We start from the raw sequence: 72089 nt of genomic DNA, 5'->3' as shown, positions 1-72089 counted from the left end.
GAAAGGCAAAGCTGGCTTTTATCGCTCTGATGTTACGCACATCATGCAGCACAGATTCATCTCTGATCACAAGACTCATATTTCAAAATAAAAGCGAGCTAAGGCTTGAAAAGAGGACGACGATTTTATAATAATAGCAGAGAAAAGAGCAACGAAACGATTTAAAACTTGATGAAAATGTTTTTCTCACTAGCAAATCCTAATAAACAGCATGACTGGCCCTCTGCTGTGAGGGGGCTTCAGTGGAGATGACTTCAGCGACCTTCCTGCTACAGGATGGTCACATGATAACGATCAACGTTATGACAAAAATACAATAAATGTAGAAAAAACAAAGACAAAACTGATCGGTGGTAAGGATGAACTCATTTGAAACCTCAAGCTAACGGCCATTTTTTTCTTCTCATTACAAACTGCACCTGTTGTCCTTTGTCATCACAAAATAAGCATATCATTCATTCACTCCAAAAAAACAAAAAACAAAACATAAAATAAACAAGAAACTTAATATTTACAAATATTTTTTTCTTACACTTAAAAATGTACAGTTCTGATCTTCTTCCAGATGTTTCGTCTCCATCCCGACTCCCAGGTTGGTATTTTCTTCTCTGTCCAGTGACCTCAGAGTGAGCGCTGAATGTGCCACAATGGCGCCCTCTAGTGTTAGCTTATAAAACAGACAAGGAGAAAGAACAGAGCCGAATGAAAGGACTCGTTTGTGTTCTCTCCTCTGCTGTAGCTGTGTGGTGCTGAGGTTAACTACACAACCCGTCGCCGCCTCCTTATACACAGGAGTGAGTACAAAAGGGTTCGTATGGACGCGTCAGCTGGCCGTCCTTCTGCTCGACACTGTTAGCTGAAAGATGATGGGATCATCCTTTGTCCTGTATTTAAGGCTGAGAGTCTTTGTCCAGTCTCTTTTCCACAGCTACTGTCCACAGCACTGATCCACCTGCAGCACAGCCCCAGTCAGTTGTTTTATGATTTACATTGTGCACGTTTCCCTTCCAGTGAGCTTACAAAACCTCTGACAGGAGACGTCAGGCATGTGTTTCCCCCACCTCCCCTTTTAGGCAGTAATAAAATAAAAAAACAAACAATCAAACAGGCCAAAGCTAGAGCACAAGCAAAGACAGCACCGGTGACTAAGTTCTCCCATACTGGACGTACGCTACCATGTGGGCTCAAACAGCAGCACATCAGCTCAGTTTACATACTGTTGACATCTTCATCAGAGGATCAGCAGGGAGCGCTGCTGAGCTGCAGTCGTCTCCACCAGAGTGACGAAGCAGGAATCACAAACAGTACAAACCCACCGTGTTGTTTCTACCCTGTTCAGGAGATCTGAGCCCCCATCCCTTTTTTTGATGTTGCAGCTCTGCACTGCAGGCCCTGAACGCCTCCCGGTTACCTTCAGTGTGCTTAGAGTTTAATTTACAACCGACGAGCTCACAGATCATCTGCAGGCAGGTGAATGAACCCTTAATGTGAGGATAGTAGCAGAGCTGAACTGAGGTCAGAAATAATGAGGAACAGTGTCGACACAGTGAAGTCAGGTGTTTGGGAGATTTCCTGATTATCAGTTTGGGGGTGGAGGGGGTGTTGGTGTTAAATAACAAAGGTGGTGGAGGATGGAGAGAGGAGGAGGGAGGGAGCGGTGATGATATGGAGGAAGGTGTTTGGTTAAGCAGCAGGAAGGAGCTCATGCTGGAGTCTGAGTTTTTACTGTTGGCCTTTTTCTGCTTTTTTGTTTATTGTTGTCTGACGCAGGCCCGCCTACGCTTGAGTGATGCAGATGTGATATCACACTCACACAGTGACAGCCGCTCTTACACACACACACACACACACACACACACACGTCAGTCAGAATACACATGTGCTAGAAATAAGGGGTCAGACAGGAGCAGCATCAGTCTCTGCTCTGTTTTGTTAAGAACGTAGAAAAATAATTTTGTACAATCAAGCTAGATCGACGGACGCTTTACCTCACGTACCCTAAAAAGAAAAAGTAGTGACAGTGAGATGAAGGGCTGCACATGACACCATGACTGAGTTCACAGCTGTTGCTTTGATTCTAACGTTTAAGTCTTTTGGCATCGACTCCGTTTTAATAAATGAGTGCTGGGAGGCGTCGTTTGACTTCAGGAGCTCCTGCGATGCTCTTACTCTGTGGGAGAAAACCAAAAACCAAAAGTAGCAAACATGGAGCGATATGACTCGTTTAGATTTTGGGAAACGTGCATCGACAGGTACAGTGTCCTTTTCCCCGCGTCTTTAAAAATAATTCATGCATAGATCCCCCACTGAGAAAACCCTTTTATATACTTTCTCCTTTGTACACATTTTATATAGAACTATATATAATATCATTTCTCTATATCTATATTTTCAGAAAAATTCTTTCCACACAATAAAAAACAACAATGAAACAAATGCTTCAAACAAAACAACAAAAAAAGAGAAGATGAAAGAAAGAAAATCACGACTGAGGGCCAGTTTGGCACTTTGTCATGAGAACATGACAGAACTCTGTTAGTTGACGGTAAATAGCGATACTCTATTTTTCTTTCGATTTTCTTCTCCCTCGATGAGAATTGAAACACAGCAGTACTTACTTGGCACCTAAAAATGCTGGTAGAATGAAAGATATCAGTGTTTTCATAGTTATATGTTTAGTGTACGCCTCCCCCCTCCAAACTGCTCAGCAGATCGGGAATTTTTAGAGAAGAGCAGGAGGGAGGCGTGTCACATGAGAGGAAGAGAGCAGTAATAAAACACGGATGTAGAAAAGAGAAGCATAATGTGCACATAACACACAGGAGATGGAAAAAGAGATGACGCCAACGTAAAAAAGAGAAAACAGCGAGGAGCGAGAGAGCATTCGTCCCTTTGACAAATGTTGGAGGTCTTGAGCCTGGAAACAGCAGACCGTCTTTGAAAACAGTATCTTTGAAAGATCTGAGTCACCCACCCCACCCCCACCCCAAACTGCTCATCTGCTGCTGTACACTTCAGTTGCACCTCCACATGCCACCAGTGGAGGGAGCTGCCAAGTTTTACAGCACATGACGCAGCAGGTGTAGTTGCTTTTGGAGAAAGAAGAGAATAAGAGGACAGAACGAAGGCCCACGTCTAGAGGCCTCCCTTCCAGAGCGGTAGCAGAGCCAGTGTTCCTGGTCCCTAGGTGGCGCTGTGTCGGGCCTGTCCCTACTATACCCTGGTGGTGGAGTGGGGGTGGGGCAGGGTGTTGTTGTGGCCGGTGGAGGGGAATGTGTTGAAGGCGTGAAGAGGCTGCATGCTGGTGATGGTGCTGGGGATCATGGTGATGGTGTTTGGCGTCATCAGCGGCACGTCGTCGGGGGCGCGGCGCAGCGCCAGGTGTAGTCGGGAGGGCAGGCGGGCCGCAGGATGTCGTGGGGCCGCAGGGGCTCCATGTCGTGGTGAGCGTCGTGCTCCGAGTGCTTCATCTGCAGGGACATGATCTCCTCCTCCTGGCTGTGAGCCAGGTCGTTGGCGGGGCCGCCCCGCTGAGGGGACAGCCGGTGCCGGCGCATCTCGTGCCGCTTGTCACGCTTGTAGTAAAGGGCGGCGAAGGCCAGGACGTTGAGGAAGAGGAGCGACGGGAAGGTAGGGTAAGGATGACAAGTGGTTCGAGGAACGTTGTTTCTGGGCCTCATGGTGCCGGGGTCACGGCCTGCAGGGGAGCGCGTAGTGGTGGGAAAGAGCACGTCGTGCAGGCTGTGAAGATGAGGGACTAATTCCAGCCAAAAGGCCACTTTGTTAGCTCTGTAGTTGTCTCTGACACGAGGTTTCAAACCGATGTGAAGGTACTGCTTGTCCTTCGAGTTGAACTTGGTCCATATGACCTCCTCGAAGCGGCTGGGCTTGGTATGAATGAACTTGGTGTCCTGAGGGACGGGCAGGTTGGGGTCCCTGGTGGAGCATAAAGGTTAAACGTTTCAGTTCAAAGTTATATTCAGTCTCCATTATAAGTAACATGTGGCATCAATACACTGAATACAGACAGGGGGCCAATTCTCTGTGCAACCTTTAAACTATCTAAGATCAACCGGCTGCTCTGGGATCTGGATGCTTTTGGTGAACCAGTATGTTCAATTCTTCAAAGCCACACGGGAATTAAACTAGCAACCCAGATTCAAGTATTCAAGAGGACTAGAAGGCTATAAGCATTTTAATTACAGATTCACACTAAAACAAAAAAGATGACATTAAGCTAAATCAGCCGGCAAATTCAGCCCATAATAAGCAGCTGCTATTATTGCACCACTATCATACTTTACTGCAACAGTTCTATGGTAGCATCGCCTGTTAGAGTGTTAAAGCAAAGCACATGACAGCAGCAGAAACACTTTAGTGTAGGATTTCTACCACAATAAACAATTCAATAAATCAAAGAATTTAATTTTTTAATTAATTTAATTTAATGTAATTCATTTTGTAATTGTTTACAGCTCATCGCAAGAAACATTTCATTCTTAATATAGGCGCTAATAAATTACATATTACATAGTTTTTTCTTTGTACCTCTCTAGCAGTGATCAGTCAGGGGACCTGAAGGGATCACGATCACCACACCACAATTTCTCTGTTCTTGAAAGGCTCTTCATGTTACATCTGTGTTGATCATTTTTGACAGAGCCTATAGTTAAAGCTGGAGCGCACGACCCTAAATCAACCCACAGTGCTGCTGATATAGGCTCAGTGTGCAGTGGGAAACTTCCCATGATGCACTGACTTCATCATCCAACTGTGTTTATATGTCGCTGCTACATTTCATTAACTTTTGTTTCTTTCTCCTGTAATTTGATTGTTCTCGCTCTCTCTTTAGCTCAGATTACAGATTGAATGATGTTTAGTTTCTTTCAACTTCTTCAAAAAATGTAAAATCTGAGATTATGTTTAATTTGGTTAAAGTGTTACAGAGACTGAGCCCTGAGCCATTTAAGTCCTGTTACGTGTTAACAGACTTAGATAAATTTACCTGAACTGTAACAAAACGGAAACACTTTGGAAACACATTAAAGTCTACAGCTAAATCAACACCTTTGCTTGATAAGTGTCACGGCCCGTGGTTTGGCATCCTGGGAGCCGTGGGAGGCTGTGGTGGCCACACCCTCGGGCTGGGCCGCCTCCAAACCACCTGCGTCTCATCTACGGCAATCACCGGAGGACTACTTTAGCCAGCTCTGACGGCTTCTCCTCGCCAGTCCATAAGTCTCCTTCCAGTGTTACCAGCATTCGGCGTGGAAGCCTGTGGCCTGCCTGTCCTCCTGCCTGACCGCCTCCCTCCCTAAGGATTCCCCTCCCGGGCATCTCTCCCCTCCAAGCTCCACGGTCCTGCTCTACCTGTAAGCCTCGGCAACTTATGGAGTCTAGCTTTCCATTTTTTTTGGCAACCTGCGTGCTGTTAACTGTGTCTCCCCTTTCTGTTGCAGTCTCCCCACAGTCCCGATTACAGTGCTCCTGGGCTCCACGCTCCTCGTTCCCCCCCGTGGCATGAGCCTTAGTTTTTCGTTTCCTAGCTTTGTGAAAAGATTCCTCAGTTAAATAAAACTTGTACATAGTTCTGAGCTGCGGTGTTCTGAGTCTGCTTTGGGGTCCTGCTACCTGAACACTCCGTGTTTTGTGACAATAAGCCTGTAGTTCTGTCAGAGAACATACAGTAACAGGTACAGTTTACACTACTATGACATGAGGCCTACCCAGTCTTTGCGAAGTTAGTCCAGTAAGTCATGACCACAGCGCTCAGCATCACATCGTTCTTGGAGAAGTTGCACGGGAACAGGTCCGTGGCACCGATCATCGGTACGTCGAACACGTAAGGTATCTCGTCCCCGTGCGCGGCGTCGGCCCACTCGGGCCGCGTCTCGGTCTGGCAGTGGTGGTAGAACGTGTAAAAGTAAACTGGGGACTGAAACTCGGCATGGAGTTTGGCAGTGGCCACAGCTGGTGCCACTCACTGGTGGTCCGTAAACAGGGCCAACAGAGTCTTCCGCCGCATGTCGCCGTTGTCCCTGTGCGCCCAGTCTGTGTACATGAACTTAATGGTCTCCCTCAGGATCAACGTTCCCTCTAATTTTTCATGTGTCTGAGCAAACACACAAACTCCCTAAGCGGTCCCTTGGACCACTGTGAGCGACATCAGACGTGTGCACTGTGGTCACGCCAGCATCTAATCCATCCAAGTTACATAGTTTATTAAAATAATCAAATTACAGCATTTACATTTATGTTAGACTACTTTTAAACTGCTTTAGCCCACTTACAATGAAAATGTAAAAACAAAATCTAGCCATTGGCCTGTGTAGTATGTTAACACTATTGGAAGTAAAAATAACTTGAACTCCAATTTCGAAAACACAACTTTCTTTTTTTTTTTTTCTTTTTTTTTTTTTATAAAGCTCTGACTTGTATTATGAGTCTGTGGTCTGGGAGAGAGTCCTGTAACTCTCTGTCTGCAAAATATAGTGTATAATTACCAATGCTGGGCAATTTAATTATATAGTTACTCCTCAAAAAAGTAACTCAGTTTGGCAAACAACAAAGTTTTTTGTAGCTATTTTTTTTAAATGCAGTCAATGCGTTTTTTTTTAAATAAACATTTCAAACTATTTACAGAACAATCAGCTGTTCTGCATCAAATTTGATGCCACACAAATTATTTGTGCCACTCCAAAAAATAATTTCTGTCCACTATGAGATAAAGGAGAACAACAGCCTGATACCTGCAGGCCTGCAGGAGATGTATCACTCCTGTAACACCTGTAACATTCAGCAGTTGCCTCATTGTTCTGACACACACAACAAAACTATTGGCTACACTACACACTAACTACACAAGATTTGCGCTAAACGTCTCAAATCTCTCACATCTCAAAACACCACCGTCACTCCTAAAAGTTCCCCCCGTTTCTTAACAATTAGATGCCACGTTGCCATATCATTTTTTGATTGGTCGACATGGTACATTTTTCGACCAATAGGAAAGAGAGAGGGGGGTGGGGGTTTGTTTTTACTCACAGGCGGAGAGTGCTTTCGAGCCTTTTTTTTTTTTAAATAAAACGCCGTTTTTACCGTTTCTTCCCGCAGTAAATATAAACAACGGTAGTATTCAGGAAGAAAACCAAACATTGCATATTTTTATCACAACTCTGGTTTTATGTGGCCTATCAACACAATTTAAAAACTGGTATAAAGTCCACACTTTTTCCGTCATTTGTTCCGTCTGTCCTGCTCACATCTCCAATGGTTGTACACGTTGTCATTAACGTGACTTCACTCCACATCAGCCACGCCGCTTTGCTTGCTAAAACTACGGTGTCGGCACATAAGGACGCTGTCATAGCCTGTCAACGACGTTGATTGGCTGCGTATATACGAATGTGAATCGCATTATTGGCTGGAATATGGGATACGGTGGCATCGTTCTAATCCTATACGGGAGCAGCCAGTCACTTACTGACTAACACTGCAAAACAGAATTGTTAAAGTATTAATTTTAATTTCAATTCAGGTTAGATTTTTTTTGTGCGCAACGCAGATTTTCTGTGCGCAGAGACCGTGCCAGCAGTGCGCAATTGCGCACGTGCGCAGCTTAGAGGGAACATTGCTCAGGATGTCTTTGCCTGGTGAAGAAGCACAGGAGGGGAAGAAAGATAAAAGTGAAAAACTGCTAAGAATAAAGTAACAGCAGTGCGAGAATTTTTTTAAGAGATCGGTCTGATCGAAAGATATGAAACCAAAGCACACGTTGGTGAGATGAACCAAGAGCCAGGAAGCGAGTGACAAATCTAGAGAGGATAAAAAGTCTTTCAGATAACAGAACGAGTGACAGGCAGTAGAGAGGAAGCATGACTGCATTATCCAAACATGTCTGTACTGTGACTGTGGTCCGGCTGTGAGGGGTTCGCAGGCCGACCTGTCAGAAACAACGACGCTGAGATTGGGAGCCGACTACCTGGGGGATGATAGCATTACTGCCCACAGAGCCTCAAAGGTTAAGGCGCAGACATGCCGTGATGTGGATGAGTGGCTCTCTTTAGCACGCTTGTCTTGTTTGATGCACTTCATTCACATTTTACTGATTCCATTCTTTACTCGCATGTTTTAAACACTTAAAGACAGGTTTTCATGTTCTTTTGAAAATTCACGTGAACTCAAGCTGTCAGAACTGTAATGTATGCTTTGATAATTGCCCACATTTGTCATTTTGAGGATTATCCGTTTGTTTTAATGAATACAGCAAAAAGAAAAAACTAACAAATCAACAAACGCGGCTCCTAAAAAGACAAAACCTGATGATGCTGCAAAACGCAGTTAAGTGAGAGGAGGCTGTAAAATGGAATAACTGAAAAGTGGCAGTGTACAGAGGTGGCGTCCTCACCCTCTGGGTATCCGTAGAGGTTGTCAACAAAGTTGGAGATGGTGTAGTCGAAGGCCGCAGCTGAGATGCCGTCGTTGTCCTCACTGTCGTCCACAAACTTCAGCCCCTCTCCCTGGTTCACTCCTATCAGGATGTCATAGTTTAGGAACTCCCCCTGGTGGAGAAAATAAGGAAGAACATGCTGAGTGCTGGAACAGAGCCTGTGTACATCACAAGTCTACAACAGGAAGTGCAGCTGAAAACCAGCTTTGTGAATTGGCAGCATTTCATTTCCCAGTAAAAAAAAAGAAAAAAGAAAAAAAAAAGATTAGCTGTTGGCATGAAATTTCTACTATAAGCTGTAAATACTGCAATATATGCAGGGTTCATACACCTTTTTCAGGGTCAAATTCAAGCACTTTTTAAGCACATTCAAGGTCCATTTTCAAGCTTTTCCAGCACATTACCAAAAAAAGAAAGCATGTTTCACTTTGCATCACCTCAGTAAGACCATGTAAACATTTAAACAAATCATCTCAGGTCGACTTAAATGTCTTTTGTTCCCCTTTTGTTAAAATAGAAAAATGCACCACACAAAAATAGTGAAAAAGGAAACGGTTGCCTTACATGCATATAGTGTACAAACTCAAAAAACACATTCCTCTTAAAAATTAAGACGTGCAAATGTGAACAAATCAACTTGTTAGAGATATTCATCTCCACTTGAAATAAACAACAACCCAGAAAACAGGAAAACTGCACCAAACACCACAAACACCAACAAATTAATGTCTTCTCATCAGATATTGATGCTTCTTTACTGTGTGACACAAAAAAAATAGGAGACAGATGTTTGTTTGTTTGTTTGTTCTTTTTAATTAGTTAAACACCCACGCCCAGAAAAATGGGGGCATTTCATTTTCGAGCAGGAAGCTCCCCCTTTTTGTTAAACCCTTTAGATGATGAGAGTTTTTTAATTAAATACATATTCATTAATAAATATTCCCTTTTATAAAAAGTAGGATAATTAAAAAAAAACTTTTATTATAGCTCTATTGTGTAGAAAAAAAAACTTGTCTTGTTTTCTGTTGTCTGTTATATAATATTAGGGATGTTTGTGAAAATTAATTTCTTAATCGGCTGGACTAACCGATAGTCCACAACTAGGAAACATTGAAATTTTAAGTTAAGTTTGAAAACAGTTTAAAAAAAAATACCCCATTCCAAAATGTCTTGTGACAATCTGATTGGCTTAGGGAGTGATGATGTCATAGGGAGATCTTAAGAATCTTAAGTCCTTTGATATTTTTCCTTAAATAGGGGTGAGACACAGCAAGTTTTAGTTCGTTTCAGCAGCATCTGTGTTTGCAGCCTACAAAACGTTCACCACAGAAACATTTGGAAAGCTCTTAAAGGTCATCGTATAGAAACTCCAACATGTTTCCAAGAAACAAACAAGCAATTCAAAAAGATTACGCTGCCTCTCCTTCCTGGCGTGGCCGGCCGATTTCCCCAAATGGCGTCTCATCCTTCCAAAGGGCATTAGAGGAGAGTAGGAAGGAAAACTACCTTCTCCAGAAAAAAATGCAACAAATTGAAGAAGAGAAACTTCAACTGGAGGACAAGTGTAGACAAATGGAAGCCCAAAATAAAGAGCTGGAAGACAGACAACAGCGCCAGCCGGACATAAAAATTATTAATGAGGGCTGGGGAATAAAGTTTGCTCAGGCCCGAGAGCAGATTGTGCACCTCATTAAAGAAAATAAGCAAAAGAGCGTGGAACTAAAAGAAATGACCAACCAGCTCCAAGACAAGAAAACCATGACTGATAAGATAGAATGGGACCTCCAATACATGGACCAAATGAATCAGCTGCTCCAAAGACAGCTCCATGAAGCTGTGGAAGAAAAGAAAGAAATCCTCCAACAGAAGGAAGAGCATGACAAAAAACAAAGAGACATGCAGCACGAACTGAAGAGCATGCAGGTAAAATACCGAATGCTGAAAGAAAGCCTGGATGAAACGCTGCGCCAAAATAAAGACCTTCTTCAACAGAAAGAGCAACAACAAGAAAGACTGAAAGAAGGAAAACGTATTGTCCAGGACTTTGAGTCTAAAAATCTAAAACTTCAAGAGTTTTGTAATCAGCTGGAGGACAAAGCAGCTAAAGTGGAAGAAGAAAAGGAGAAACTGGAGAAACGCTGCTCACAGATGCAGAAAAGGATCGAGCAAAATGCGAGAAACAACTCCGAGCTCGTTAAGGGGATTTTGGTGGAATTCAATAACTTGAAGCGTGAAAACACTCAAATGCAGGCACAAAAACAACAACAAGACAAAATACACGAAGACCTGCAGCTCACGCTCCAAGAAATCCACAAAAGAAACGAGCAGTTAGAAGAAAAGCACAAAGAAGTCGAACAGAGAAATGCAGACATGCACAAGGACAAGCTGATACAAGAGGCAACATCCAAACAACTCAAAGACAAGCTTGAAGAACAACAAGCAACATTAGAAGAGGTGGAACAAAGATGCCAGAAACTTGAAAAGCAAAACACAGAAACAATCGATGAGCTGAGAAATCTCATCCTGGAAAAAAAAGCGCTCGTGGAAAAGTGCATGAAAAAAAAGACAAAATGGTTCCACTTGTTCCGGAGGAGAGACGCTACTGCTTCCTCACCTGATGTAGCCTCGTCTTGCTCCACCTCTGTTCAGCCCCCCAACCAGTCCCGGCAGTTGATTGTCCCCTCCTGAGCCTGGTTCTGCCGGAGGTTTCTGCCCGTTTAAAGGCAGTTTTTCCTCTCCACTGTCGCCAAGGGCTTGCTCAGAGGGGATTGTTGGGGTTTTCTCTCCTCCGCCTTTTTTCTTCATTTACTTGTTTAACTTTTTTCCTCATTATTACTTCATTTTACCTTTTTTCTTCATTTACTTGTTTAACTTTTTTCATTATTACTTCATTTTACCTTGTTTCATTATTTACTTGCTTGTTTAACTTTTCTTTCAACTTATCTAAATAATAAACCAATTAAATTTATCCTTTGAGTATTTTTCGTCTCATCTTTACAGAATTTTTCCAAAACATTTTCAAACATTCAGATCTGTCTTTTATTTTCTTCTTGAAACCTCATAAATGGTGAACTAAAAACCCGGAAATTGGTTTGAAACATTGTTTCAGCTGATGTTTCAGCATAACATGCTTGTGTGTGTGTGTGTGTGTGTGTGTGTGTGTGTGTGTGTGTGTGTGTGTGTGTGTGTCAGGGTATCACTAGTAGAGATTGACAGACCACGTGACTTTCGCGCATTGCATGCCGGGATCCCGTGGCAAAATAATCAAAGTACCGCATCAAATGCACGCATTTGCAGCACCGCAAAACGTTCATTTGCCGGTTTCAATGCCTTCTTGCTTTTTCTTTGCTCCCCAAAGAAGGAATGTACAAAACGAAGGAGAACAATGCCGGACCGTACAAAGACAGACTCGACGAAAAGGCAAAGAAAAGATACGAGGAAAAAATCAAAGAAGTGAAGGGGTTAGACCCTTACGAGCACACAGAGTGATCAAAAGACGTCAGCGTGCTGCTCAACTTTCACCACGCTCATATTTATAATTATACAGTTCTTGGAGTGAGTGCATACACTCATGAAGTTTTTAGTAACTTCAGGTCACGGCAACAAGCCCAGGTACAGTTTACAGACGGATGGGTACAGGACCTTGAAATGCACCGTGTAGAACACAAGACCATCGTACGAACAAAGGTAAGTTTACCAGTCTCACAAATCGTCTTCATAAATACACATTCGTTAACCGTTTATTAATAGGAACTTTGAGCTCAACGGGAATTAATTAGTAGTGGAAATAATTTCTGGTACGCATTACAGAAATGTAGCAGTGACAATAATATTGTATGCTGTAACCGTACTGGGCAATTAGTGATACAAAAAACTGTTTTATCCTGTGAATAAAAGTATATGTTTTTGTCAATGTACCGTGGTAATAACAGAAGCGAAACGCAATATTCTGTCAGGACAATTCACTATTTATTCAAAGCTGAATATTTACTGTCCAGGCCATCCGTCGCCTCTTCGTGACTTCGGAGACATGGCTTGGACAATTTCTCTTCCACGCCGGAATCTGATAAAAACCAATCGCTTTACCCGTCGGCTTCACGCGGCTGTCGTTCGCCCGGTTTGTGCAGTTAATAATACAACAGCTTCTTGCCATTTTTTGTTTCTTTTTATCGCTGTGTAACTGATTTCAATTGAAAGCCTGCTTGCGCTAGTACCTCTTGCCACGGATACCCACAATGCTTTGCGGTTTTACCCCTCAATGACGTCACATTTTCAATCTCTGTTAGGTCATCATGTTTAGGCTCAGTCACTCCAAAAAATTTTAGGTCAAATATTTAAAACAGGGTCATTGCATACACATTTTCAATTCACTTCAATCTCACAAATGCAGAAATAATTATTTGCAGTATCTTATTTAATATGAGAATGTCATGACTGATCATTTGCACCTACACCACCAAACATGGGGGCAAAGGGGAGGAGATCATGTTTAATCGGTTATAAGAAAAGGTCAGAAATATAAGTGCCGACATGAGCGGTGTCCACAGAAACCTCTGAATCTCAGCTCAAAGCTCATATAAACCATTTCTACAACCAGCAAACAAAGCAAAGACACCAAACAGTTAAAAGAGCAGTGACGTCACCACAAATCTTTGGTCAGGCAATATCCATATTTTGATTTTCTGGAGTTAAATGTGAACCGAAGCATATTTTCAAAGGTGTTATATGCTATAAAATACTTTTAAATAAATTAGGTGAGGGAAATAAAAAATCTAAATTTTCTCTGTTTGAGTCACAGTAACTTTGACATAGTAACATTTGCAGTAAGTCCTAAATGTTCACCTTTAAAGTGTTTGTGCTAATAACACCATGTACAGTAAGACAGGCATGGAGAACAGCACTGACTGGGAGGCTTTGAAAAGATGACACACTCAGTTCAGTTCAACATATCAGACTTTAAGAATGCACAAGCATCTACCTAAAATCTATTTATTTAGTCTCTCATCTGTGATGTAATTATGTAAAATTATGATGTATCGTTCACCTCCATTAAATGAACAGGTAGCTTTAAAGTATTTAATATGTTAAAACACTTAAATGTGTGTGTTGTCTCAGTGGCTGATAGTGCCCCACAGGCCTCAGTGTGAGCTTGAAGCCATTATAATGCTAAAGTTGTTTAATGTGTAGGTGCTCATGATATAGACCACAGGGTCTGGGTAGATACAGGTGGGACACAACACAAAAACCTGTCACTAACATATGCTCCTCTCTCGTGATCAGTAACATCAGTTTTCACTGCAGTGATACAAACCATGAATCTCACCCTTATAAAAGTTACAAGGAGATTTATGCGGACTGGAGAATCCCTCCAGATGTGATCTTGAGGCATCAGACTACTGGAAATATGTGATGGCAAGGTAGAACAAGGTCTTTGCCAAAACGTATATAATGCAAAACCTGCTGATATTCCTGCAGCTTGGAATGGCATCACACAGAGCAGGCAGAAAACAGCCTCAAAGAATCATTTTCCATTTTCTAACAAAGTTAAATATATTGTTAATGTTTACCTAACTGGGCTAAGACAAGTAAGACAATGACAAATAATTGCCATTACTGATCCCTTTGATCTGTTTGCTTTTAACACAATTAATTTCTTTTACTGAATAGACATGTGTATGAGATTCCTTTTTGTCAGATAATCATTAACAGTCGTAGATGACTCAGTCTGCATTGTTTTAATTAAACAGAAAATTTAAAATGAAAAAAGTAGTACCCCTAAGCCCCCCAGCAGATGTACCTATGTAATGAATTTCTATATCCTTTGTCGCCATGTTCTCAAGTTATTGATTTACAAGATTTTCAGAAAATTTGACCTCAAGGTCAAGGTTACTGATTTTAAACCAATCATAGATACACCTGTGGTATCAGTTTGAAACTCCTACGTCCCTTCGTTCTCATGTTATTGCATTCACAACTTGGGTGGACAAGTTGCCTTTTATGTTTTAGGGTTATTGATATAAATTCTGTGTTTCTGTGAGAAATCTGATGTTAAATATTTATATTTCCATTTTTTTAAAAGATTTATCTCAGCATAAATGCCTTTTTAATTCATCTATGTGAGTTTTTTTCTCAGTGTTTAAAATTTGCTTTTCTTGACATATCTGCTCTCACATAATTCCACTTAATTACATTTTTTTCTTTGTTAAGTCATTAAATGATAAACTTGGTGACCGGAAACGACCTGTATATTTTTATTATCGATGCCTGTAGAGTGTTAAGTGTCATGACACAGAATCTCAAAATGATCTCAGTGATGTCAACAAATTCTTTTTCTGATTGAAGTTTTAAAGTGTTTGAAGAAATAAATTATAAGCATAACCATATTTGACCATGAAGTTTAATAAGTGTGTTCACATATGCCTTTTCTGATCCACAGACTAGAAACAAAATGAGATCAGTCAATGAGTCAAAGAGGAAAATTTAAGTGTAAAGATGTACTTTACACCCAAAAGTAGGCAAAAATAGGATCATAATTCTGCCCTTCAGACAGAGACTAAAACTAAAATTCACAGTCCACTTAAATACCCTTCACCACAAACCATTAGTAGCAATCAATAAGCATCTTCTTTAATGCTTAATTTTAAAACTGCAAACTTGATAGAGCTTAAGAAATATACAGTTAGGTCCATAAATATTCCATCAGAATTCATGTGGCTGCTTCTGTCCTGTATCACATCATCAATAAACTCCAGTCCCAGTGCCACTGGCAGCCACGCACACCCGAGCCATCACACTGTGTCCACCGTGTTTCCAGATGATGTGGTACGCTTTGCATCATGAGCTGTTCCAAACCCTCTCCGTACTTTTTTCTTGCCATCATTCTGGTAGAGGTTGATATTGGTTTCATGTGTTCAAAGACTGTTTTTCCAGAACCGTGCTGATTTTTTAGATGTTTTCTTTTGAATTCTTTTCTTTTTTTTTTTTTTTAGCAAAGTCCAATCTAGCCTTTCTATTCTTGAGGCTTATAAGTGGTTTGCACCTTGCAGTGTACCCTCTGTTTTAGGATATAGATGATGTTTTATTAATCATAATCATGTCATACAATGTATAATAACTAATTTCCTAAACCATAATAACTGTTACTCTGAATATGTAATATATAAAAGGATAATTTATACAATAAAAAAAAAACAAGCTGTGAATTTACTTCATATTTGATGCTGCCTCCTGAATTCTTAGTGAGAAAAAAATACAGAGAAATTCAGGAAAACAAATTCAGGGAAACTACACCTCCTGCTGTCCAAACAGGTATGAATTTTTTTTAACTCAATTTTTATTTATTTTTAATCAGCAGTGACACATCCTACACTTCCTCTATTCAACTGTACCTGTATGTACAAACATATACTCACATTAAAACTACACAAAGCAGCCATGAATGTCCAGCAGCAGCATGTTACAGAAAGCAACCATATATACATATAAAGGAAAAGTATACATGAGCACTCTTTGGCCTTATGTGAGGCAGTCTTTTGGTCTCCTTATTCCTGTGCTGTCCATAGATAAGTGTGTGTGTATGTGTGTATGTGTGTGTAGAGAGAGAGCTCTTAAAATTAGGTGGTGTTCTTCATTGTGATAGTAAAGGTAACATGGGTCCCCACCGTTTCTCAAAGACAGGTTTCTGTAGTCTGAGTATGTAATTTGTTCCATCAGGCAGATATCATACACTCTCTGGATCCATATATTATATGTGGTTTTAACCATCTGGTAGTTATGCATTTTAGGGCTACAGTGAGTAATATATTTTAGAAGGTAAGTTGTGGCTTTGCAGTCAATATGTTCTGCAATCCTTCCCAACACTGCTACTGTAGGACTTAAGGGAATATTTACCTTGGAAAACGTCTTTGAGAGCATCAAATATCTGCCTCCAGAATACACAGAGTTTAGGGCAGAGCCACAATATATGAGTATGGTTGGCAGAGTGTGTCCCACAGTTCCTCCAGCATGAACTCAGATGTGTTGGACCCATCTTAGCAGTTATTTCTGGTGTTCTGTAGAATCTGGTGATATTGTTCCATTTAAACTCTCCATGTGTTTGAACTAGTGGTTTGCTGTGCTTCAGTACATATTTCCCACCAGGTGTCATCAGGTATTTCTTTCATTTATTTCTGCCTCCCATCTTTCCCTCATCCTCAGGGAATTATGCTTAATCATTGATGAGCCTGCGTTATAGATTTTACTAATAGTCTTCTTGTCTCTGTTTCTGATTTGTTTACTTTTTAGAAATTCTTCATTAGGTGTGGGGTTGGCAATGTTTCCCCAGCTTTTGAGTGCCGTCAAGAAGGACCTTAGTTGTAGAGATCTATAAAAATCTGTCCTGAGGAGATTAAATTCATTCTTCAGATGTTCAAATGTCTTAAAGTTCCATTGTTCCAATAGTTGTTGTACATATTTCAGTACATTATGTGCCCACGTTTTAAACCCAGTATCTGAGTTATTAGAGGAAAAGGTTTTCATAGATCCTGTGCTTGATAGTAAAGAAAGATACTTTGGTAGTCCCAGTGCTGACTGAATTTTATTCAAACTTTTTAATGTGTTTTTGTCCAGGTTGCCATTTCTTTTACGGGTTTTTCTACGAAAGGTAGTGTTTCCAGTGTTTTGGGACATTTACTTTTTTCTATTTTGAGCCAGAGTATGTCTATCATTTTGCAACCATGTCAGCAAAAGTTTTATTTGTGCAGCCCAGTAGTAATATTTAAAATGAGGTACATTAATGCCCCCCTTTATTTTGGGCAACTGCAGGGCTTTGAGTCTAATTCTAGGCCGCTGTTTAGCCCACATGAAGCTCGAAACTCTTTCATTAAGCTTATCAAACATTGTCTTTGGGATTTCAACTGGTATCATCTGAAATAAATAGAGTAGCCTGGGCAGAACATTCATACGGATATATTCAACTCGACCTAACAGAGACAGGGGGACAATAGACCACTGCTCTAAATCATTGCTGATACGCTGAATAATTTTATTATATTTTTTGTCAAACAAGTGGTCCAAGTGTATGGGAATGAAAGTTCCAAAGTATTTAATACCCTCTTTAGACCATTTGAATTCACACACTCTTTTTTAGGTATGATATTGTAGAATTGGGTTTTGTTATATATAATATTATATCGTCAGTGTAGAGGGATATTTTATTTCATTGTTCCTCTGGATAGCAGCATGACTGGCAATTCCTAAAATGGTCTGTCTGAGGTTTAGAGTGAAAAAAATGCATTGAGCATTTCTCAAACAACCAAGGAACAGACAGGACAACTGCTCAATTACATTAAAAAAATACATATTATTAGACTAAACAGCTCTTTGAGCAACAAAAATCACAGACAAATGGTAGGATGTGTGATGTGTGTGTGCCAGTGAAGTAAAATTTGTAGCTGAGCATGAAATATAAAATAATTAGGTCAGTGGCAGAGAATAGGAAAGACAGTCACTTCTTTTATAAAAATGAGTGGAGATGTAATGAATTGTGTTTAGACATCAGCACTTATGTGTCACAAAATTTGTTCTTCATGCACTACGTTACTTTGTTTTTCACAGAATGTCACAAGTTTCAAAACGTTTGTTTGCAAATAAATAAAAGTTTAGTGTTGCAAGTGCAGTGTTGGGAAGGTTACTTTTAAAATGTATTCCATTACAGATTACAGAATACATGCCCCAAAATGTATTCTGTAACGTATTCCGTTACGTTACTCAATGAGAGTAACGTATTCGGAATACTTTGGATTACTTAATATATTATCATGCTTTTTTACAACTACGTGAATGTACTATTGCTGTGTGATTTATTACTATTACTGAAGGTCCGCGGCTCCGAACCGTAGTAAAGGGACATCTGGCTAATACGGTGGGTTCCGTGTCGGGCTCGTAGCTGAAAAATAGCTTTACTTTGTTGTCTGGGTCAACTTTGCTAGCGAGAGACAGAGAGAGGCGTTGAAAGGCTGCTCCAACGGAACTTATTGTTTCAGAGGAAAACACGAACACAGTGTACAGTCGAGTCTTAATAGCTTACTTACAACTGGGCTCGTCAGGCACTCTGTAGGTGAGGGATAGCTTTACTCATAAAATCTTTTTTTTTTTTCAGCTATGGAAATCCACCAAACAAACATCAGAAAATCAATAATAAAACCTCAGTTCCACACAGTTCCAGATGTTTTCTGATTCTATCTAGTGGAGGAATAAATAACATTTGGGTTCACTTCTCTGACTGATGCCAGCCTGTGGTGACTTTCTGTTTTTGGATGAAATGTCATCGCAGCATAATCCAGGTCTGAGCTCTGGCTCTGTGAATAAAAGAACTGTCAGTCTCATAACTAAGCGGGTAAGGAAAAAAGAAACATCGTAATCTAGGAAGGACACAAAATGAAACGCATCACCGATTCTGTTCTCCAGTGTGAGGTACTGCAAAATACAGAATTAAATTGTATAGTCATTTTAGCTGCAATGTTTCTAACTAATACTATTAAATGATTTTTTTTAAACAAGAAGAAAAATGGTTCTGTTATATGGCAACAGTATATGTGAAAATCTGTGGAAACAAGGAAACAAAAAGAACCTTTCTGGAGATGTTTGATTTTAGCACGAAGATAGGTGACGGCCATAATGAGAAAAACTGTCAGAGCACCCAGGACCACACTCATCATCTTTGGTAATCCATCAAACACGTCTATGAGAAACATAAGTGAATTAAATAACAGTGACACAGTGTGCTACAGTTGTAAATTAAGTGCTAAGTTTAGTGTTGTTAAGTTTTAATGCTAGGAAGATTTTCCAACTTCAACATTCCGAATCTAAAACTTAGATCCATGTTTTCATGGCATTCATCAAAATGAAATAAATATAAAATTCCTACCTTGGACCTCTAAATCTGTCGCATCAGCAATAACTGCATATTTGCTTAAGTATTTTCCACAGAAATACAGTCCTGAGTCCAATAAATCCACTTGTTTGATTTTAAGAAACACAGTGGATATGTTGGTGCTCATTTCAAATTTACCATTTTGAAGTCCAGTGCAGAATGAAGCAGGTTCATGAGGTTTGAACACTGAGGCGATACAGGTGAGTTTGGCTCTCTTGGTCACTCTGAACCAGAATATTTCCGTGGGATAATTGGAAAAGTTGGAACACAGCAGTGTGACTTCTTTTCCAGACTGAACCTCCAAAGTCTGAGAATCAGAAACAGAAACGGAGATCCAACCTGAAAAAACAAATAAAACCAAAACTGAAAAATACTCCAAACTGTTTTGGCAAATGAATTAACGGAATCGTATAGAAAATACAATCAATTCTGTGTAAATGAATTCCACTTACTGAGACTAAGGAGAAATAAAACTGTGAGAGAGTGACAGCTCCACATTGTGCATACGATGCCCCTGAAATGGAGCTCTACACAAAGGTCTGAAAAGGTATGGTTTTTACTATAAGCACACACGTAAACACGCCTACACACAGTTTAACACTGGTGATTTGCTAATTAGTCTCCAGTGCTGCTTTCTTCAAGTTGTTTGTATAAATGTTACCCTTTGCTTTGAGATAATTAAATGTAACAGACAAATTACATGATTGTCCACATATAAACAAATTAACCAAATTAAAAATAAATCTTCAACCATGAAAGTATGTTATACACACCATGTTTAATAATTCATCAAGCTTTCCATTAAAAGCAAAAAACAGTTAATTGCACTTAAAGTTGGCTATGGATTGTGAGCGCCAACTGAATCGGTTTGGGCCATAGACAGTATAAAATATGGATGTCAGCTTCTGGGTTGGACAAATTAAGGCAATGTGTAAGTCCATTGCCTGTATTCTCTCAGAAAGCCACCAGATGGCAATAGATGTTGTTGCAAAGAAAGACTTTGGTCCTGTAGAAGTCTACAGGAAAACAGCTTAATGACTTGGACCCTATAAGTGACTGAGACGGGACTCTCGTCTAGACACTCTAACACCCGCAGGCACAATGTACATTTCAGATTTTTAATTTAAATTTTTCAGATTGTCTATTTTATTTAATTCATTTAATGTACAAAATTCACCTACTTGCTGCACACAATGCTACTTACTTACTGCACATAATGTCCACCATGTATATATTCACTTAATGTATATAATATTCTTCTCTTCCCCTTTTGCACAGTCGAGGAGCGTGTCAGGATACATTTCACTGCGTGTCGTACCTGTATAACTATGCATGTGACAAATAAAGAATCTTGAATCTGTTTAACTTTTGAATGAGCTTATGGCAGGGGTCGGCAACTACATTTGTCCAAGGGCCTGAATTTTTCTTGGCAGACATTGAGGGGAAGATGCTGTTGTACAATAAAAAAAATACAGTATCATTGGTAATATGTGATTATTTCATTATATTTTTCCTTCCAAGTTTATGTTATTTCTTCACCTGATCACTGTTGACGGACTCATTATCTGTACTGCAACAAGCCACAAGAGGGCGACTGTGATATGTTAAGCTTCATACGTGTGAGGCCGTCATGCTGTCCATCACTGTCACATGCAATGTCATGGTTTGTGAAGAAAACTCAACCTTAACCTTAACCTCAAGAACACAACCTCAAGTGGAAAGTTGATGTAGAAAACCGCTGCTATAATGAAGACTGAACCGATATGTATTCATAGGGCAACTCTTAGAAACGCTATACCTGTAAACCTCATTTGCAGTGAAACTGTCGCTGTTGCTGGAGTACATAATTGAGGTACCACAACACCACATAGTATGTAAACCTCAAAGAGTCACATCCTGAACAGTCAGAGACCCATCAGAGAAAAAAAATGATGTTTTGAAACTTAACTGAACTTCAACTGAACAAGAGAGAGAAAATAAGCACGTCTCTGCAGGCTGCCTGGGTTTTCTCCAAGCACAACAAGCCATATACTGGCAAACTGAGGAAGGTGATACCCTTTGACGAGGCAGCTGTTTGAAGTGAACTGATTGACATCCAGGCCACTAGTTACATGAAGGCTGCTCTCCAGAAATATTCTGGTTCAGAATGAAGAAGAGACCTGGACTCCACTATCGGCTATCGGCTATCTGAAAGCTTGAGCACTGTTTGGGTGGCTTGTCCCCAAGAGTATGACACACATTAGCCCTGTATGTGCTCGCCATGTTTGACTCAACATACATCAAAAATTAACTCTATAAAATGCATTACAGAAATAGACTGTCAAGCCAGTCTTTGTGTATTTGTAATTCTTTGGAGATGACTTTGTGCAACCCGCCTCATCGCTCAGCCTCCATCTTCATCTCTACCACCACCAGCATCTAGACTCTGGGAGGTCCTACTCTAATGCTTATCACTGCTGGGGTTCTGTTGTGCCGAGACGGGCTGTTGGACTCTAACCACCAAAATTCAAAATTCTGTGCATCAATAAATCATGTTGCTTTCATTCTAATGATCTGTTCTTATTGAACTGTTTTCAGGACAACAGTCGAACAAAGACCGATCCACTGCTGCTTTCTTATTAAGCTGCCCAAATGAAATCATCAGAGCAAGTGTGTTATTGCCACCAGGTGTGCGAGCCTTAAGGTGGGAAACTCCTCTGGTCCTGACAATGCGCATAGGGACAAATTGGCTGATAGCGATCGCTTGCTGAGGCATGGGTGTGTCCTGAGGTGACCTATCAGCTGTTAATGGACCTATTAAAAGGGAGCTGGCTGAGTACTAATGCCAGTGTGAAAAAGAGGGACCTCCTGCCTGATTGTGAGGTGTGACGGCTCATTTGGAGACTGACCGGTCAGTGTAACGTGGCAACCCAGTCCCGACAGTAGGAGACAATGCGTGTGATTGACAGCACATTTGTAAGTTGTGTTTCCACTGTTGTTCACCAGGTGCAGCTGTGTTGCACCATCTGGGACGATGGTTCTGGTCAATATTTGTTTACTTGCAGGGCGATGCCACAAGGGGAGCCACAGTGGCATCGAGCGACAGACTCCAGTGCACAGTGTGAGCTGGGCTGGGATGTGACGAACCCAGTGGAGGAACGATTCGATTCAGTTTTATTTATATAGAGCCAAATCACAACAATGTAGAAAAGCATTTGATCAGTGTAGTGAGGAAAAATCACTAAACAAATACGTGAGGTGAAAGATCAAGTCCATTATTATTCACCTTAATTGGAAAATCTTAATTTAAGGGTAAGTTAGACTTTGTTAGAGAGACAGATAAACATAATTTAAACGGCAGACTTCCTTGTAGACTTTCAGCAAATGATGAATTGCTTGTTATGGGATCTCTGTCTGTCTGAAGAATGGATCCCAACATACAGAACTTTTCAGAAACGGAACAATGTGCTCTGTGTCAAGAGTTGTAGCTCCATTAATTTCTGTCATTTTATATATGTCCAACTGATCCTGGTGTATGCAACACCTTCCTGTCCATCACTGAGTACTTAATTTTCCTTTGCAATGCTCACAGGATGGACTGTTCCTCCTTATCAACAATGTGCACAACCTGATCATTGAAAGAGTGGCTAGTCCTCTGTTGGTGTAAAGAGACTGCAGAGTCCTGGCCTGAGGAGGCAGCTCTTATGTGTTGTGTCATCTGCTTAGCCAGAGGTTGTTTGGTTTCCCCCAATCTACACCTTTATGGGAATGGTCCTTGCACCTTGTATACCGTGTTACTGTTTGTGCTGGGGAACCTGGTCCTTGGAAGGCAATATGTCTGTGAAGGTCTGCACTCTCCACCAATTGCTCTTAGAACTGAAGAAGCTTCTTGGATGACAGATGGCATCTTCAAGAAACCTAAAGAAGTCCATATGCTTTTCTTTCCAAGCTTCTTAGACTGGTCCTTGGAGTGAACCAAGTTTTGGAGTAATCTGTTTTATGGTTTGAAAGCCACAGAGACACAGTGTTTCAAGAAAACACATCTCAGATACTCCTACTGAACACAAGATCCTCAAAAATGCAAGAAATAAAAAAAAAAACTCTGGGTCCAAGACACCCATGATGCCGTCTTATGGATAATGACTAAAATTAGTTTTTAAACTGCTGTGATGTTTTCTGAGGTTTTGGTACCAGACAATATGTCCAATCACCTTTCAGATAAACAGGTTCTCTATGAACCTTATTTATTTTGGCTACACTCCACTGAGAAGCAACATGATGGGACCATCTGCAGGTAACCGATAGAGAAATGTTAATTCAAAATGATCTGAATCACCCACATTAGTGTGTGTGTTTGTGTGTTTGTTTTAGGAGTGTGGGAAAATAAAACCGATGACGAAAAATTCCATCCACTGTCATCACCAGGAAGAGCTTTAAACAGACCTTTTGATTTTTTACAAATATTTTGCTATGCACTCTTCACATTTGTGCTCTTCCAGCTTTTGTTACCTTCTGTGGAGTCCAACCCCAAAGAGATAATTTTTCAGTTTGCCAGGATCATCTTTATTATCATCATAGAATCTTGGCGTCCATAACAACAATTTTAAAAAAAAAATCTTTTTACACACACACACAGCAAAGAATTGTAGGCATTAATATTCTAGTTATGGCATAAACACACTTCAGGGAATGTCTGTAAAATATTTATGTGTATTTAGATTTCAGTGGATTATTAATTATATGATGCAGCAGTGGGTAATATAGGTAATAAAGGAGACAAAACTTTATGAATTTAAAATGTTTACATTTTACACAAATTCTCCTCAAGGCAAACACATTTAAGAGCCCTACCTGTACACTTGCTATCAGTGGCATGACAAGGCTCCTCCACAGTCTCAGACTTAGAGGTCGAAACAGAAATCTAGTCTAAAAGAAACGGTTCAGATTTGATTTGATTTATTTTTAGCTGAGAAGGGTGCAGCTAATATTAAACAGTTCCTAATTCAGTACTTATTCTGGCTGCAGAGAAGTAAAGCTGGTATCCAGATGAAGCTCCTCATTTTGTGTGTCGCCTCACTGCTATGACACTTTATCTCTGAGATCTTCTGTCTTTTGCTTTAAAGAGGTGGAGTACTGTACATGTTTATTTCTTCATTCAAAGCGGGTACATAAGAAATATTTGAGCAGAAACGTCTTGATGCATTCTCAATCATCCAGGAAAGTAAATCTCCAAAAGTTGATTCTGTTCATCTGGACGTAGCGTTTTGTGGGAGAAACGTTTTGTCACTCATGGTCATGAGAATTTGCATAATTAAGATTAAGGAACTGACCTCCCAGCCCATTGTTCCTTCAGTGGGCTGGTTTCAGTCATTATGCAAATGTACTGTTTATAAGATTGGGGAAACCTGCAGTCAGCTGAGACTGAAGAAGTCACTTGGATGAGTGACGAAACGTTTCTCCCACAAAACGCTACGTCCAGATGAACAGAATCAACTTTTGGAGGTTTGAGCAGAAACTTTTACTTGGAAGATGAGACATCTTATCCAGTGAATTTAATAACTCAGCCTGCCTAATGGAGAAGCTGGGCCTCACAGAAGTTAAGTGAAAGCATTAGTTTGTCTAATGAACCAAAAATAAGCAATGAGTAGCGTCTGAGAGCAGTGCAACTTAGATTCTACAGCATGTAATTTAAAGGTGAAAGTTAATTTTCCTACATAGATAATTTGGCATTACCTCCACAAAATGTCACCAAAGCGCTGTGATGAAACATATTTTATCACATATTTTTGTTAATTTGGGTCTCATTTAGTTAGAAATGTTTATTTATCAGATGGACATAAATGATTATTGTGAGCTTTTCTTGACCATTAGCTGTTGTTCTACGTTTTGACTAGATGGCCTCAACAGGAAAGAGGTTCTCTTATGCAACCAGGTTAAAGGAAATCTACAGATTAAGGTGTAAACTAGAGGGGCAAAGATGCTGACTTTAGCATCAAATAACATTAAACATTTTCTTTTTGTGCGCTGTTGGATAGGTTAACAGATGCATGCCTTACTCAAGTCTGTACACATTCTGCAGGACAAACAGATGACTATGACTGAGAAAGCAACACGTGCACAACTGGTTACGGCTTTATCTGATGATGTAGCTGCTGCAGAGTAAATTGTGAAAGTTAGACACAGGAAATGTGGCTGAATACTCTTTCCTGTTTAGAATACAGCATACATCATACTGTGAGTAAGCTGAATATCCTCTGTATGCCATTAGTAACCTCCTCAGCTTACAAATTATTTCCTTTACAATACTGTGTGAAAGTCTTGTTTACATTTGTTTTAATGAAACCAATGGAAACATAAAGTGGGGGAAATGTATATAAGGCAAACACAAGAGATACTCAAGAAAGAGTTTGTCCAGTTTCAAGAAGCTTGAAAGCCAATATTTGGTATGATTACTTCTATTCTTCAACACAGCCTGCAATCTGTTGGGCAGCTTTCTTGTAGTCATGAGGAATAATTTTCCAGCCTTCCTGAACGATATTCAGAACTCTTCTTTGGATGTTTACCATCTTTTGTACCCACACTTCTTCAACAATGTTAAACTTTGGGGAGGCCAAATGATGACAGGTAGGGTTCCAGTTTGTGTTTGTTTGTTTTTGTTTTTTTAAATCCAGGCATGCTTTTACTGCATCGGCAATGTGTTTGGTACCATTATCATATGTTTGGCAACTGCTTTATTTTTCAGGACAAATAAATGTGCCAATCAAACAATTTTCAGATTGTATTGTGTGACAGATCACTTTTTGAACTGGTGCCAGCAGAGCTACCTCCAGATCAACACTGGAAAAACCAAGGAGTTGGTGGTAGACTTCCGCAGGCACAGACATCCTCCACTGGCAACCACTAAACATTCAAGGCATGGACATTGAGGCTGTGGACAGCTACAGGTGGTTCAGGTCTTTTGGAGTGAAGGGCCCACTCCTGAAGACCTTCTATGACTCTGTGGTGGCCTCAGCCATATTTCACGGTGTGGTCTGCTGGGGCGGCAGCATCTCTGCTGGGGACAGAAAGAGACTGAACAGGCTGATCCGGAGAGCCAACTCTAGGAGCCCCCTGGAGCCAGTGGAGGTGATGAGTGACAGGATGATGGTGGCTAAGCTGTCATCCCCGTTGGACAACATCTCCCACCCCATGCAGGAGACTGCTGCACTATGAAAGATTCTGTTCTGATGCTAGAAGTATACGGTAGTATTGTAACTTACATATATTTACATCTATATTGTACATTTATCTAAATTATATTCTTCTTATATTTCTTCTACCTTGTATAGTGTAGCCATATGGCTCTTAAGTATACTGCTTATATTTATTTATTCCTGCCTTGTCTACTTTGCTGCTGCAACAATGTGAATTTCCCATCTCTGGGACTAATAAAGGCTATCTCATTATCAAAATCTGCATGTGTGTTTGATCGGGTAAACGAAGCTTGTAGTGGAAAGTACTTTGAGTGCTTAGTTATGTAGAAAAGTGCTTTATGAGTGCCAGTCCATTTGCAGTACCTTCTTCCTAATGAATAGCTTTTGGACAGTTGCTCTTTTGAGATCATTTTCCAAGACGCTTCAGGTGAACAATAGCTGACTCAGCTGAAGGGTCAGATGCATATCTCATGTGTCATGTCTTTGATGGATTTTTACTTTTTCTTAAGTACATGTCTTTCAGACACCATTCTGCTGCTGTAGAAAATATTTTAGACTTGTCTTCTTTTGTCCTTGTCTAGTTTCCTCAAATTTTTAAGGAGACACTGCACACCATATTGTGTTATACTAGATTTTTTTGCTCAAGCTCTTTGGGAATCACCTTGTTGGTGCAAAAATACAACTGTGTGTTATCTTAGGTGTTTTTCACAGATTCAAATAAAGCATCAAAAGATAAAATGTAAAATTGGTTGTTGAAACGCTGCAGGTTAGATTGACCATAAAAAAATCTGCACAGTCTTATTTGAAATGTATCTGCCACCCAACAGTAGTGGTTAAGATAATCACAACATGAATATCTGACAGCTAGATGCAAATGTCCACGTTTGGGCAGTTCATTTCATCTTTCACATTTTAAATCCACCAAGTGCACTCATAAACGATCTTCGAAAGGTGTCACTGATTACCCCTTTGTTATTATTAAATAATTAAATAATTAGATGCTATGGTTAATACTACATAAAATAGAATGTATAAATGGTGCTTGGCCAGTTTGGGTCATAATAACTGGGCCATACAAGCAAACATAGATACATGGAAAAGTAAACTAAACAGCATTACCCCCATAAAATGGTCTGGAGATGCTGTAGCAACACCTATACTGCTACCAGTAAAGAAAGGACACTAGCAAAAAGCAAAACTAGACAAAAACTAGTCAAGAGGGACAAGGAGAAGGGGACAGCCTGTGGCCGCTACCTGCAAATCCATTTCCTTTTTAGTGGTTGTGTTGTCTTTACATCAAAAGAGATCAAATTGATTTACAATTATTTGTGCTTCCTATATCGACAGAATGATATCCCTGAGGTTTAAAAGTGCATGTTGAATCACTGCACAAAAGCTTAAAATTTGTTAAAATGATACATACTTGCAAATCTAAAGAAAAAAAAAAACTAAACTAGGCTATACATTTGAACTCTTACTGTTAATGGGAACCATCAGTGCATAACGCTAATGTACCTGATCTGTTCAGTCTGTATCAAGTAGTGAATACTTCCTGTCAGCCTGTGCAGAGTGTTTTCACAAGTTCTAAAGGCGCTCATATTTCTCATGACTATGTATAGACGTCAAGCAACCACTGACTCTGTTGTGGTTAACGGTCAGCAGTTGCACGGCTTTGAGAAGATGGGCATGAAAAACAAGTTGTGAACCTGTCATTATCAACTTATTACTCTTTTAGAATTTTGCGGAGGCCTTTTCAAGGCATGTCAAAAATATTTCTATGCAGTATGATTGGATTATTATTAATTCACACAATCCCCTATTATTTATTAGGAAACAGGCACATCAGATGCTCTGCCTTTACAAACATAGTAAGCTGTTGTGAAACTATACGAAACACCAGAAGATTTAAGATGATGAAAGGCTTTTATATTTGTACAGATATTTAAGATTGATTACAGATAAAAGAATTCTGAGAACAAGACAAAATAACTGTACAAATGCTCACTGTATCATAACACTGTCCCATCTTTCTGTGCCATGATATCGATATAGAATTGTTAATACCGAATTAAAGCCATATGGCAACATCCAGGACTAAAAAAAACGAATTCTGTTTAGAAGTGCAGTACCTCCAATGGCCACCTGAGGCTGGCAACAAAGATTTGTCAGTCCCCACAGATTTCCATTTTAACATGCCAAACTAACACACTAAAAAAATGCTTACAAAAAACATATGGCACGACAAAATACCTTCATAACCTCTTTATATCACATTGTATAATAAGAAGCAATGTTGGATTAACGCAGACAGAAATACATTCATTCCTGTTACCTTTGTTCAAAATATTTTCTCTTGCACTGATAACTTTTTTTAAATAATGGCTATTACTAATATCAATTCAGTTACATACAGCTGCACATCTCAACAGCAGTTGCCTCAGAGTGCTTTCTGCTGTAAGGTAAAGACCCTACAATAATACAGAGAAAAACCCCAACAATGACAAGATGAGCAAACTCCCTTTTAACAAGAAGAAGCCTCCAATAGGAAGAGCCATCTGCTGTAACCAGTTGAGGTGAGGGGAAGACCCTAGGACAAAAACACAATAAAGATGTGATTGTCATTTCACAGCTCTATAGTCAGCATGACAATATAAATAGATGACGCATCCACCAAACAAACATCAGCAGATCAATAATGACACCTCAGTTCCATGCAGTGCTCGGTCACTTTCTGAGTCTATCGAGTAGATGAATAAATAACATCTGGGTCCACTTCTGTGGCTGATGCAGGCCTGTGAGGACTTTCTGTTTTTGGATGAAATGCCACAGCTGCATAGTGCAGGTGCTCTGAGCTCTGCCTCTGTGAATAAGAGAACCGTCAGTCTCACAGCTGAGTTACAAACTACTAACATTAACTGATAAAGAGTGTGAAGGACACAAAATGAAACACTTCACCTCTTCTTGGTGTAGATTCTTTCCTTCAGTGTGAACTACGGCAAAAGTACAAACAATTTATGAGGTTGGTTGAATTATAATGTTAAAAATATTACTGTTGAAGGATTTATAAAATAGAGAATAGTTGTTCTTCTTTTTTAAGTGTAATCATAAAAGACATGTAAAAATCTGTTACAATAAAAATACCTTTCTGAAGCTTTTTGATTTTAACAGCCAGACAAACGATGACTGTGATGAGGAAAACAGTCAGAACACCGAGGATCACACTCATCACATTTGGTAATCCGATAAAAGTGTCTGTGACAAAGAGAGATTATAATAAATGAAATGACAGCAGCGGCAGTTTATTAAATGTGTGGTTCAGAATCTAACATCTTAAACTCTGACTTGTATTTTCATGAAATTCAATAAAATCAAAATGAAGACATCATTCTTACCTTGGACCACTAAATCTGTTGCTTCGACAATAACCGTACTCTTCTGCATTTTATATCCACAGAAATAAAGTCCAGAGTCCAATAAATCCACTTGTTTAATTTTGAGAAACACAGTTGATATGTTGGTGCTCATTTCAATTTTTCCATTTTGAAATCCATTGCAAAATGAAGCAGGTTCATGAGGTTCAAACATCGCAGCGATACAGGTGAGTTTGGCTCTGTTGGTCATTCTGTACCAGAATATATTTGTGGGAGAACTGGAAAAGTTGGAGCACAGCAGCGTGACTTCTTGTCCAGACTGAACCTCCAAAGGTTGTGATACAGGGATCCGACCTGAAAAATAAAAGAAAATAAATAAACCCAAACATGAAGCAACAGAATCTTAATCAGCAGAATCAGCTGGTTCTGTGGAGTAAATGAGTTGCTGTACTTACTGAGGCTGCAGACAAGTAAAACTGTTAGAGAGTCAAAGTTCCTCATTGTGCACACGATGACCCTGAAATGGCGCTCTACAAGTGCTTATATGGTGGTCTGAAGAGGTGTGGTTTTTAGTATCTGTATGTGTTGTACAATACATCTGTGAAAGAATAATCACACCCCCCAGAAAGTTTAACCCTAACAGTGAACCAAGAGACAAAGATTGTGATTGTTCGCATGTAGACTCTCAAAACACTGGTGGAATAGGTTATCTGCCCATTTAAAACAAACCTCTCAGAAAGTCTCAGTACAATTCCTCATTAACACTCTTGGAGCTGGGGTTACAGATGACCTTGAAGAATACAGCAACCAAATTAAAATAAATTCAGTGATCCTGACAGGTTTGAGGTTTTATCTCTCTCTCTCTCTGAAACCCATCTCTCTAAGGCCTGATTTAAACATCTGGAGGATCTTTGTAGAACCTATTAGTGGCTGACCTTGAGCTGGCTATGTGTTAATTACTTTGTGATTAACACAGAACTTGTTCCTGCAAAGGAACAAGAATTTGATGGTAAACCTCATATGTACTGGAATGCACTCATCTACAGACCAATACACCATCCAAAAGCTGCAGCCGTGACCATTGTCTTATGTAGTCCAAGTCTGTAGTAGACTCCCGATGCCTCTCCTCTTCAGATGGCTTCATTCCTCAGGCCACATACTGTCTCACCTTATACAAGATGGGATCCTGCTCCTGTAGGCTTTTCCAGTGGCCTGGATCCCAGTCAACGTTCACGGCTCCCCACAAGTGTTCCTTCACCTGTACTCTGAAGATACCAGATTACCACTTGTAATGGCATCCTAGCATTAACATTTTCCTGGCCAGGCTGGTACTTGATATCAAAGTGATAATGCAGGGCTCTAGACTAATTTTTTGCCACGGTTGCACTGGTGCACCTAACTTTTTTTCTTAGGCACAAAAGTTAGTTCAGCCGCATCGCTTAACACCAGTTTGACATGTGCACCTTTTTTGGGGGAAAATTGCTGTCTATATAGATAATATTCATTTGTAAATGATTAACTAAAATTCTTGTCAACACAAAGTTCTTTATTTGGAGCACATTTCCACAAGAAAGATAAGTTACTGAAAAAGTGCTTGTGCTTAAAGTGCTTTGGCACTCTTTGGCAATATTGTAGACAATGTTAAACTTCATCATCACATCAGCCTCCTCTGACGACCTGTTTGCTGCTGCTTGCTGCTGAAAGGCAGTGGGGAGAGAGGACACTTGGGCAGTGCATTTATCACAGCATATAATGTGTTTTCTGGATACACTGCTTTTTCAGGGTTCAAAGATTGATGGCTCCATGTCAGAGCACTGGCTATGAATTTCAGATGGATCAGGCCTTAACAAAAAAGTTATCAGTAGTTCTTTTCTCATTACCCACAGCTACATCTACTTCTGTTGGGCCTAGGCTGCTCACTAGGGCCGGGGAATCATCACTGATTTCTATAATCCATTCGATTCCGATTCACGACGTCCCGATTCGATTTTGCCTCAGATAGTCAGAAATATTATAATTCTGATCATTTATCAGTACTGATACATATGAGACTTCATCAGAGGTGTGAGCATCACAGCAGATGCCTTTGTGTCAAAGTACTGAGGATAAAACACAGAAAACATGAAGGGGATTTTGCTGGCCTGGCTTTTTATAGCAGATAACCTTAAAAATATTCTGCAATATTGCATAATTTTAAAAAGTACATTTCTTCAGTATTGAACAGCAGAAATTAGGCTCTCTTGTCCGAGAACATTTAATTTAAAAAAAAAAAAAAAAAAAAAAAAAAAAGAAAAGAAAGAGAAAACTAAACAGCATTACCCCATGACAGTGCTGTAAACAACGGTAGACTGGTGGGTGTAATAAGCGAATTAATAATGCACAAAACAAAGAAACTTCTTGAAGCACACACACACACAGACACAGAGAGAGAGAGAGAGAGAGAGAGAGAGAGAGAGAGAGAGAGAGAGAGAGAGAGAGAGAGAGAGAGAGAGAGAGAGAGAGAGAGAGAGAGAGAGAGAGAGAGAGAGAGAGAGAGAGAGAGAGAGAGAGAGAGCTACTCACCTCTCTCTTCCACCTGCACTTTCAAACGTACACACAAAGGACTACGGGACAACTACAGGATCACGGCCAATCATAGAGGTCCCACCTGACTATCTCTAATTGGGACACATGATAGGGGCATGATGTGTGTCAGTTGTTGACCACACGGAGACTTTCAGAGTTGCCGAGACTTTTTTTTTTTTTTTTTTTTTTTAAACTGGAACAGCTGGTCGCACCAGTGCAACCAATTATTTTTTTAATTTAATTTTCATTAAAAAAAATTTTGGTCGCATTTGCGACCACATTGGTCGCACTCTAGAGCCCTTTAATGAGTTAGGCTCAGGGAGGGGTGGCAATCTGCTGCAGTACTCTTGCAGGAGCATTTTGGATTAACATAGCCCACATAAGAAATTGCTAATCCATTTGCTGCCTTCAACTTTTTCCAGTTGAAATCACATTGATTTCCTGGTTCCTGATCTACAAACAACCTCTTAAAACAGGCTTTTGGCATTAGTGTTACATTAGAAACAGTATCTAACAAAAATATCACATCAACAATACCTCTACTTGACGACATGTCCCTAAAAATTAAAAGTGGTTTATCTGGACTTAACCACCATCATCCTTTCCAGTCACCTGGAATTAATAGTTTAAAGCCATCTTGGATTGAGTTCCCTGAAACTCCCTTGCTATCATACTGATTCCACACTAACTACAGATGGGTCACTCTTGTTGATCCCACTGATGCCGTGGCCGTTCCACTGGGTGAGAAATTTGCTCTGTCGCTGGGAATGGCTCTGAAACCTCACCACGTCTCCTGTACTGATAGGAACGAAAGTCCTGCCTTTCTCCCTCTCCCCTTTGGGAACTTGGCATGTCTGTGGAATTGGTGCTGGTCGAGCAAATTTCCTCAGCTCCTACTGAAGAGTATTCTTAAGATCCACGATTTGCTTGTTCATTCCTGCGAGAATCTCCGCTTTAAATTTATCTTTCCAATTTACGGTGTCATGCCACTTTAAATCTCCTTTTACTATTGCACAGGCAAAGTTTTCATACGAGCCGTGCAAAGCAACTGCTTCCCACTGTAAGGCCTCTTTACTCACCTGTTTGAATGAGAGACTAGGGTTATGCTTTAACAGATGCTGTAGATTTCATCTCACCTTCTCTGAGGTCTAAGGCAAACTGATCACGCATGTGCAGGTCAGCACACCAAGGGTCTTGTGGCTCTTTTATCTGCAGGCAATGACCTCTCTTAAACGTAAAGTAAACTTAGGCTCTTCTGGCCTTTGTCTGCAATTGTAAAACATGGCATGCAAGCTACCCACAGCCGTTTTATCCCCATACAGTTTTGCACTCAGCAGAAAAATCACACTGCTGTACTACAGACCACTTTTGAACACGGAGCATTGCACTAATCTGGTTCTCCCAGTCTTCATAATTAGTGTTAAGCCCACACAATTTTAGTACCCATTGTGCACCAATAAAAAATATTGAGACCATGTTAACCGTTTTGGATAATTCATCTGCCATATTGATCACTTTAAGGCAGGTGGTTTCATATACTGGCCACAATCCTGTTGACAATGCTAAACGGGCCACAAAAATGGCCTCAGCACAGGAAATGAATAAGTTCTAATAGTGACCTGTAGAAAACCACCACATTCAAAGTGAAACTAGGGCATACAAGATTTTCCTCTGAAGCGGACTAGTGGCTGCAGACACAGATCTGGACCGCAATCCAAGGCCCAAAGCCATCATGGTCAAAATTGTTAGCCTGGTTAAAAGCAGGAAAAGGTGGTCACTGAGAAAACACAGCCAAGCACATGTCAATATTGCTCTTCTTTACCAAGTCTTGAACAGTTTCCTCTCATCGATTACCTCTAATTACGGAGTAGGCTTTTCCTCCGTGAACTCCCATAATAGCAGGTCCAGCACACCAACAGTCTCCAATCTAGTCTTTTTTTTAAATCACAACAAATCCATATAAATACTAATTGAAACAAATCCTCCACCCACTGTCATTTGATCACTTTAGAGCAAAACCTTGCAGGCATGGAGGGTTTTGCTCTAAAATGCTCACCTCTCTCACTGGAGTCAAAAATTTCAGCCATCTTCCCCACTATAACTGTGTCCTACAGAAAAATCCCCTTCCTTCCTGTTTTCTCTCCCCTTTATAGAGAAGGATTCAAATCATCACCAGTCAGCTACTCCCTGTACTCAACTCCAAATAGGTGGCAGCTGGACGAGAGTGGAATCTCCACTCCCACATGGGTGTGGCCTATATCTCACACAAAACACTAAAACACCAAAGCATGCAATAATTAAAATGGAAAATAACGCCAACCCAATGTTTAGTGGGAGATTCTCTCAATTATTCCACCATGCCACATTCTACAACATCTGCACTATTAGATTTTTACCACAACAACCGATATGAAGTAATCAAAGAATCAGGCTGGGACACCAGTCCATCACTGTGGTGGTAGAATCAGCTCTCTCCGTGACGCTACTGTCTTCACCCGTGGAAAGAAACTCACTGCTATTGTCAGTAAAACCCAGATTTGACCAAACTGTAGCCAATACCTGCAAATCCATTCCCTTTTTAGTGGTTGTGTTGTTGTCTCATTCATTTACACCAAAAGAGGTCAAAATGATTCACAATTATTTATGCTTCCTATATCGTCAGAGATATCCCTGAGGTTTAAAAGTGCATATTGAATCACTGCACAAAAGCTTACAATTTGTTAAAATGATACATATTGCAAGCCTTGCAAATCTAAAGAAATAAAAAGTAAAGTTATACATTTGAACTTTTACTGTTAATGGGAACCATCAGTGCATAACGCTAATGTCCCTGATCTGTTTAGTCTGTGAAAACACTCTGCACAGTCTGACAGGAAGTATTCACAACTTGATACAGAGTCAGCTCTGTTGTGGTTAACGGTCAGCAGTTGCACGGCTTTGACAAGATGAGAATGAAAAACAGGTGTTAACCTCTCATTATCAACTTTTTGTTCTTTTGGCATTTAGCAGATGACTTGATTATTTATTCTTATCTTTTATTCCCACAATCCCATATTATTTATTAGGAAACAGGCACATCAGATGCTCTGCCTTTACTAACATTGTAAGATGTTGTGAAGCTATATGAGACATGAAAAGATTTAAGATGATGAAAGGCCTTTATATTTGTACAGATATTTAAGATTGATTACAGATAAAAGAATTCTGAGAATAAGACCAAAATAACTGTACAAATGCTCACTGTATCATAACACTGTCCCATCTTTCTGTGCCATGATATCTATATAGAACTGTTAATACCGAATTAAAGCCAAATGGCAACATCCAGGACTAAAATAAAACTTTGCCTGCTTAGAAGTGCAGTACCTTCAATGGCCACCTGAGGCTGGCACCAAAAATGAAAAACACAAACACTGTAGCGGCAACCTTCGGTCTTTCTTTGCCGGTTCTGCAGGACGTAAAGTTTCTGACTCGTGCTCTTGTTGAATCGCTTGTATGCGTTTTGGTAGCAAAAACGAGGCGAATGTAAAAAAGGAAAAAACATTTATTCTCCATACAAACTGAAAAATACAAACAAAGGCCTCTGGTGGGAGCTCCGTTTATATTCCTTTTATGTTACAATGAAAGCACAATAAACGGTGACGGTCAGAAAACTGTTGCTCCATTGTCCTGCTTACTTGCCTAACCTTTCATCCCCCCTCATGCTTAACACACCCCCTTTACGACACCTACCAACACTTTACAACAACACAAAAGACTAACAAGGCAGGATCAATTTATGGAGCACACTATAACATAAAATAATGAAAATTTATAACTAGGGATGGGTATCGTTTAGGTTTTATCCGATACCGGTGCCAAACCGGTACTTTTGAAATGGTGCCGGTGCTTAAACGGTGCTCAAACCGGTGCTTAAAGAATGGAGAACACAAACCTCTCATGTTTAGCTGTTTTTTTGTAAAAAGATAACAATGTAAGCCTTTTCTGCAGCTATAGGGCATATATGGTATTACTCTTGGCTGGAAGCAGTGCTTAAACAATGGAAAAAACACAAACTTTGTCCAAAAACCTCTCATGTTTAACTGTTTTCCACTTTTTCTTTGGTCATTTTAGCCTTTTTGGCCAGAGTGAAGGGAGTATCTGCCATCAAACAAGAAGACAGCCGCATGTAACTACGACGGTGTTTGCTAGTTCATCTTACATGCATTAATGTAATAATGTGGTTAGCCTACTCAACGTGAATTACACAAGAACAACATTAAGCTACTCACGCAGAGAAGAACTGCTGCTGCTGCCATCATCATCCGTCATCATTTCTGCTACACTGGCAGGGCTAGGGGCCAGGACTCTCCTCTTCGGGTTTTTGGGGGATGTTGCTAACTCCGGGTCCGATAACAAGCACCACTATGGGCTCAAAATGTGGTCATAAATATTTTGTACTTGTAAATCGGTTTTGTACTTGTAAAAAAGATTTGTATGCGTAAAAAAAATTTGTGTGTGCGTAAAAAAGATTTGTATCTGTAAAAAAGATTTGTGTGTGCGTAAAAAAGATTTGTATCTGTAAAAAAGATTTGTGTGTGCGTAAAAAAGATTTGTATCTGTAAAAAAGATTTGTGTGTGCGTAAAAAAGATTTGTATCTGTAAAAAAGATTTGTGCGTGTGTAAAACAGATTTGTGCGTGTGTAAAAAAGATTTGTGTGTGGACTTAGCCAAAAAACCCCTGCAAGTTACAAGTACGAATTTTGACCCTATTTTTCTTCCTTTAAGCTGATTGGTCAATGTCATGTCAATCACAAATTAAACAATCCAATCAGAGAACAGATGGGCTTGGCTGTCGGGGGGGATGCTTTACGGACCTTCAGGTCCTGGAAGGGTAACACAGTTTGAAGATGGAGGACAGCGGTGGCGCTTCTGCAGCGCAGGTAAGCTTTAATTTATGGTTTACTGGAACAAGCTAATTGTCCAGACATATATTTTTGAATATCATGTTCGGTTACTACACTGTAATTTTTCACGGTGCCAAAAGCTAGCTTAAAAAGGGCTCTCAACATTAGCCCTAGTGTTGCATGTGTTCAAATAGTCTCCTGTGTGGCACGGTCTGTCTGCTTAAACATCAGCAGCATCGTGGAGAATTATGTGTTTGGATTTAAGTTTAATCCCGGTGAGATGTCGTTTTGGTAATATTTGGAACTGAAATGCTCTGACTTGACCTTAGCACTGGTCCCAGGTCACCCCCGAGTTTGTGTTAGAGTAATACTACAGTAATTACAGTATACAACAACTTTCAACAGCTACTGAAAGTTAGGGGACCTAGCTTCACTTTCAGTAGCTGCTAACGCGTTAACGAGCAAACCGTGCTAACGTGTTACGCTGCACTAACTTGCTAACGTAAAATCGGTTAACGTCATTTTAAGGAGATATATGTGCGTGTATAAAGTATTTGATTTCAATTTTCTTTTACTACTGTAACTATGGCTTAACAAGCTTCCTTAGTGTTCTTTTAAACTCTCACTCATGACTATTAGTTATACTGTTAACTATTTTAATATCAGGTTAATAAGGGAATAGGGATATATCGGGAAACCATATGGTATTGTTTAAATGAAGATGCAGATGTTCAATAACATATAAATATATTTTCAACAGGAGCCAAAGACTGCAATAGAGAAGGCTATACTGAATCTTGTGGGAATTCTGTCAACTTCCCAGTCTGATATTAGGAGTGGAACTGCAACCACATCTGTTACAGCGACAGTGCCTCAGCAAACCCCAAGAGTGAGCACCCAAATAGAAATGCAAAGGTAAAAAGAAAAAGAAATTTGCCAGTAATGCTACTCCATTCATTGGGGGAGTATTATGGAACAATAATCTAAGATATTCAGTAAAGTAGAAGCCCAGATAATTAGGTTTGTATTTCAGTTGTTCATATTTTTAATATTCTTTTCCCTGTATTCTGGAGAAGACACAACATCTGTACTGACAAGGATATAATGAATACTGGATTCAAGCAACCCTTTGGTTTTGAGTTACTCTTTGGTTTTTGTTTAAAAATATATTTCATAGGCTTTAACCTGGCATGCACAAAAGTAAAATGCTGCATCCATGATTTGTCTCTATTGTGTGTTCAGCTTTTACTCTTACTCTCTTTTATGTAAGTCATCTTTTTATTTAAACAACCTGTTCTGCAAATTACCTATGCACTTGGATCCTCCTTAAACATCATTATGACATTTCACCTTAACAGTAATGCAGTACTTTTCCAATCAGATGAGTAGTCTTGCTTTAATTTGGAAGAAATTGGCAAAGTGTTTAATGCCTCAAATGTATAATCTTATTTACAGGTCATTTCCAGCAATGTTTCAAAGAAGGCAATCCAAAGGAAAGAGGCCTTTCCCAGCTCCTAGTAATGTCATACATGCAGTTCGCAACATTCAGTTGCAATTCTGTCTTTTGCCTGATTCCACGACAAAAACCCCAAAGAATGAAATACGGCTTCTTCAAGCTGGACTTGGAAGGCGAACTCTCAGCATAGCTGACAATGCTGATAATGAAGAAGTACTTTTCTCAATTTTAGATGCCTTTATCTTGTCAAAAAAAATCTAATTTTAAACTTCAAAATTAAAATTGAAAAATGTTACAATTTGACTTGACAAACTAATCATGAGGAAATGTTTGATTTCTTTTAACCCTAATTTAGATTACTGTAGCTCTGCATGAAGAGTATCCGAAGATGAAGGCCCTAACTGGTGGATGGCTCTTGTATAAAGCAGGAGGTAAGTCATTTTAACTCCCCGACTTTGTGTCTGAGTTAATAGAAGACATTTACTTAGAGCAAAAAGCATCTGGATAAGTTTTAGAAGAAGCTTTTCTGTCTAATTAAAACATTTCTAACACTTCTTCCGAGAATAACTTATGGAACACTGATATGGCTTTTATTATTTAGTTTTCAGATTTGTTGGCATGGTCTTGTTTTTTTAGATTAACTCACTTTTTTTGGCGCATTGTGATTGAAAAGCAATAAAGGCATAAGATGCACATCAATACACTTCCATTGTTTACAGGTATAACATCAACAGTACAGCACCACTTAATAAAAAACTTGAATATTCTGAATATAGTTATGAATGAAATATTGTTTTAGTCTAGTGATTCATTTAACATTTTAAGCATTGTTTAAAAATGAAAAGTATAGGTTGATACAAGGTAGTTTTTAAAGACATTGCTATACAACAGTAGTGTTCCATAATGTTATGGATTTATTTGTACTTTATGATCTCAACTTTTAGAACATTGCTGTATTGCGAATGCATTTTACTTGGTTTTTGTTCCATATTCTAGGTGGTAGCGGACAGAGAAATCTCTCTCTAGTATCTCAGGGAACACAAGGCTACACAGCCAAGACGCTCAAGATGGACACCAACAATGGAAAAAATACACTTTATATTGTCCCTCTCCAAGAAAAAATTGATACTACACCTCTTCCACATGATGCTGCAGAATTCAGCAAAATGCCGAAGTCTCAGTGCAAGACCTGTGGTGTGACTATGCCTCTTCAGCTACTTGTTTGTCACGTAGAAAACTGTGTACAAGTAAGCCAAATTCAACAGTAAAAAAAACATTGCTACCACCTTTGCTAAAAACTAAAACTTTTTAAGTTGTATTCCTTTTTACTACTTTCAAAATGGAAGGACAGAATATTATGCTTTACCCAAGACTACTTAGGGTGAATTTCCAGAGTCAATGTATGTGCTGAAATCAGTCGTAAGTTTTGCTCTAAATGTCTGTGAAGTTTCTCAGTCATCCCAGTCATTGTAGTGTAAAGAGTTTGGAAAGAAAACATCTGGACTTCTATAAGTTTCCTTGAAGATGTGCCACCTCTCATCTGAGAAGCTTCTTCGTTTCTTTAGAGCAATTGATGGAGAGTCCAAAACTTTATGCCCTATTGGAGTGTCCCCATGAGGGGCGTTGATCCCCTAGTTTGCTCTAAATGACAAATCGTGAGCAGCATGTACCTACCTACCATAAATGTGTAATGTAACATTATATTCCTTTACCAGGAAGCTGCGTGTGAAAGCATGACTGACCAGGCACATCAGAATGAAGTCCAATTGGAGGTGAGTTCCCAGATATATTCAACATTGTAATATGGAGAATACAAAATTCCAAGCAGATCTTTGTTCAACTATTTCATTATTTGCTAATTACCTGTGGCATTCTGTGCTAGATTTGGACTGTTCATCTTTGCGAGGACTAAAATAAATACACTTTTTAATTGCAATATCCTCTTCAGCCTTCTTGTCCTGTTTGTGGAAATCGTTATCCTCCAGATGACTTGGTCTTGCATGCCAGTACATGTGGTGATCGGTAAGTTCATTTTAGTTGGACAACACTAAACAAATGCTATGTGTAGCACATTTATAGTTGCTCTTGCTTCTGCCTTTGCATCATGTCATAGCAGGGGCTCATCCTTACCTAACCTGTTCATCTTCTATGATCATGTTGACCACATGGATGAGCTTTTATCAGTGTTCATCCTGGCATTTTGACAATATACTTTTGCTTCTTTAGAGTGCATTGTTTAGGTCACCTTGTCTTTTATTGACAGTATTCCTGCGTCTATCTATCTATCTAGATAGATAGATAGATAGATAGATGGATCAGTGTATATATGTTTAAACACTGATCTTTTTCTTTCTTTTGCACCACTTTGGGTAAAGTGAAGTGGATGACCTGCATCACACAGCACATGAATTCAGAGACACACTTCTCAATTTTGCTGCTGAGATGAACACTGACATCCCAGCCAACAATAAGGAAGGTACTTTTCATACCAAAAGTCAGAGTATATTTAAAATTCCAAATTGACGTGCTTATCAGAAAGTGTGCTGGGCCTTAATTTTTTGGCTTACTGGGTTTACAGTACAAAATGTTATTTTTGCATACAATGTACTTTATCTTTTAGTAGAACAGTGGAAAAAGGCCAGTGATCCCCAAGATGCTGCAGTTTTGTTTAAGAGGCATCTCTTAAAGGAAAAGGAGGAGAACCCCACAATCACAGCTATCATTGACATTCGACAAGATCAAACATCCCAGAGCCGAGAGATCATTGCTTTCTACAAAAGACCACAGATTGATTGGGCAGGACCTTTTCGTTGTTCTTTACAAGGTAATGCTTATGGTGAAGCATACATTCAGTTAGTTTCTTTAAAGGCTGTTTAACATTCCAACTTGGTAAATGAGGATTTTCCATTAAAGGGTGCTGTAAAGCAGTTTGTAACTTTACTTGTGTTGTTGTTGTTTTTTTCTTTTTCCCAATTTTAAAATAGGTGACACAGCTGTTGGCACTGGGGTCCAGAGACATTTTTTCAGCATGGCAATGCTAAAGTTGCAACATGGCTTCAACATCCATAGCGGTATGTTTCTATATCCTTTTCTTAATTAATGTGAGATGAGTTTTTAAAATAATCCATTGAAAATTTTACTCCAAAAATTAAAAAAAAAGAAAAAAGATACCATTGAAGTATTTGCATCATGTTTGACAACTTCATTAATCAAGTACTTACGTCAATAGATAAAGCTATAGCTTTTTTATTTTGCTTGTACTGTTCTTCTCCAGGTGCAGCCAACATGACCCTTCTCTTTGAGGGACAAGAGAACCATCTAGTGCCTTCTACTTCTCAGATTTTGGCAGACAGTGACTTATTTGTGGTAGCAGGCAGAATGATTGGGCATTCATTTTTGAACGATGGGCCACGATTGCATGGCCTCAGCAAGGCTATTATTCACATGTTGGTCCATGCTGATAGAGACACTGTCACTGTCCAGCTCGATGATGTGCCAGATCTAGATATTCGTTCTACAATTTGCATGGTGAATACTAATTTACTTCAAGCCTTAGTGAAATCATAATTTAAATTAACTCATTTTTATATAACTGTAAATACCCCCCCCCCCCTCAAGAAAATGCAGATTTTTTAGGCAATATATTTGCAACATACTAAAATGGAATTTTTCTCCTCTATAAGCTTGATGGTAATAAACACCTCACTGAGCAGCAGAAGGATGACATTAACAATTTGGCCATTTCCTGGGACTTGCCACCCGTCAGTGCAGAAAACCGCAGATGGCTGTTCCAACAGCTTCTCCATCATGCAGTAAGATTGCCCTTTAAAAATTGTTTTTAGATTGTCATCACCTAAGCAAATATCATGTGGTTATTTTTAATTATTGTTTTAGGTGATAGGCCGAACTAAAAGGCAGACAAAACACATCAGAAAAGGTCTGAAGGACACCGGATTGTTGACTATGCTTCAACAAAGACCTGACACAGCCTCAGTGGTCTTTCCCCAGCATGAAGACAGCATTCTTACTGCACAGGTATTTCAATGCATTTCTAAGATGCCGACTACAGTGACAAGGCTAGTTGGCATGACAGTTAATGCTGCTTTTAGGGGAGGCTGTAGCTCAGGAGGTAGAGCAGGTCATCTACTGATCAGCAGTTTGTTAAGATCCCTGGCTCCCTGCTCTGTATGAATTTTTGGTAGGAAGTACTGAAAATAAGAATGTGATTGTGAGAATGATAATTGTTGTAGAAAAAACTTTGAAGGGTCTGGGAGAGTAGAAAAGTAAGAATCAGTCCTTCTACCATTATACTTTAAGTGAGACAAAATGATTGATTGATAATACTTTATTCATCCTGAGGGAAATTCTTTTAAAGGCTGCCAGATAATCCAGTGCCATCATGAGCACCCCATAGAATACACCATATATAAATGCCAAGTGTCGGAAAAAAGTCCCTTCACAAATGTAACATGTAAAAAAACTGTTTTGTAAGGCAGTTGCATTCCTAAGTGTGTCTCTGAAATCTCGTTTTAGGCTGTTCTTAGCCACATTGTTTGGCCAGGAGATGAGGGCGATGATGAAGACGATGATGATCCACCTTACCCACTAAGCATCCAAATGCAAACAGTGGGATTTCTGAAGACCTACATTGAAACAGGCAAGTGTAATTGCATTGTGATTCAAAATTTGAATCTAATTTGATTTCTAATGCATTGATTAACTTTACAGCCACTCCATTCCAGCTCAGCCAGCTGATGAGGTTTTGGGTTGGATGGGAAATTCCGACTGGTACCATGAAGGTTGAAGTGGTCAAAGCAGACTACCTCATATCCTCTACATGTTTTGGAACGTTGCGTGTGCCTGGGCACTTCCACGAGTACAATGTCTTTTCCAAACATGTTGATGATTGCATTGCAACTTGTGCCACAGGTTTCGGCCTTATTTAAAAGCAATTTGTAGACACTGGATGTCGAATAAACTTTACCATGCTTGAAAAATGTTTTACATAGCCAAAAGTTTCACTGTTACTTAGGCTTATTGATTTTTTGGGAATATTGTCATGCGAGTTTAAATATAAAAATTAAAGTTACAGTTCCCACCATTAATTTTTATATTTGAAGTTAAGGAACTAATGACTGTGTTATTTAGGGTTGTTTTGTTAACTTAAAGTCATTGTCATGCATCCGATTCACATCATCTCTTTGTTTGAAGCAGTTTCATGGATTACAAGAAGTGAAAAAAAGTAGATTAATACTAAAGCTGTATTAAATGTTACACACAGTCCAATGCTGTTGAATATAATGTTAATAAAAATCTGCCACACTGTCAGCTGTGGTCAAGCTATTTAATTACCGCATGCAGGACAGCTAACACACATCAAAACATTACAGTTCTACAGTCATGAGAGTTTTTGTCACTTTCAAGCTGTTATCAATAAAGTCAAGTTTTGAGCTATGAAAATTGGATGATAATTTTCCGGATTATTTTTGAGGTTGTTTGAAATCATTTTGTAAATCAAAGGAAATGTGCTTGAACACCCCAAATTAAAATCTAGAAGTTGTCAAGGACATGGATTTGGAGCAGCAGTTATTGGACTTAAATACAAGTTACATTCTAGAATGGTTGCCACTCCATCAAAGTTAAGAAAAAGAATTCTTGTCAGACTGTAAATAAAAGTAGATTAATTGAATATTGCCTTTACAATTAAATAAAAATAGAAATCAGCAAGAATAGGCATGATGGCACCTAAACAAAATTTTATTGAAGCTATTATTAAACAAAGGACTTACATGAGAACAGAAAGCATTTATCATGTTACCTTTGCATTAACTGACAGATTATCAGGAAAATATAACTGTAAACTCATCAAACACAAAATGCATTAAGATTAAAAACTGAAAATAAATATTGATGCAGACTTTTAGTAACTGTCCTTGGATACAAAAACTGATAATTCAACATAATGTAAACATCTGTTAGGGCATCTTATTTTCAACCATCACTCTAGATAAAGCTATAAATCCTGCCTGTTCTCAAGAATGCCTTCCACATACTGGACAAGGGAACTGTAAATGTCAGCCCCATAGGACATCGAGGGTTCCATGGGATTGAAAAGGTGTCTCACTCTTTCCAAATCCTCACTGTCAAGTGGAGACACAAGTTCTGGAAGGTGAATACCAGTTTGGTCCAAGTCTGCAATGTCCACATCTGGATACTCTGCCTGAAATTAGACGCCATCAATTCAGGAAGTCTTTAAAATACATGCTTTATTAATTTTGTCAATGATATACATATATTTTTTTTTTCAAAAAAGCGATTTGAAAAATTTAAAGATGTGTAATCATACCACAATACTTTCAGGAGGATTGACTGGATTCTGAGTCTTTCCAATCTCCCATAGTTGGTTTGGGGTGTAGTTCCGCTCTGTCCGAAGAGAGTGATTGTTCCAGCCTTCAATAAACGTCTCCAAATCTGCTTGGATTCGTGGCAAAAACACATACTGTGCACAAAAAAGGTCAGTACAGTTTGTTGGATCCAAGAGTCTGTCTTCCTCAAGTCCGTGAAGAAGATCGTAGTAGATGTTGGTGACAACATTCCAAACATCGCGCCACAGGCGTTCTATCCTTTAAAACAAAACAAAACAAAACAAAACAAAAAAAACATTTAAAAAAAAAAATCACTATACAGTGACATTCATCCTCATAAAATGAAATAATTTCCAAGCATTCTGTGCAAACAAAATGTTATGGGAATACTACACCTGGCAATCAAAAATATGTTTTTGTTGTAAATTAGGAATACCTTTGGTTATGCACGCTTTTGCCAGACATAAAGCTTCCTCTACCACAGCCCCGAACTTCAAACATGTATCGAGCAATGTCAACATTCTCAACTCCTTGGTCTCCCCTCACTCTAGAAATATGAAAAACAAAGGACGCAGAAATGACAGAGTATCACATTTTAGCAATATTTTAAAGTTAAACATTTAAAGAAAAATGTGAATGTTTTACATTCAACTGTATAATATTTTTAGGTCTCTTTGAGCTCTTATGCAGAGCTATATTTGTAAATATTTTCCCCAAAAGTACAATGCACAACTAGTAATGTTAACTTGCAAAGTCAGTGAAATGGTTGTTCTGTCACAGTCTGGCTGAGCAGCTGACTGTGTGAAGTATGAATAGTGGACCCAAGTGCAGACAAAAATGGAATGTGGAACAAAACTTGAATGTTAACAGAAAGCAAGCCGTTTCTTAAGCCTGGTAAAAACTATACAAAACAAAAGGCAGAGATGAAGCTAAACTGGGCAGACTAAAGATAAACATAAAAACCAAAACATGAAACTCGCCGTGGATACAAAGATACCTGAAACATGGAGCGTAGAAGCAGAGACACATGGAAACATGGCACAAATGACAACAGACAACATGACAAAGAATGAACAGAAACACACAGACTAAATACACACGAGTGTGATTAGAGAAAATGAAAACACATGGGAAACAGCTGACACTGATTTGACATATTTGTCCATATTTATCTGATCTTCTACATTTGTACTACATTTGTACTCGCCCCCTCATACACTTCGCTCTTCTTCAGTTTCCCTTCTGTCTGTTCCACATGCTCGCCTAACTACAATGGGACTCAGAGCCTTTAGTTGTTCTGCCCCAAGACTTTGGATGTGCCTCCACCAGATCTCCGGACCATAAACTCTTTCACCACTTTTAAGTCACGTCTCAAAACCCATCTATTCAGAATTGCATACACCTGATTCTGTATTAGTCCATTTTAACTTGCTCAGCTTTTTATACTGTCATGCTTGCTTTTTTCTTCTTTAACTTATGTCTAAATTTTATTTGCAATGTTTCAATATATTGTATTGTTGCTATTGTAAGGTAAACTTAAGGTGTTATAAAACGTATTATTATTATTGTAGTATTTCTCTGCAAATAGAATACAAATGATGGGAAAATTCAATCATTTCCAGACAGTAAGCATGTGTGTCAGGCACGAACGTGTATTCAAAATTGAAGTGAGACTGATTTAAGCCTCTATGCTCTAATGTGAACAGCTAGTTTTTGCATTATACCTCGATGGAAATCCATGCTTCTGTACAGCCTCAAGGAAGAACGTCAGTGCTGTAGAAGCCTTGTTGTTGTTAGCTGCTTTCAAGTACAAGATCTGAAAATAAAGAGACATTATGGAAGTACTAGTACTAGCATCACATTTTCTGCTATTTTAGTGAAGAATGCAAACCTTCCTTGAGAAGCCATCAACACCACCAAACATCACAAGTCCATATCTGTAAAGAGACAAAGACACAGCCCCTAAGACTTCAGACACTGAGTATAACGGGCGACCGTGGCTCAGGGGGTTGGGAAGGGCACCTGTAACCGGAAGGTCGCCGGTTCAATCCCCGGCCTCTCTGTCCTGGTTGTTGTGTCCTTGGGCAAGACACTTTACCCTACCGCCTACTGGTGTTGGCCAGAGGGGCCGATGGCGCGATATGGCAGCCTCGCTTCTGTCAGTCTGCCCCAGGGCAGCTGTGGCTACAACCGTAGCTTGCCTCCACCAGTGTGTGAATGTGAGCGTGAATGAATAATGTCATTGTAAAGCGCTTTGGGTGCCTTGAAAAGCGCTATATAAATCTAATGCATTATTATTATAATTAATTAATTGTATTTTTCACCAATAATCAAATATGAAACATTACAAGTTAGGACTTGTCAAATTTGAAAGTGGATCACACATTTCTAAAAGCATGCAAAGGCTGGTGAACTTCTCTTAATCTGTTAGAATTTAGAGAATAAATATATATATATGTATATGTATATATATTTATTTATAACTGCTAACTTGGCAGTAAAGTAATGGCGTAATGTAAAATACAGTGTTTGCATATGCATGAATGAGTTAAATAGTAATGTGCCCAAATGTGCCCTATGACTATTGAGTTATGTTAAACTTACCTAATTAACTTATGGTTGGTGTCAATGTGGAGCAGTGACAGAGGACCAGGAACACTGTATGTCCTTCTAACAACACATCCAAGATTTGCCATCCTTTCAAGGATTCCAGCACTGTCAACACGACGCATGGAATCCCATACTCTGTTCCACTGCACCCTGTGGCCCAGTGCCCTGAGGCGTCCTTTAACCATTCTGTAGCCTAAAACGACATTCCATAGTGAAAGAATTACAACAGCACATTGGAAGGCACTTATAGTACAGTAAATCAAACTACTAACTAATCATGACATTCAGCTAGTGTTATTCATGTAAATATGAAATGTTGCTAGCAAGAAAAATAAAATAGAATCTTATTACAAGCATTATTTTTCACATGAATAACTAACCAAGATTTTTCGATTCCTGTTTTATGGCTGCAATTAAGTTGTCAAGTTCATCATCTGATAGTGAGCTGTAGGTTGCCGTTATTGAGAGGCCCCACTCTTCCATTCTTCGTCGGACTGTTTTCTGTGATATGCCCAAAAGCTTGGAGATACAAGGAACGGAGAGGTCCATCTTTATTAGACCTTTGAGGTGGTCTTTGGAAACATAGAGCTTTGCCCTCCCCCGTTCACCAGCTGAGCTGTCAACAACAATGGCAGACCTTCTTGTATCCATATCGGAATGGATGAGGCAGATGAGGTGGTGAAGAGCTTCAACTACCTAAAAGATGGTTGCATTAAAATATTTAGTTGGATGAAGTCCTAGAATTCAGTTTTACCATCTTAGTAACATTATTCTTATCCCCAATCTTTATATTGAAACACAGAACAAAATTTCATCTTGGATTTAACAAAGCAATGGATGACAGGTGTATTTGTATAGCATAATTACTACACTTTAAAATTAACATTATAAGATACATAAGAATGGCATATATTGAAACGATTTTTAAAGGTAACCAAAACTAAATCAAATAAACCTACCAGTGATGGAACATTAATATGAGCAGAAAGAGAACAGACTAGAGTTGATGCGTTCACGCAGAGGAACTCAATATGATCAAGATCCAAGGGCTGTTGTTGGTAGGACTGCACCAGCCTATTTTGAAGGTTTTGGAAAACATGTCTTCCTAAAGCCACCTGAAAGAAGAAAAAAATTATGGAATTACTGATATCATATGAAGTGCATTGAAGGAACAATGAAATGTTTTATTGCGTAAAACTCAATAAAACAAAATAATATTCTCATGAAAATCTTTTTATTTTTATTAACTTTGTAATACAGTAAAGAAACTGAATTGCATTAAAAATTATTTTTAAATATGTTCTATCCTGTGCCACCTTGCTGTATTCAAAAAATTCAAACAACATTACTTTAATAATGAAAAAAAAATGAACCCACCAAAGAGTCACAGGGACATCCCAGGTTCTCTGTTCTGGAGGGAGATAGACCAAGGTCCACTTGATTTACAGTCACCTGTTAAGTAAAACAATCAGACAATTTTCAAAGATTTACACGTTTCTCTATGGATGTATCATACACTCTCCTATTTAAGAAGGGTTCTCTCTGAAGTACCCCGTGGACGTTCCCATGATGACACAGATGACCCACAAATTTAGTATAGCACACTTCAAAACACAACCCGATGCAGAAAGACTTTAAAAGTCCCTAAACACATTTGACATCTGTTAGGGTTGAAAATTTATTTACAAGTTTACAAAATTATTAAGTAAGGCTGTTTCATTATTTTTTTAAGATTTACACAATGCAAATGTGCTCATAAGCATGTTGGCACTCCATGGTTGAAGGTTGAGAGCGTCATTCAGCGCTGTATTTGAAATGTTGCAGGTACACATAGAATGCAGAGGGGGTTTTTGCAGCATGCTTACAAACACACGATAATGGTTAGATTAGTCTCTGGGTTATGGAGTCTGAACAAGATGCCGTGAACTGGGCCTTAGAATCAGCATCTGTTTTTATTGTCACAGTATATAAGCTGTAAAGCGTTTCAGCATTATCCTTTTTGGGAAGTTGGTTCACACAAAAAGCTGGCACTATAAACTTGTAATTTCAACTGCTGAAGCAAATTCAATCTTTTTAAATCTTTTTCTCCTGAATTCCTTCTTAAATTTTTGAACACGACACATTCAGCAAAGCAAATATCAATAGACATTAGCTTACTGACACCAGACAGACACTGCACTACAGTTACCACAGAAGCATTCTTGGTCAATCTGGTACTGTATGACAGAGTACTTCTTAATGTCACTGCCTATAAGCTGTCATAAATGAAACGCTCACTGAAGCTAGGTCCCCTAACTTTCAGTAGCTGTTGAAAGTTGTTGTATACTGTAATTACTGTAGTATTACTCTAACACAAACTCGGGGGTGACCTGGGACCAGTGCTAAGGTCAAGTCAGAGCATTTCAGTTCCAAATATTACCAAAACGACATCTCACCGGGATTAAACTTAAATCCAAACACATAATTCTCCACGATGCTGCTGATGTTTAAGCAGACAGACCGTGCCACACAGGAGACTATTTGAACACATGCAACACTAGGGCTAATGTTGAGAGCCCTTTTTAAGCTAGCTTTTGGCACCGTGAAAAATTACAGTGTAGTAACCGAACATGATATTCAAAAATATATGTCTGGACAATTAGCTTGTTCCAGTAAACCATAAATTAAAGCTTACCTGCGCTGCAGAAGCGCCACCGCTGTCCTCCATCTTCAAACTGTGTTACCCTTCCAGGACCTGAAGGTCCGTAAAGCATCCCCCCCGACAGCCAAGCCCATCTGTTCTCTGATTGGATTGTTTAATTTGTGATTGACATGACATTGACCAATCAGCTTAAAGGAAGAAAAATAGGGTCAAAATTCGTACTTGTAACTTGCAGGGGTTTTTTGGCTAAGTCCACACACAAATCTTTTTTACACACGCACAAATCTGTTTTACACACGCACAAATCTTTTTTACAGATACAAATCTTTTTTACGCACACACAAATCTTTTTTACAGATACAAATCTTTTTTACGCACACACAAATCTTTTTTACAGATACAAATCTTTTTTACGCACACACAAATTTTTTTTACGCATACAAATCTTTTTTACAAGTACAAAACCGATTTACAAGTACAAAATATTTATGACCACATTTTGAGCCCATACACCACACCCGCAGCAGATGTGCTCGGTGTGAGGTCTTGCAGCAAGCTATCAAACACGGCGCATTTCTCGGCTTTAAAAAAAACGCTATGCGTCGCCAGGTGTTTCATCAGATTCGAGGTGTTACTTCCTTTGACAGTATCACAGCATCACCTTAAAGCACTTGTTGCAGGCTGCTGAGTTTGCATCTTTTGCTGTGAAGTACAGCCAGACTTTTGACCGCTTGGCCTTGGGCATTTTTAATCTGTAGCGCTGCTCTAAAAGAACGTACGTACCTGGCCCCGCCTACTATCCTCTGAAACGTAAAATGATTGGCTAGAATTGGTTGCTAGAATTTGGCTGCCCAAATGAAATCATCAGAGCAAGTGTGTTATTGCCACCAGGTGTGCGAGCCTTAAGGTGGGAAACTCCTCTGGTCCTGACAATGCGCATAGGGACAAATTGGCTGATAGCGATCGCTTGCTGAGGCATGGGTGTGTCCTGAGGTGGTCTATCAGCTGTTAATGGACCTATTAAAAGGGAGCTGGCTGAGTACTAATGCCAGTGTGAAAAAGAGGGACCTCCTGCCTGATTGTGAAGTGTGGCGGCTCATTTGGAGACTTAGTGTAACGTGACAACCCAGTCCCGTCAGTAGGAGACAATGCGTGTGATTGACAGCACGGCAGAGGTACACCTGTGAGTAGTGTCTCCACTGTTGTTCACCAGGTGCAGCTGTGTTGGGAGAGGGTCGCCATGGCTATTAGCCATGCCAGCTTCCGGGACGATGGTTCTGGCCAGTATTTATTTACTTGCAGGGCGATGCCACGAGGGGAGCCACAGTGGCATCGAGCGACAGACTCCAGTGCACAGTGTGAGCTGGGCTGGGATGTGACGAACCCAGTGGAGGAACGATTCGATTCAATTTTATTTATATAGAGCCAAATCACAACAATGTAGAAAAGCATTTGATCAGTGTAGTGAGGAAAAATAACATATACGTGAGGTGAAAGATCAAGTCCATTATTATTCACCTTAATTGGAAAATCTTAATTTAAAGGTAAGTTAGACTTTGTTAGAGAGACAGATAAACATAATTTAAACGGCAAACTTCCTTGTAGACTTTCAGCAAATGATGAATTGTTTGTTATGGGATCTCTGTCTGTCTGAAGAATGGATCCCAACATACAGAACTTAGAACACTTTTCAGAAACGGAACAATGGGCTGTGTATCAAGAGTTGTAGCTCATTAATTTCTGTCAGTTGGTCTTTTTTTTTTTTTCCTCCCCAAGGTTTTTTGGCCAACTGATCCTGGTGGATGCAACACCTTCCTGTCCATCACTGAGTACTTAATGTTCCTCTGCAATGCTCACAGGATGGACCGTTCCTCCCTATCAATGAAGTGCACAACCTGATCACTGAAACAGGCTAGTCCTCTGTTGGTGTAAAGAGACTGCAGAGTCCTGGCCTGAGGAGGGAGCTCTTATGTGTCGTGTCATCTGCTTAGCCAGAGGTTGTTTGGTTTCCCCAATCTACACGTTTATGGGAATGGCCCTTGCACCTTGTATACTGTATTACTGTTTGTGCTGGGGAACCTGGTCCTTGGAAGGCAATATGTCTGTGAAGGTTCTGCACTCTCCACCAATTGCTCTTAGAACTGAAAAGAAGTTTCTCAGATGAGAGGTGACATCTTCAAGAAACCTAAAGAAGTCCAGACACTTTTCTTTCCAAGCTCCTTAGACTGGTCCTTGGAGTGGACCAAGTTTTGGAGTAGTGTGTTTTATGGTTTGAAAGCCACAGAGACACAGTGTTTCAAGAAAACACATCTCAGATACTCCTACTGAACACAAGATCCTCAAAAATGCAAGGATTCTGCTCTTGGCGAATGTGTTGTTCTTCATGAACTACGTAACATCATGTGGAGACAAAAGTAGGATCAGTGCAGTGATTCATTTACTTTCTGGCCAAAAAAGAAGTTTCAGTCATCCATGCGGTCGACCTACCGATGATGATCACTAGAAATACAGCAGCCAAAGTAGCCATCATCAAACATGCCAGCTTAGTTATTAAACTGGAACACTGCTCTGCATGATCAATAAAGGAGACAAAACTTTATGAATTTAAAATGTTTACATTTTACACCAAAATTCTCCTCAAGGCAAACACATTTAAGAGCCCTACCTGTACACTTGTTATCAATGGCATGGCACGGCTCCTCCACAGTCTCAGACTCCGAGGTTGAAACAGAAATCCAGTCTAAAATAAACAGTTCAGATTTGATTTGATTTATTTTTAGCTGAGAAGGGGACAGCTAATATAAAACAATTCCTAATTCAGTAATTACTCTGGCTGCAGAGTAAGTAAGTAAATTTGGTATCCAGATGAAGCTCCTCATTGTATGCATCGCCTCACTGCTATGACACTTTATCTCTGAGATCTTCTGTCTTTTGATTTAAAGAGGTGGAGTACTGTACGTGTTTATTTCTTCATTCAAACTGGGTACATAAATGTTTGAGCAGAAACTTTTACTTGGAAGATGAGACATCTTAACCAGTGAATTTAATAACTCTGCCTGCCTAATGGAGAAGCTGGGCCTCACAGACATTAACTGAAAGCACTAGTTTATGTAATGTACCAAAAAATAAGCAATGAGTAGCGTCTGAGAGCAGTCTTAGATTCTACAGCATGTAATTTAAAGGTGAAAGTTAATTTTCCTACATAGATAATTTGGCATTACCTTCACAAAATGAGGTAATGCCAACATATTTTATCACATATTTTTTGTTAATTTGGTTCTCATTTAGTTAGAAATGTTTATTTATCAGATGGACATAAATGATTATTGTGAGCTTTTCTTGACCATTAGTCTTTGTTCTACTTTTTCACTAGATGGCCTCAACAGGAAAGAGGTTCTCTTATGCAACCAGGTTAAAGGAAATCTACAGATTAAGGTGTAAACTAGAGGGGCAAAGATGCTGACTTTAGCATCAAATAACATTAAACATTTTCTTTTTGTGCGCAGTTGGATAGGTTAACAGATGCATGCCTTACTCAAGTCTGTACACATTCTGCAGGACAAACAGATGACTATGACTGAGAAAGCAACACGTGCACAACTGGTTACGGCTTTATCTGATGATGTAGCTGCTGCAGAGTAATTTGTGAAAGTTAGACACAGGAACTGTGGCTGAATACTCTTTCCTGTTTAGAATACAGCATACATCATATTGTGAGTAAGCTGAATATCCTCTGTATGCCATTAGTAACCTGCTCAGCTTACAAACTATTTCCTTTACAATACTGTGTGAAAGTCTTGTTCACATTTGTTTTAATGAAACAAATGTAAACATAAAGTGGGGGAAATGTATATAAGGCAAACACAAGAGATACTCAAGAAGAGTTTGTCCAGTTTTAAAAAGCTAAAAAGCCAATATTTGGTATGATTACTTCTATTCTTCAACACAGCCTGCAATCTGTTGAGCAGCTTTCTTGTGGTCATGAGGAATAATTTTCCAGCCTTCCTGAACGATATTCAGAACTCTTCTTTGGATCTTTACCATCTTTTGTACCCATACTTCTTCAACAATGTTAAACTTTGGGGAGGCCAAATGATGACAGGTAGGGTTCCAGTTTATGTGGGGTTTTTTTGTTGTTGTTTTTTTTTAATCCAGGCATGCTTTTACTGCATCGGCAATGTGTTTGGGACCATTATCATATGTTTGGCAACTGCTTTATTTTTCAGGATAAATAAATGTGCGAATCAAACACTTTTCAGATTGTTATGTGGCAGATCACTTTTTGAACTGGTGCCAGCAGAGCTACCTCCAGATCAACACTGGAAAAACCAAGGAGCTGGTGGTAGACTTCCGCAGGCACAGACATCCTCCACTGGCAACCACTAAACATTCAAGGCATGGACATTGAGGCTGTGGATAGCTACAGGTGGCTCAGGTCTTTTGGAGTGAAAGGCCCACACCTGGGCCTTCTATGACTCTGTGGTGGCCTCAGCCATATTTCACGGTGTGGTCTGCTGGGGCGGCAACATCACGGCTGGGGACAGAAAGAGACTGAACAGGCTGATCCGGAGGGCCAACTTTAGAAGCCCCCTGGAGCCAGTGGAGGTGGTGAGTGACAGGATGATGGTGGCTAAGCTGTCATCCCCATTGGACAACATCTCCCACCCCATGCAGGAGACTCTGGCAGCACTGAGCAGCTCTTTCACTGGCAGGCTGCGGCACCCACGACGTGGGACGGAGCGATTCCGCAGGTCTTTCCTTCCATCTACTGGCAGACTCTACAACAAAGACCTTGCAGACGACCACACACGTGCAGACACACACAGACAGCGCTGGGCAGCTCCTTCAGTAATACATTGCTGCACCCACAGAATGCGAGGGAGAGATTTCGGAGGTCTTTCCTAACAGCTTCTCTAAAATGTACAACAGCAGTGAAAGCACACATGTCGAAACACACATGTGCAGACACTAAGGTCCGTACATAATTTTGCAATATTCAATATGCTATTAACATCCAACCGCTGCACTATGAAAGATTCTGTTCTAATGCTAGAAGTATACTGTAGTATTGTAACTTCATATATTTATATCTATATTGTACATTTATCTAAATTATATTTATCCTTATATTTCTTCTACCTTGTATAGTGTATCTATCCTTTTATAGTATGGCTCTTAAGTATACTGTTTATATTTATTTATTCCTGCATTGTCTACTTTGCTGCTGCAACAATGTGAATTTCCCTTCTCTGGGACTAATAAAGGCCATCTCACTATCAAAATCTGCATGTGTGTTTGATCGGGTAAACGAAGCTTGTAGTGGAAAGTACTTTGAGTGCTTAGTTATGTAGAAAAGTGCTTTATGAGTGCCAGTCCATTTGCAGTACCTTCTTCCTTATGAATAGCTTTTGGACAGTTGCTCTTTTGAGATAATTTCCCAAGACTCTTCAGGTGAACAATAGCTGACTCAGCTGAAGCGTCAGATGCATCTCATGTGTCATGTCTTTGATGGATTTTTACTTTTTCTTAAATACATGTCTTTCAGACACCATTCTGCTGCTTTAAACAGCATTTTAGACTTGGCATGTTTTCTTATGTCTTTCACTTGTCCATTTTCCTGCACACCATATTGTGTTATACTAGGTTTTTTGTCAAGCTCTTCAGGAATCAAATTGTTTGTTCAAAAATACAATTGTGTGTAATCTTGGACATTTTTCACAGATTCAAATAAAGTATCAAAAGAAAATGTAAAATTGGTTGTTGAAACGCTGCAGGTTAGATTGACCATAAAAAAAATCTGCACAGTCTTATTTGAAATGTATCTGCCACCCAACAGTAGTGGTTAAGATAATCACAACATGAATATCTGACAGCTAGATGCAAATGTCCACGTTTGGGCAGTTCATTTCATCTTTCACATTTTAAATCCACAAAGTGCACTCATAAACATAACGATCTTCGAAAGGTGTCACTGATTACCCCTTTGTTATTATTAAATTATTAAATCATTAGATACTATTGTTATTACTACATAAACTGGAATGTATCAGTGGTGTTTGGCCAGTTTGGGACATAATAACTGGGCCATGCAAGCAACATAGCTACAGCATGGACTTTCCTCCATGATGATTTTATGGCTGAACTGAATGCATTTCCATGTAGTTTTTTTAATCGAAAAGTAAACTAAACAGCATTACCCCCATAAAATGATCTGGAGATGCTGTAGCAACACCTATACTGCTACCAGTAAAGAAAGGACACTAGCAAAACTAGAGAAAAATTAGTCAAGAGGGACAAGGAGAAGGGGACAGCCTGTGGCCACTAACTGCAAATCCATTTCCTTTTTAGTGGTTGTGCTGTCGTCTCATTCATTTACATCAAAAGAGATCAAATTGATTCACAATTATTTGCGCTTCCTATATCGACAGAATGATATCCCTGAGGTTTAAAAGTGCATGTTGAATCACTGCACAAAAGCTTACGATTTGTTAAAATGATACATATTGCAAGCCTTGCAAATCTAAAGAAAAAAAACAAAACAAAAAAACTAAACTAGGCTATACATTTGAACTCTTACTGTTAATGGGAACCATCAGTGCATAACGCTAATGTACCTGATCTGTTCAGTCTGTATCAAGTAGTGAATACTTCCTGTCAGCCTGTGCAGAGTGTTTTCACAAGTTCTGAAGGCGCTCATATTTGTCATGACCTTGTATAGACGTCAAGCAACCACTGACTCTGTTGTGGTTAACGGTCAGCAGTTGCACGGCTTTGAGAACATGGGCATGAAAAACAAGTTGTGAACCTGTCATTTTCAACTTATTCTTTTGTAATTTAGTCTTTTCTCGGTGTGTCAAATATATTTCTCATGCAGTATCGATATGATGTGATTAATTCTTTTTATTTATTCTCACAATCCCCTATTATTTATTAGGAAACAGGCACATGAGTTCCTCTGCCTTTACTAACATAGTAAGATGCAGTGAAGCTACATGAAACACCAGAAGATTTAAGATGAAAGGAATTTATATTTGTACTGATATTCAAGATTCATTACAGATAAAATAATTCTAGAACAAGACCAAAATAACTGTACAAATGCTCACAGTATCATAGCATTGTCCCATCTTTCTGCACCATAATATTTATCTAGAATTGTTAATACCAAAGGAGGAGGAAGAAACCTACAAAGAGGAAGAGCCATCAGCCAGAAGGCTCAGTTGCTTTCTGAGTCTATCGAGCGGAGGAATAAATAACATTTGTGTCCACTGATGCAGGCCTGTGGTGACTTTCTGTGTCTGGCCGAAATGTCACAGCTCCATTGTGCAGGAGTTCTGAAATCTGCCTCTGTCGATAAGAGAACTGTCAGTCTCACAGCGGAGTAGAAAAGTAAACAATCATTAACTGATAAATAGTGAAGGACACAAAACTAAACACTTTACCTGTCGTTTCAGATTCTCTTCTCCAGTGTGAGCTACGGCAAAAAATAGAAAATTTATTTTTGAATTATATTGTTAAAAATATTTGCATTATAGGATTAAAAAACAACAACAAAAAAACCTGGTAATAACAGACATGGAAAAAACAAAACAAAACACACACACAATAAAAATACCTTTCTGAAGCTTTTTGATTTTAACAGCCAGACAAACGATGACTGTGATGAGGAAAACAGTCAGAACACCGAGGATCACACTCATCACATTTGGTAATCCGATAAAAGTGTCTGTGACAAAGAGAGATTATAACAAATGAAATGACAGCAGCTGCAGTTTATTAAATGTGTGGTTCAGAATCTAACATCTTAAACTTTGACTCTTATTTTCATGAAATTCAATAAAACCAAATGAAGACATCATTCTTACCTTGGACCACTAAATCTGTTGCTTCGACAATAACTGGACTGCTCTGTATTTTAAATCCACAGAAATAAAGTCCAGAGTCCAATAAATCCACTTGTTTAATTTTGAGAAACACAGTTGATATGTTGGTGCTCATTTCAAATTTTCCATTTTGAAATCCATCGCAGAATGAAGCAGGTTCATGAGGCTGGAACATCGCAGCGATACAGGTGAGTTTGGCTCTCTTGGTCACTCTGAACCAGAATATGTGTGTGGGAGAACCGGAAAAGTTGGAGCACAGCAGCGTGACTTCTTTTTCAGACTGAACCTCCAAAGGTTGTGATACAGGGATCCAAGCTGAAAAACAAAAGAAAATAAATAAACCCAAACATGAAGCAACAGAATCTTAATCAGCAGAATCAGCTGGTTCTGTGGAGTAAATGAGTTGCTGTACTTACTGAGACTGCAGACAAGTAAAACTATTAGAGAGTCAAAGTTCCTCATTGTGCACACGATGACCCTGAAGTGGTGCTCTACAAGTTCCTATATGGTAATCTGAAGAGGTGTGGTTTTTAGTATCTGTATGTGCTGTACAATACATCTGTGAAAGAATAATCACGCCCCCCAGAAAGTTTAACCCTAACAGTGAACCAAGAGACAAAAATCGTGATTGTTCGCATGTAGACTCAAACCACTGTTGAAGTAGTTTATCACATCTGCTCATTAAAAACAAACCTCTCAGAAAGTCCCAGTACAACTTCACATTAACACTCTTGGAACTGGGGTTACAGATGACCTTGAAGGATACAGCAACCAAATAAAAAATAAATAAATTCAGCGATCCTGACAGGTATGAGGTTTTGTCTCTCTCTCTCTCTCTTTCTCTCTCTCTGTCTCTCTCTCTCAAAGCCATCTCTCTAAGGCCTGATTTACACATTTCTGGAGGATCTTTGTGACTGACCTCATGCTGGCTATGCGTTAATTATTTTGTGATTGTGTCCTGGTTTTATACGTGGTGCCAATCAAAAGAAAAAAATAAAATGCTGCGACTTTTTCCCCTCCTGGCTCCCCACTTTCAGTTTATTTTACGGGTGTTATTCTGTCACTGCTATATTCAAAAACTGCAGTGAAGAAGTAACCAAAAATGCACAAGAAGTGTGGACAGTACTGAACATGCTGCAGTAGCTGCAGGCTGCATCGACCAGGTGTGGATTTGTGGACGTGGATTGATGCTGACTTCTTAAGTATCAATCCCCAGTAATTCTCGGGTGGAGCTGTGGGCAATCATTCCTTGCTCCTTTTTCTGAAGGTTGTTATTTCTCACCATGGTGGCAAGCAGGCTCCATTTGAAACATGCTAATGCTAGTGCTGTTTGCCCAGTAACTTTGTCAGCCTCCTGGTTCTCCTGAGGATTTTCACAACCACTGCTAGCTATTCTTACCTAAACCTTCCAGCTGATTTCTGAACCTGAAAAGGAAAGTACTTACCAATAATTTACCTGCTTGCCCATTCTCCTGCATTGCGCTCTGAGCAGCGGCATTTCGTCTGCTGGCCAGTTACTCCAGATTCTCTGATTAAGAAGCAAACAAGTAAGGCCTCAGAACCAAATCACAGATATTTCAAGAACTTTTTGAACTCACCTTGACCATTCCTAACATCTCTTCTCTGGAGGAGCTCTGTGTTTCATTCCTGTTAGGTAATAAATTTATTCAAGCCACTTCTCTCTTCCCATTAAACTCATTCTTTCTTGTAAATAAGACTTGTGACAGTGCAGTCGGTCTGAGTGTTTTCTTAGTTCAATGAATATGACAGTCAGGTTTACACATTTCATGTGTAGAACAGAGGAATTTTTTTGGACTGCATACAGTTCCACTACAAACCTCGTCTCTCACAGTATCAGGAAGTCATCTGACTGGTCCCAAAGTCAGGGTCGTAAAAATCCGAGACTTCATCATGTAAATGGTCCAGAATTATATAAAAACTCAGAAAGTGAAATGACTGGAATCTACAGAAGATTTATAAAGGCACACTATTACAGTAAGCTTATTCTGACAGTACAGATCATCCTCAGACCCAGTTATCATAATAAATCCACATTATCATAAACAATATGCCAATATTTGGCAGTCTGGCAGGCAGGAAGTGGACCTGAATGCAGAATTTGAGAGGCTGAACATAAACTTAAAAGGACAGAGGGAGACACAGACAATAAGCACTCACGAGATAACAAGGGGAAACAGGTGGGAGCACAGCTGAGGGAAGCTAGCATAATGACTCAAGGGGAAGTAAAACTAAACACAAGACACAGGGCAACAGTCACTAAAATAAAACTGTAAGTGAGACATAACTGAATGGGGAGATGAAACTGATTAACCGATAACTAAATGGGGAAACATGAAAGACACCCACAGAGAGACAAAACCGAAGCAGGGACAAGAAGGGACAAACAGAATAGAAAGGCAAAAGGGGATTAACAAACCTATAAGCAAATTTTATAATCAAACATTTTTCTGGATTACTTACAACCCCCTCTGTCTGCATAAAAGTAGTGTCGGTACCATACCTTTGCGAGCTTCAGTTTAACAGTATTGTACTGCAGAGAGTAGTGTGTTGCTGCAAAAATGGCAAGAAAAATGAAATTAACAGTGGACCAATTCCTTTCTGCGCTTCACTCATGTATTGAGCCATGTGCCTGTTCATCTTTGCCACTATGACGCCTGACAAGTACTGAGGGAGGTTACTGGCTGGTAATTGGACGGGAAGTGGCTCCTTCAGTTCTTGTGCTGTTCTCATATTGTTCTGCTTCCACTGAGAGAACACCTTGGACAGTACAGCTGCCTTCAATCTCTCTGGTATGCCTCTGTCAAGTGTCACACTATCATGTCACACATTTGCATATGATAAGGACTCAGAACAGAGTCATAATCAAAAGTTAAATTTCTTAAATATTGCTTAACAAAACAAGTTGAAAAATTAAGAGGTTTGGATCAGAGAGACTTTTGTTGTTTGCACTTTTAGATTTGATGAAATCTGATTAAAAAATGTGATTTAAAAAAAAGAAACCACAGCCACCCTGGGACACTAGTGGAGAGGTCAGTCACTGTGGTGGTAGAATCAGCTCTCTGTGACACCTCTGTTTGACAGAAGGTCACTGCTAATCATGTCATCAGAGCCCCTCTATTGCCTTTAAATTTAATTCATGCTGGTTATTGACATACTTATGATACTGATAACTTTAAAGAAGAAAAGAAACAAAGACAGAGGAAAGAGTCCTTGAGCAGTCACTGTCTGGAGCCTCATTTTGACATCAAGCGAAATGATGACCTTAGAACACCACTCAGGATCAGAGTTTTTAGGTTTGTTGTTCCACCAGCTTCTTGACATTTGATGAATTATATATTGTGTAAAAATTCATCAAATGCGACCCAATATGGTCTTATAACCCATCTATGATAAAATACGATGCATATCCGATCCTCTTTGTTAGTGTTGTTATATGACATGTTACACCATTCTTGAACCTTTAAATATGTTAAGTTTACAGTCACAATATATGCCAGAGTCACATAAATCAAATTTTTAAGGAAGATATTTTTGAGTTGAAATGTTGCTTCGAATATCTCCTGTTTTCTTAGTTTCACAGTGAGTCTAGCTCAGTAGACAGTATAGGTAAATAAATGATAAATGGATGAAATCCAGTGAGGCTGGGTTCTAATGACTAGCTGTGTGTGTGTGTGTGTGTGTGTGTGTGTGTGTGTGTGTGTGTGTGTGTGTGTATTTGAATTTAACAGTTAGAAACAAGCTGTCACAGTCTGGCTGCAAAGTTGACTGTGTGGAGTGAAGAAGAGGACCCAAGTGCAAACACGCAAGAAAAAACTTAATCTTAACAGAAAACGAGCAGTTTAATAAGGCTGGTAAAACATTACAAAACAAAAGGCGAAGCTAAACAATAACCAAAACTGGGAAAACTACACAGAAAACATGACACATCTTAAACACGAAAAACCCTTAAACGTGGCAGATTTGCGTCATCGGCTGTCTCGGTGGAGTTTAATAAACCCAGCTGTCTGCTGCTCGCTCGCTAATATATCACACGGCATTGGAGTAAATTCTCTACCATCTCACGCTTCTGTTTAATCAGTTTCCTTTTTGCCGTTTATTCAGCTGTGTGAAAACTACAACTTTAATCTCAGCCAAACCGATTTACTCAGGAACAAATAAAAACTTATGTTTAACCTGAGTAGCGAAAGACCGCGGGAGGTCTGAAAATGATGTGCTGGGAGTTCGCTGTTCTCGCCGCGTCTAGTGAGCCATGACCACCCAGTCAGCTATTGAGTCGGTATCAGACATCTCCGAAAATGTTGGAGCACTTTTAAAAATATGTGATGTCCTGATAAACCGAGCGGATTAGTTTACACATCTACATTCTCGCTCGAAAATATTTTAAAAATTTATTTTGTGACCCAGAAAGAGTAACATTTCAAACTCTTTAGCTCTCCCCTCCGCCATTGAAAAGTATTCTTATAGTATTATAAAAATATTATGAATAATAATTTAATAAATAAAGTGTTGAAAATAAGGGACGCATTTGTCGGCCGCATTTGGAACAGCCTTCGAATTGGGACAGCCTTTGTTGCGTTGCTGTAACGTATTCGACCTTCAAATGCGGCCTCCGAAGGATGTAATCACTGAATTGAGACACAGCCAATGACACCACAGGGGAAGAGTAAAAATAAGCACATTTAACATGGAAACACCAGACTTTCAAAATAAAACAGGAAACAATTAGAGACTTGGACATGGCACACAAGCTTGACAACATGAAGCACGCAGACAAGGAACACATGACATATTGACACAGAAGACAAGAACCTACTAATGGATCAGGAATTATAGGAGAAACAACTATACTGAAACTCAACCAACCTCTAACTAATAATGTCAACACAAGAACTAAGCATATATCCAATATAATGTAAGAAATCACAAAATACAAAATGAACTTAAAATGCTGGGTCACAGACTCAGGCCCTGACACAAGCAGCGTAAAATCAACAAACATGCTCATTGCATTTCTTCACGATTATTCCTTGAGGCCTTTTCACATAGGACACAGCATGCGCTGTGCTGACCCAAAATTTGTGGTGACTGCTGCATCCAATGTGAAAGGGCCTTGAGCCGTCCACCATTTTAAATTACCTACCATCGCACTATGAAACTTGGGATAGTTTGGGCCATGAAGCATACACCTAACTGTCCTTCAAATGTGGGGAAAAGGAGGCCGCATTTGTGGGCCGGATTTGCATGAGCCTTTGGAGAGCCTTCATCGCCTCGCTGTGACGTAATCAGCCTTCAAAAGCACTCTTCAGAGGGTGCAGCCCCTGAATTACGACAAAGCTAACAGTGGATGTGGGTGAAGGTTTTTGTACTTATCGTACTTACTTTTTCATTCATTTGTAATCATTCTTCATTAGGAAGATTTCTGAAGACCTTCATATGAGTTCAGCTTTAACATTAGCTTCCAGTTCAAGGTATAGTGTTGTAAAAAGTGTTAATGTGTCTTTGGCCCCCTTCCTGAGTTTTTTTTTTTTTTTTGTAGAATCAGTTTAATTCAACTACCCTGGAGAGATTTCAATGATTAGATTTGATTGGTGACTGCGGTGGTGTGTGGTGACTTTTACAGGAAGACAAGCAGAAACTATTCCAGTGACAGTGGCCAACTGGGGCCACAAGATGTCAGTGATGTAAAGGATGGATGCAAACAGGTATGAGAGAAGCTTTACAAATAGAATGCTGTTTAAAACAAAGGGCAGCTTCAAATTTGGTGTGTTTATTTATGTATTTTTTTTTTAGACAGCTCAAAAAACATAAATGAACTCAATGACCTCGACCTCAAAGTTAAAACCCAGAGGTCAAGTTTTGAAACCATGATCGAAGCTGCTCACCTTCACAAAATTTACTAATGCTGACAGTTCAGGAATTGTCTTTTGTTGAGCCAGGGTTAAGGTTAGCAATTTAGTCTTTAAATGTTATCCATATTACTCGTATAAGTCTTACAAATACATAGGAATTTGTATTATAAGTGGATTTCCATTTAATATTCATATTCAATATCAGCTTCATTTTATAACCACTTATGTACTTAGGGCCATAATGTATGGACGGCTAGGAGTGACAAAATGAATAATTAAATATCCCATTAATAATTACTTAAATGCCCTTCTATTTCATGTAAACATTTAATAAATTATTAATTTATTTATTTCTATTTTTAATTATTAATGACACATTTAATTTATTTTTTATATATTTAATTGAATAATTATCGACACATTTAATTATTTAGCTATTTCAAATTTTAATTAATTATTGAAACATTAAATTAATTATTTAATGCTGTATTTATTTAATTTTTTGGCACTCCTGGCCCTGCAGCTGTCGTCATGAATGAATTTTATCTGTCAGTCTCATTGATCAAAAATCAAGGGGCGGGGTAAACGCTGCCAGATGCAACATCTGATTGGTTAAACTGCACAACAAGTCCACACAGGTCCATCCCAGATAACAGATTGATGTACACCCAAGGAATCCGCTCCTTTGGTTTGGTTCTTGGTGTGTGGGCTTCTTTTTAGTTTAGAAAAAAAATTGTAAATAAAACTATCATATATAGCCTATATATATTTTTAATTGCAATTGAAGGTAAATGTACCATATTGGTGCAGATCTATTCCCCCAAACTTTATTATTATCTGTCAGACATTTGAATTTACTTTAGTCAGCAACTGTCTCAGCTTTTTTCATTTTCATCTTGTAACAGACAACAGACTCTGGCCCCAATATGCAGTGCATGCACCTGGTAGTCATGTCAGAGGAGGGGAAGAAGTCCGTTTTGATGGAATGCAACACTGGTACTGGGAACCACAATGTCGTCAGAGGTACCAGAAACAGGGCTGTTGCTGGCTATTACTGGCCAACATTGTCACATATAAGTACCCCAGATAAGTAAAGGGTGGAAGATGGCGCCTGTGTGTTTGGCATGCCGTCAACCGCTCTTCTTTACCTGTTTGATTTTATTGTTTTTAGCTAATGTTGTGCAACATGTCAGTTCAATACTGTCGTATGATCGCCAGACTTTATTGGAAATCGGCTCATCCACCAAAGTTTCAGTTTGGTTTGGTAAAGATAGCCAGGGTTTTTTGCCTCCCTACCTGGAAGCAGTACCATTGCGCTGGCATCCCCTACCACTGCCACCAGATATGCGGAAGCGACGCAGGAGACGGGGTACCCGTGGAGGTCGACTCCTGGTACCATCGCGTGCTCTGGATCCTGTGGATTCCTGGTTGGTTCCCGTTGTCGGCTCTATCGGGAGCAGCCCTGTTAAATCATTCCCTCTTCGGCATCTGCGTTGGAGGGGGATGGACCGATCAAACCTTCGGGGTATTGACAACCAGATCCACCGATCGAAGGTCTCCGAACCAGCTCCCCTCAGGTTGGGTTTAATAAATGCCAGATCGGTGGTGAATAAGACCTTCATCCTGAAGGATTTCTTTTCTTCCCATGAATTGGATTTCCTCTGTTTGACTGAAACCTGGACTTCACCCGGTGAGTTAAGCGTTTTTTCTGAACTGCTGCCCGCCGGCTGTGCTTATTTTAGCGCTCCGAGAGCTTCTGGTCGTGGCGGGGGGTTAGCTGTTGTTTTTAAATCACACTTTGGGTTTAAGCAACTATCCTCATGGACACGCCACACCAGCTTTGAACTTTGCCTGTGTGAACTGGGCCACTCGCCTTCATTGCTGTGTGCAATAGTTTATCAGCCTCCTAAATATAACAAGGAGTTTTTATCTGAGTTTTCGGAGTTTCTCGCTGACTGTGCATCCCGGTATGACCAGGTCCTGCTACTCGGTGATTTTAATATACACGTATGTTGCCCAGGGAAGCCCCTGGCTAAGGAATTCATGGACCTGGTGAACTCTTTTAATCTTGTTCAATCTGTTAAATGTGCCACTCAAGAACGTGGTCACACATTGGATTTGGTGTTGTCATATGGGTTATCTGTCTGTAACTTACATGTGGAGGATGCTGTATTCTCTGATCATATGCCCATTTTATTTGACGTTGTTCCTCTTAGTCCTGTTGTTAAACGGGCTACACCGACGCGATGCTATCGTGCCTTTGGCTCAGATACTGCTGAAGATTTTTCAACACTATTTGAACAACTTGTGTCCAGTCCCTCTGAGTCGTCCTCCGTAGATGGATTACTATCTCATCTGGACTCTGTTTGTAAATCTGCCCTTGATGTTGTTGCACCTCTAAGACTCAGGCAGTGTAAACCCAAGGCCAGCCCTTGGCAAACTGATTTTATTCGAGCCATTAGAAGAGAATGTAGGAGATGTGAAAGACGATGGAAAAAGGACAGGCTGTACGTCTCACTGGAAGCTCTTAAGACGAGCTGGAAAGCTTACCAGAGGGCAGTAAAGACCGCCAAAAACTCCTATTTCTCACAACTTATTGCTGCTAATTCACATAACCCTCGTGTTCTGTATAATACCATTAATTCTGTACTGAATGCAGAGGATCATGTCCTTTTGCAATCTTCTGAGGTTATGTGTAATAGGTTTCTTAATTTCTTTGTGGATAAGGTTTCTAGTTTGAGACCCTCCACTGTATCTTCTGTTGGCCCGGCTGTGCATGTTCCCTGTTTAAATTTGCTTATTGCTTTCCAACCAATTGTTCTACCTGAACTAGAGAAGCTTGTGTTAACTGCTAATCCATGTGGTTCTCCGAATGATGTCGTTCATCCCCGTTTTCTGAAAGAGGTGTTTCCTACTGTTGGACCACATATTCTGAACATAATCAATACCAGCCTCTTGTCAGGTCAAGTACCAAGTGAGTTTAAGCATGCAGTTATTCATCCCTTACTTAAGAAGCCAGGCTCAGATATTTCAGTAATGTCAAATTTTAGACCCATCTCTAAACTTCCTTTTCTGAGTAAGATCTTGGAAAAGGTTGTTCACACTCAGCTGATGGATTATCTAAACAACTTTCAAATGCTTGAAGTTTTTCAGTCCGGCTTTAGGCCGTTTCATAGCACAGAGACAGCTCTCATAAAGGTTATGAATGATATTCTGGTAGCGACAGACTGTGGTAAACACGTAGTGCTTATACTACTAGATATGACTGCTGCATTTGACACAGTGGATCACAACCTGCTGATCTCTCGATTACAGCATTGTGTGGGCATTTCTGGCTTGGCACTCCTGTGGATAAAATCATATCTCTCAAACAGGAGCTTCTGTGTTAAGTTGGGCTCATCATCGTCCTCTGTGGCCCCTCTGTCATGGGGTGTACCACAGGGATCTATTCTTGGGCCATTACTGTTTTCATTGTATCTCCTGCCACTGGGTGCGATCTTTCGTAAACACAATGTTTCATTTCATCTATATGCTGATGATTGCCAGCTCTATTTTCCTTTCAGTCATTCTGATAGCTCCCCAATTAGACTCCTGCTTGATTGCCTTAGTGATGTTAAGTCATGGATGGCTCAAAATTTTTTAAATTTTAATGAACGTAAAACAGAAGCAGTTGTGTTTGGCCCGAATCGTTCCTCTGATATCCCTGATGTTGACCTTGCTGCTCTGACCCCTCACCTGAAGAGCTCGATTACCAATCTTGGGTTAAAAATCGACTCTGCACTTACCTTTGATGGCCACGTGAATGGGGTGGTGAAATCGTCATTCTATCACCTCAGGCGTCTGTCGAAGGTTAAACCTTTTCTTTCAAGGCGTGACTTGGAGACTGTTATCCACGCTTTTGTAACCTCACGCTTGGATTATTCTAACTCCCTTTTAATAGGGGTTGGACTGGGCACTCTGAAACGCCTGCAACTAGTACAGAATGCTGCGGCACGGTTTTTATCTGGTAAAAGGAAATTTGAGCACATTACTCCGGTCCTGGCCTCCCTGCACTGGCTTCCAATTGAATTTAGGATTCATTTTAAAGTTCTTTTATTGGTTTTTAAATCTTTAAATGGTCTGGCACCTGCATATATGTCTGATTTGCTGAAGCCCTATGTCCCCACTCGTTCGCTCCGGTCAGCTGAGCAGCTGTTGCTCTCAGTCCCCAAATCACGGCTGAAACTGAGAGGAGACCGAGCGTTCTCTATTGTGGCTCCTAAGCTTTGGAATAATCTTCCTCTTCACATTAGGCAATCGACATCAGTGCTGGTTTTTAAATCTAGATTGAAAACGCATTTTTATTCACTAGCTTTTGACTCAGTGGTTGACTGACTTGTATTTACTTATATTTTATTGTTTTCGCTATGTTTATTATTTTATCGTATTTATTATTCTTATGGTATCTATTATGTTTCTATTGTTCAGCACTTTGGTCAGCCTTGTGTGTTTTTAAAGTGCTATATAAATAAACGATGATGATGATGATGATGATGATGATGATGATGAGAGGTCTGTGCGCCTGCTGGTTCCATTCCGTGTCTGCCAGAGGCCACCGTGCCTGCTGGTCCTGCCCTGTGTGTTCCAGGGGCCCCTGAACATTAACAGTCCTTAAGCTTGTGTGCTGCAGGGTAGCTTTAAATTTTAAGTTGATCAGTTCTGTGACCTGCAGGTAAGAGAACTTTTTCGAAGTGCTGGGCATGGATTTAATTGAACCACTCCCGGAAACATGTCTAGGGAACCGCTATGTCCTGACCATGGCCGATCTGTATACTAAGTGGGTGACTGCAGGACAGACTGCAGCTGAGGTCTCTGCAACCATGACCTCTACACATTTGGCATGGTCAGGAAAATCATCACTGACCAAGGAAAGGAGTTTGTGAACCTTGTAAAATTTGTGAAAGTGTTATTCGTACCTTGACATATGATATGATGTATTTAGGCCAAGTCTGCTCATGTCACTGCAGCTCAACAACAGCATTTTCAGCAAGCTGAATATTAAACATGCTGTCTCCAGTGCGTACCACCCCCACACCAACGGGCAGGTTAGCATTTGGATATCTAACCTTCAGTAACTCAAGTGAAATCAGTCATGCTTATTTATCTATTCTACAATACAACTCAAAGGATGAGAGGACCAACCAGAACATTAAGCGTGCTCTCAGAAAGTACATCAACCAGAACCACGATGACTGGGATGCTCATCTTGCTGCTGTGGTGTATGGCATCAACACTGCAAAGCAGGTATTCCTCTTTCGACATTTTGTATTACTTTTAAGATGCTTTACAGTGTAGGTCTTAGGAATGTGTTTTTAAACTTAAGTTAATTAAAAAAAAGTTATTGACAAGTGCAAGAGAAAATTAATTAATGGAGAGATTTTGTGTGATCAACACTACACCCGCCACATTCCCTATTTCCTGCTCTTCCACCGACGTCCACGTCTTCCTGCTGTGACAAACACCTGTCCCATGGACGATGACTTTGCGGTTGCAAACCCAGAAGAGGAGATCAACATTTCAATATAACATTTTAACATGTTAAAGGTTTCGTTTACTTTACAGTATGCTCTCTGCATCTGCACCGAATCTCCACTATCTTTCACAGAGGTAAGATTTTTCAGAAAGTACCACCAAAATACCTGTGCCAGTCTACAGTCTTGATAAACATTATATTATATTTGTCTCAAGGGGGAAATGCCAGCAATTCGGCTGTGATGGTGCATTCAGCTGATGGAGAGATTCTGCACTGAGGGGTATGGCTGGTACTATAGACAAACTGGCACCATCATAATTGCAGTTTTCAAAGTTGGTATTGTTTGCAGTTTTGGCCCAGGCAAGACATCAGGTCAAGCAGATGTTTGTGAAAAGCATGGACAGATTCGCCTTCTGCACAAAAGAAGCATCCCTTCTCCTCCAGCGAACTCTCCAGCCTGTCTTCAAGGTACCAAAGGCAACCTCCTCCAAGCCTTCACCAAGTCTAATCAGACAGGTGAGAGAGGACAACAAAGAGATAACCATTTGTAGAAAATAACCACAGAATGTTAATGTTGAGATTATTCATCACAATGCAGGTTTACATATATGGTGGCAATCTTCATTTCCATGTAATGTGATAATCATGTTTTCAATTAAAGGCTGAGGCTGACAGGTGCCTTGTACTGAAGGTAATCTCTTTATTTTCCTTTTTCTTTAAATTTCTGATGTAACTGGATTAGTAATTATAATCACAGGCAGCTCCATCAGGGAGGAAAGAGGCATTATTCAGTAGTGGAATGAAGTAATAGTTAGGAAAACACTACTCAATGTAATGTATTTTCAGTCCTCATGTTTCTGAAACTTTGTGGACAAATTTTTATTATAATTTTATTTTCATTATTGTCACCTGACCTATATTTTACAGTTACCAGCATGTGTCCTCATCGACATATTGGAAGAAGTTGTCCTTCAAGAAGGGGATACAGCCATCTTCAAATTGGCTCTGGTGTGCTCCGTGTTCAGAGACCTTGTGTCTACTGAATATTTCAGAAGATGAGCGCACTTCAAGTGGCTTCACATTTTAAGGGCTTCAGTAAATTATGAAATTATATGTACAGTTATTTTTGCTGTTGTCACATGTTTTTCCACTGGTAGCATGTAAAAATTTTTGTTGCTGTTGTTTGTTTTACTTCTGCTTTCCACAGGTGTTTGCACATGGGGCAAGTTCTCAGAAAAGTACAGAGAACAGTACTTTAACATGTAAACTATTGAGATCTGCCGTCAATGTGGAGATCAATACAAACACTGCCCTGGAGGTATACAACACTGTATAATTGTAGTCATAACAGACAATGAAAATCTTGATGTGATGATGCATGACATGATGAAAACCATACCGCTTTGAGCCCATTCTTCTCTCTGTTTGATTTTTTTTATTTTATTACAGGACATGTTGGCACAGAGGAGAACTAAAAGAGGAGACCTAAGGGCATTTTACTCAGAGGAGATGCACCCAGGCTACTGCAGCCACTTTTGCAGCCAAACGAACAATTAATGTGTCTGCTCTGTTCACCCACCCACACACCACCCTGGTTTTAGTGACCATGTTTCCATGAGTAGTTCCCCCACATCTTGGTTCATGTTTTGATATCTGTTTTTCTTTGTGAGAGTTTTTGGTCATTCTTGTGTTTTTGATTTGGTTGTTGACTGTTGTGACCATTTTCTTTTTATTATTTGTTTAATTTCTTGTGCCCTGTGTTTCCTGGCTCCGGTGGAGCTCTTTGTTACCGTGTGCTAGGCAAGAAGTTTTGATGAGCTTTGTTTCGTTTAATTATCAAGGATCTGACATTATATTGATTAGCTCTAAGTTGCCCACATCCTCTCTCTACCAGTATCTGTTGTTCATGCTCTTGAAATCTGTTGTTTGTGTACAGTATTGTTACAGTAAATATGCATATATGTATGCATATACATATACATATCAGTGTTGTTAAATCTCAATTTAACAAATAGTTAACTTAAGATTACCCTTTTTAAAATATTTTCAAAAATAAATTTTTGCAACATTGTGAAAATGAACACTAGGGGGTTACAAGTTAATTCAAGACAAAGTGGCAAACCAAGAAATCTAATACAAAAATACAAAGGTTTTAGTTGACGAGCCACATTGGATTTTGTGCAACAATATATTATATTTTATGTTAGAAAAACATTCCTAGGATATGTAGTGCAAATTGATAATATCTGCTGTATTACGATGATACATTTTCAGCTTTTAAATCAAAATATAGCCTATAAAAACAAAAACTTGTAATATGTCACGTGAAGATTCATCAGCCAGATTAAGTGTTTACTGACAATTGACAGTGATAGTGAACATCATCATCACAATTTC

At 39.5% G+C, this 72089-nt stretch overlaps 3 protein-coding genes, 1 long non-coding RNA gene and 1 pseudogene across 5 annotated transcripts; 2 read left to right on the top strand and 3 right to left on the bottom strand.

Annotated features, from left to right (window-relative positions):
* Positions 1 to 1854: 1854 nt before the first annotated feature.
* Positions 1855 to 9806, bottom strand: LOC134624101 (neuroligin-2-like; annotated as a pseudogene).
* Positions 9807 to 26359: 16553 nt separating this feature from the next.
* Positions 26360 to 30405, bottom strand: LOC135932680 (uncharacterized). The gene is made up of 5 exons (XM_065470266.1): positions 30360 to 30405; positions 29926 to 30258; positions 29675 to 29785; positions 29014 to 29120; positions 26360 to 26569 (listed from the first exon to the last, which is right to left on the bottom strand). Exons 1-5 carry the CDS (start codon positions 30403 to 30405, stop codon positions 26360 to 26362), a joined length of 807 nt encoding a protein of 268 aa, XP_065326338.1.
* A 6492-nt stretch (positions 30406 to 36897) lies between these two features.
* Positions 36898 to 39008, top strand: LOC134624976 (uncharacterized). The gene is made up of 3 exons (XR_010093672.1): positions 36898 to 37391; positions 38116 to 38270; positions 38811 to 39008. It is a non-coding gene; the product is annotated as an uncharacterized LOC134624976 (long non-coding RNA).
* Positions 39009 to 39890: 882 nt separating this feature from the next.
* Positions 39891 to 44136, top strand: LOC134624975 (uncharacterized). 2 transcript variants are annotated; one of them, XM_063470226.1, is made up of 11 exons: positions 39891 to 40058; positions 40527 to 40583; positions 40760 to 40833; positions 41187 to 41287; positions 41435 to 41635; positions 41796 to 41882; positions 42086 to 42339; positions 42495 to 42623; positions 42706 to 42846; positions 43345 to 43468; positions 43540 to 44136. In XM_063470226.1, exons 1-11 carry the CDS (start codon positions 39978 to 39980, stop codon positions 43755 to 43757), a joined length of 1467 nt encoding a protein of 488 aa, XP_063326296.1. In that variant the 5' UTR covers positions 39891 to 39977; the 3' UTR covers positions 43758 to 44136. The 2 variants fall into 2 exon arrangements, with proteins under 2 accessions (XP_063326296.1, XP_063326295.1); XM_063470225.1 differs by having other exon boundaries at positions 41432 to 41635.
* Positions 44137 to 54926: 10790 nt separating this feature from the next.
* On the bottom strand, positions 54927 to 58772 carry LOC135932679 (uncharacterized). Its single transcript, XM_065470265.1, has 5 exons — positions 58727 to 58772; positions 58293 to 58625; positions 58043 to 58153; positions 57870 to 57901; positions 54927 to 55205 (listed from the first exon to the last, which is right to left on the bottom strand). The coding sequence occupies exons 1-5, from the start codon at positions 58770 to 58772 to the stop codon at positions 54927 to 54929; spliced, it is 801 nt and encodes a 266-aa protein (XP_065326337.1).
* Between the last annotated feature and the right edge of the window lie 13317 nt (positions 58773 to 72089).

This window comes from Pelmatolapia mariae, linkage group LG3_W (assembly GCF_036321145.2).
Source record: "Pelmatolapia mariae isolate MD_Pm_ZW linkage group LG3_W, Pm_UMD_F_2, whole genome shotgun sequence".
Lineage (NCBI taxonomy): Eukaryota > Metazoa > Chordata > Actinopteri > Cichliformes > Cichlidae > Pelmatolapia > Pelmatolapia mariae.
Note: the sequence above shows the minus strand (reverse complement) of the source record. Positions and strands in the feature narration are given on the sequence as shown.

Bases quoted from the DNA above. Each gene is read 5' to 3' on its own strand.
- LOC135932680 (XM_065470266.1), bottom strand. From the start codon at position 30,405: ATGAGGAACTTTGACTCTCTAACAGTTTTACTTGTCTGCAGCCTCA. The intron at 30,259-30,359 runs GTAAGTACAGCA...TTTATTTTTCAG, and splicing joins TTTACTTGTCTGCAGCCTCA to GTCGGATCCCTGTATCACAA. The intron at 29,786-29,925 runs GTAAGAATGATG...TCTTTGTCACAG, and splicing joins AACAGATTTAGTGGTCCAAG to ACACTTTTATCGGATTACCA.
- LOC134624975 (XM_063470225.1), top strand. From the start codon at position 39,978: ATGCCGAAGTCTCAGTGCAAGACCTGTGGTGTGACTATGCCTCTTCAG. The intron at 41,288-41,431 runs GTACTTTTCATA...TTTATCTTTTAG, and splicing joins CCCAGCCAACAATAAGGAAG to TAGAACAGTGGAAAAAGGCC. The intron at 41,883-42,085 runs GTATGTTTCTAT...GTTCTTCTCCAG, and splicing joins TGGCTTCAACATCCATAGCG to GTGCAGCCAACATGACCCTT.
- LOC135932679 (XM_065470265.1), bottom strand. From the start codon at position 58,772: ATGAGGAACTTTGACTCTCTAATAGTTTTACTTGTCTGCAGTCTCA. The intron at 57,902-58,042 runs GTATTTTTATTG...TTTTTGCCGTAG, and splicing joins AATCAAAAAGCTTCAGAAAG to CTCACACTGGAGAAGAGAAT. The intron at 55,206-57,869 runs GTAAAGTGTTTA...TCTTTGTTGTAG, and splicing joins AAGAGAATCTGAAACGACAG to AGTCTGCCAGTAGATGGAAG.